At 42.7% G+C, this 72,089-nt stretch overlaps 4 protein-coding genes and 1 pseudogene across 5 annotated transcripts; 2 read left to right on the plus strand and 3 right to left on the minus strand.

Annotated features, from left to right (window-relative positions):
- Positions 1-3,710: 3,710 nt before the first annotated feature.
- Positions 3,711-6,442, plus strand: LOC309489690 (glycolipid transfer protein-like; the record flags this gene model as incomplete). Its single annotated transcript, XM_082158550.1, has 4 exons — positions 3,711-3,761; positions 3,881-4,014; positions 5,520-5,670; positions 5,942-6,442. Coding segments are annotated over 4 exons (516 nt in total), but the record flags the coding sequence as incomplete, so codon positions are not given.
- A 13,320-nt stretch (positions 6,443-19,762) lies between these two features.
- On the minus strand, positions 19,763-20,800 carry LOC309489691 (trace amine-associated receptor 13c-like; the record flags this gene model as incomplete). Its single annotated transcript, XM_082158551.1, has 1 exon — positions 19,763-20,800. The coding sequence occupies exon 1, from the start codon at positions 20,765-20,767 to the stop codon at positions 19,763-19,765; it is 1,005 nt and encodes a 334-aa protein (XP_082014677.1). The 5' UTR covers positions 20,768-20,800.
- A 5,285-nt stretch (positions 20,801-26,085) lies between these two features.
- LOC309489692 (glycolipid transfer protein-like) lies at positions 26,086-32,148 on the plus strand (the record flags this gene model as incomplete). Its single annotated transcript, XM_082158552.1, has 4 exons — positions 26,086-26,136; positions 26,257-26,390; positions 31,421-31,571; positions 31,843-32,148. Coding segments are annotated over 4 exons (519 nt in total), but the record flags the coding sequence as incomplete, so codon positions are not given.
- A 10,869-nt stretch (positions 32,149-43,017) lies between these two features.
- Positions 43,018-44,055, minus strand: LOC309489261 (trace amine-associated receptor 13c-like; annotated as a pseudogene). Its single transcript has one exon. The product of its transcript is annotated as a trace amine-associated receptor 13c-like (transcript).
- An 8,962-nt stretch (positions 44,056-53,017) lies between these two features.
- Positions 53,018-54,070, minus strand: LOC309489240 (trace amine-associated receptor 13c-like; the record flags this gene model as incomplete). Its single annotated transcript, XM_082157885.1, has 1 exon — positions 53,018-54,070. The coding sequence occupies one exon, from the start codon at positions 54,068-54,070 to the stop codon at positions 53,018-53,020; it is 1,053 nt and encodes a 350-aa protein (XP_082014011.1).
- Between the last annotated feature and the right edge of the window lie 18,019 nt (positions 54,071-72,089).

Raw genomic sequence — 72,089 nt, forward strand, 5'->3', positions numbered from 1 at the left:
ACCTACAACTTCCTTGTCTAATGTGACATTTATTTGAACATCTTCTGGTCAGGTATGACAAATATTTAATAACTTTATGCCAAAAGTATGAAGCCAAAATGACTTTAATGATGAGTAATTGATTTCAGCACGTATAGCCTATTGCACGTTAATGCTTTTTCCTTTTTTATTTTGGAAACGCACAGAGAAAAAACATTTTTGTAACTGCTCGCACACCTGTTTATTTTTTCCTTTCATTTGTCATCTCATTCGTTTCTTTGCAAAATGTTCTCATGTCTGCTCATGCTATAGTTAATGTTAATCCACTCCCTGTTTTGTTTTCTCACAAATGTATGACTTTTGGAAGTGCAATTTGATTACCATATGCAGTTTTAATAAAGTTTAGTTAGGTAACCTTCCATGTCATTTTTACTCTTCAAAGTGTACACTTGCAGGTGTTGATTATAATGAATTTACTGTTAGGCCCATAAATAATAATAGGGATAAACAATATTTAAAAAGTATATATTTTTTACACAAATTTTTTATCATATATACAAAACATGCTAAATGGAGGATATCTATATCTTGCATAAAAAAAAAATTTAAAAAAAATAAAATGGCCAGAAAGTCGTCTCTCAGTTGCTGAATGTCGCGTAGCAACGTTGCTACAGCCCTGGCTGGCGCGTCTTACAATTCTACGTTGTTACAATGTTGCGAGCACGTAGACAGCGACGTTGCCATAGCAGAAATGCAACGTGCCACAGACGTTGCCACAACGCAAATGTGTTTGCTGGGTTGTCTGCTGTTTAGTCTCATTTCGTTTCTTTGTTCCTCTGGATTTGTTGATGTTTCCTGGACTGATTCCGGTAACCGACCTTTGTCAACGGGCGTTCGACTACTGTCTGCCATGTACAGAACCGGTTTTGTTCATTAAATGTTCTGATCTTTGCTTTTTATGTTTTATTTATTATACTTAGAAGAAATTTGTATATTCGTTTTATTTTTTCATTTTTCCCCCCACAAATGTATGACTTTTGGAAGTGGAATTTGATTACCATATGCAGTTTTAATAAAGTTGAATTAACGTAACCTTATGTAATTTTTACTCTTCAAAGTGTACACTTGCAGGTGTTGATTATAATTAGACTAATTTACTGATCGCCCCATTAAATAATAATAAGGATAAACAATTAAAAAAAAACAACTATATAATTATCTAACATCTGACTAATTTAAAATTAACCTCAAAACATAAAATGCTAAATGGGGGATATCTAATAGGCCTATCTAACATAAAAAAATAATTAAAAAAAATGTCAGAACGTCGTCTCTCAGATGCTGAATGTCGCGTAGCAACGTTGCTACAGACCTGTCACGTCTACAATTCTACGTTGTTACAATGTTGCGAGCACGTAGACAGCGACGTTGCCATAGCAGAAATGCAACGTGCCACAGACGTTGCCACAATGTAAATGTGTTTGCTGGGACGTTCTGTGTTTGCTGGGTATAGATTAAATACCGAAGTTGATTTAAAATAGAATCAATACTACTGGAGGGAAACACAATGAAAGCAATTTTGGACATTAAATCTTTTCTCCCTGCTATTGCCTTTCACATTTTACATTTCAGTTTGACTTTTTAATGTCTGAATTGTCCAAACTTGTGAAACAAACAACAAGGGGGTCATTAAACATTGAACGCAGACAAAACAGAACTGATACTCTTTACGCAGCGCGGGCTTTAACCACACGGTGGTGCCAAATTACCATGCGCTTTTATCACTGTGTTCCAGAGTCAGAAAATAGCCTAGGCAAAAATGCCTCTTGATTCCTTAAGTGATCAGAATTAGGGTACAAATTAATAATGTTGTTTCAGTGAATTCCTGTTATTTAACGTTTGATATATTTCATAGTATTTTATTCTAGGCCTGTCTAGTTATAGTTTTAGTATCCTAGTTAGTACAGTTGTAAAAGTAGTTATAGTTTTAGTAGAACAGAATGAACAGTTTGTTTACCAGATGGCTACAACTTTCTTGGTACCTACCTATACAGCACTTCAAAATAGTTGCTTCACATTTGTAAACAATATGTCAGGATTAGCTGCAGAGGTGGAAAGAGTACTGAAAATTTGTACTCAAGTACAAGTACCGTTACATTGCTGAAATAATACTCAATTACAAGTAAAAGTACTGGTGTCAAAAAAGTAATTAAGTAAAAGTACAAATTACTCTTCTCAAAAACTACTCGGAGTACTAGTTACTAATTACTTTTTAGCTGGCGATAGTTAATGCATTACCAATAAAAATATACAACCAAATCATAGATTTATGTAGAAAATAGCTACTTTTAACACATTTTTACCTTATTGTCGAAGGACATTAATTAGTGGATACTGGAATTTCTAACTTCAATATGACACCTTGAAATATGTCAATATTCAGTAGGCCTAGCCTATAATTTTTAATACCATCGGGAAAACTACTACATACTAAATATTTTAATATCTACATTTTTGTCCATCCATTTTGTCAAGGCAATCATTATTTTCAAGCATTGAAAAGCACAACACTCATTGTAACAGTGATCTATTTGAATGGAAAAGTTTAATTCAAGTCTTCTGAAGAGACACGTCCACTTTATAAGGAGAGATTTTAATTCAGGCTTTTGTTTACATATTTAAACATTGATCAATAACCATTACAATAATCTAATATTTACTCACTCAGTGTATTTGTCTTTACAATAGGGTAACGTGAACTGTTGCAATAGCTCACACACAGCACGAGGAAGCTTGATTTCAATTCAAACTGAATTTAATTTGCAAAAAGACTAGATTTTTCATAACTTTTGACAGCGTTTAATTCAAGAGATTGGAGCTGGACGTCATTTGAGTCTGCAGTGAGAACCACTTGGAGAGATTCGCGATTACACATGATATGACACACAGTCCGAGAGCACACTCAATATCCGAGTCCAGTTCATTCGTAGCCTACATTTGAGAGCTCGCGTCCAGTTTTCTGCGATTACATGAATGTGCCCTCGCGTTATAATATTGTTCGTGACATTTGCCATTAAAATATGCCATAGAAACTTGCAGGTATTAATAAAATTATGCGTAATAGGCCTACCTGCAATCCCGCGCTGAGGGGAGGCGGGTGTGTCAAACTCGCTGTCGTTGAGATGAGAGAATGAGAACACGCAGCTGGTATCGTATTGGTGTATAGGCCAAAATGAGTATTGACAGATATTTCAGAATTGATATGTATCAAAATATAGATATTTTGACAGTACTACTATGTAGTTTGTTGTTCCAAACTTTCAGTCCAGCCATTAATCACTCTGAGCTCCTCGCCTCCTTCATGATCAGCTCTTCAAAACCTGCTGCGACTGCGGCGGCTTTCATTCAGTCCAAATATCAGGGGTTTTATTGGTCCGTTTACGATCGAATATTTTTATTGGCTACCGAAATGCCATTCAAAGATTTGAATATCAATTCAAATTGTACTCAGTAACGAAATGTGATTTTACAAGTAGCGAAGTAGATTACTTAGCTTAATATGTACTTGAGTACAAGTAAAATTACAGATTTAAAAATATACTCAAAAAAGTACAAGTAGCCTACCCAAAAAAACGACTTAATTACAGTAACGTGAGTAGTTGTAATTCGTTACTTCCACCTCTGATTAGCTGTTATAATGTGTTTTATAAAATTACGTTTCAGATTGACTGGGTTCCAAGGTTTTTGCACCAATTAAGGCTGACATAAATGGAAACATCACAGTAAGTCTAAGGGCTAAGCTAGTATGTGTTCATTAGTCAGTTTTTAAGGATGCTTCCTATATCAAATGCTTTGAAAATGTATTTTATGAGTTTTTTGAATTCTTCCCAATTCTCACTAGAAAATTAAAGCTGTCTATGACTCAGATCCAGTGAAGTATGAGACTCTTCAGCAGATACTGTTAATTGAGAAAAGCATCTATGGCTCAGAGTGGCCTAAAGTTGGAGCCACGCTGGCGCTTATGTGGTTAAAGAGGTAATTTGTTCACTTAGTCACATTTTCTGCATGTCCTTTGTTTCTTTTGATTTTATATCTCAAAAATAATGTGAAATACTAAAAACAAATCACATTAATAGAAACTAGAGCTGTACAATTCTAAATACAATGAGAATCAAATTTTTGTAGGCTATTAAAATAGACCACAATTCTGAAGGAAAATGTTTATTAATGTGATTTACAAAACTGAACTTCACTAAGCAAAATGAAATTCATTAGAGGTATTGAAAAATGTTTGCATTTATTTTATTTATAAAAAGCAATTAACAAAATGTGACATTGTGAACTATCTAGCGGCGCATCAATAATTCTTTGCAGATACCATAGAAATGAATGAGAAATGCCGTAAACGTAAGCATACCTGTCCTGCAATTGCCCGTGAACTCTCTTAAAAAAATTGATTTTTTTTTTCGGTGGAAACTTTAAAAATAGATCAATCCAAAATAAATATTTAAAAGCAAACATGTTGAAGATTAGCCAATGGGCTGTCGATTCATTAAATGAGCAGTTTTCCCACAAAACCAGTTTCTGTAATGATTTATGTCTGTGTTCTTCTGTCCTGTCCCGTGTTCAGCAGTTCCCCGTTATGTTGATTAGTCTCCGCAGGTGTTTCTGATTAGCCACGCCCCCTTGTTATCTTGTTTAGTCTGTGTATTTAAGCCGTTAATTTAATGCGTTCTTCATACTCTGGGTACAATTAAATGTGTTTTGTACAATTTTATACATTTAATTTGTAACCAATTCAAGTTTAACCATAACCTAATACTGTTATTAAACCACCTCAATTAACCTGTGCTGACTAGTTTTGATTCAGTATTAACTTTGAAGTGCTACCTATTGCAATACAATATGGTCACACTATAGCAACACTCTCCCACATATTTTGCCATTCTAACTGTGCTTATTTCTGTCATTGGTAAAGTAGCAGTGGGTGGTAATAGACAAGAAGTGTACAGTTTTATACCTATTGCTGATAATTTTTCTTAAGTAATTCGGAAATCCTGCAGCCTGAACCACTGTAGTGAAACCAGCCTTACAAAGACGTGAAAGCTTTTTACAAGTCGGAATCTCTTAATTACTGCAATTTCTACATGACGTGAACGCACCTAAAGTTGAGAATCATTATCTGGGAACAAGATCGTGTGGGTGTTGAGACTGTCCTCGCTGCAGCTTGTAGTGATGACATACTGTGTTAAATCCAATTCGTAGTCGTAGTGCTTTTATTGCCTAAACTCCTTCCGCAGTCGATTCTAAAGGTTTCATTACTCATGTCAATCACAGTGCTGATCACCAACATAATGCTACAAAAGATACTAACCCCTAAACATAACCTACACCCTAACCTTAAACTAGTTTGTGGGGGAAAACATGTCATTTATTGGATTTAATGTGTTAATTGTGCAGCTCTAATAAAAATATACTATGTATGTACAATTTATGATTTTTCAGAAATCGTTTGACAATATCACCAGTGTTTTCCTCAGAGGTCTGCGGTTCATTCAGATTTTACTGCAAAGTCTAGTGGATGGGGAGAGAGATGAGGACAATCCCGATCTTATTCGCATCAATATCACTAAAGCTTATGAGCAAGCCCTCAAGAGGTATCACGGCTGGATTGTCCAGAAAGTTTTCAAGGTGGGTGTTTTCAGTAGCTATGTGTGCATGGCGAGATGGGCATGTCATTTTGTTTTGCATGTAATGAGGCCTGGAAAAGTCTTGTAAAGGAAATGATCTAGTAAACATACTCAGTAAATATACTATTATGATCATAAACAACAAACAAACAACAAAAAAGTCATGGAATTTAATTCGTCGAAAAATGTAGGCCATCTGTAATAACTTGTGGCTTTTTTATTAAGACAATGATTGCTTGCTTACCCAGCAATTTTGTTTGGTTTTGCTGTAGGCTGCCCAATATGCCGCACCATGCAGGTCAGATTTTCTTAGAGCTTTATCCAAGGATCAAAAAGTTGCAGAGGAGGAATGCTTAACAAAAGTTTGCCAGTTCTTGATAAACTTCACTGCAACAGATGCCATTTATGAAATGTATTCTGTAATGAATGCTGAACTGGACTACTTAGTTTGAAACATCCTACAGATGTCAGTTTCTGAAGCAATTCAGTCTATTCATCTTTAATGCAGCACAGTTTTCATACACAATATGATACATGTTAAAAGGCCCGTTCACACCAGGAACGATAACTATATTAGTGTCCACACCAATGCATGATTACATTCTGTTTATTATAAGCCTGTGTTGCACTTATGTCGTCCGCCTCTTTAAAGTCACCATTAAATCAAAATTGACCAATCCTTATTTTTTTTAAAGACTATTTACTTAGCCTATAAAGGATTTATCCTTAGGGATGTGCGATTTAATCAAAATCATAATAAAATCACATGTGAGTATGCGTGATTTCTGAACCGCAGAAAGCCCGATTCTGAATGCAGCATGCCCAAAGGCTGATTTATACTTCTGCATCGGACCTACGCCGGAGCCTCTACGCTGTAGGCAATGCGTTGGTTTTAATTTATACTTCTGCGTCGTTGTCCGCATTGACGCGCACTTAAGGCTGATTTATACTTCTGCGTCGGACCTACGCTGGAGCCTCTACGCTGTAGGCAACGCGTTGGTTTTCATTTATACTTCTGCGTCGTTGTCCGCGTTGGCGCGCGCAGAGGGAGCATGTGAAACCCGAGGGAGCGGTCCTAGCAGACCAATCACAGCGCTTGCGTCCGCATAGAGTTGACGCGTTGTTACATTTTTGGAGAGGTGCACGTCAGGGTACGCCGAAGGGTACGCGCGCTACACACAGCCTACGACGTAGCTACGGCGTAAAGTTCGACGCAGAAGTATAAATTGGGCTTACTCATGCAGAGGGAGCATGTGAAACCCGAGGGAGGGGTTCAAGCAGACCAATCACAGCACTTGCGTCCGCATAGAATTGATGCGTTGTTACATTTTTGGAGAGTTGCACGTCAGGGTACACCGAAGTGTACGCGCGCTACACACAGCCTATGACGTAGCTACGGCGTAAAGCCCAATTTATACTTCTGCGTCGAACTTACGCCCTCTTCAAAAATGTAACAACGCGTCAACTCTACGCAGACGCAAGCGCTGTGATTGGTCTGCTAGGACCGCTCCCTCAGGTTTCACATGCTCCCTCTGCGCGCGTCAACGCGGACAACGACGCAGAAGTATAAATGAAAACCAACGCGTTGCCTACAGCGTAGAGGCTCCGGCGTAGGTCCGACGCAGAAGTATAAATCAGCCTTAAGTTCGATGCAGAAGTATAAATTGGGCTTAAATCTAGCGTGAGAACAGAACCGAGCAAGTTTACTATTACGACATGGAAGTAAATACAGAATCAGGGAAGGTGAATCCAGGACAGTATTAAAAACATCTGTGGTTTGGGAATATGTTGGATACAGGAGAGATGATGTTTCTGAGAGCCCAAGGCCGTCCCAAGCATGGGGGTGGGAGGCGGGGATGCTCATTTGGTGCGGGGCCCGGTTTGGTAGCACCAGTTGGCCCTGATAGAGTCAGGGAATTTGCAAGCACTTTCAAACTATTGTTGCAGCCAAACAGAATATAGTAGACCATTCACACAGAATGCATTTTGCGGTTAAAAACACAAGATGCAGGTTTTAAAGTTTTTTTTTTTCGAAGGCTTGATTGTGTTTGTGGGGTGCACTGTAACATGTGTTCATGCTTCGTTTTTAAAAATTCACATTATTTTTCACATATTTAACCATTATTCTACACTGCTCTGTCAACGGTCGGATGATTTCCGAGAATCCGAGAATGGTATGTTTTTTTTAAACATTGGCTTTACAACAGTAGCCAAATCAAACACAAAACCATGTTTAGCATGCCTGTAGATAAACAAGCATGTAGATAAACATTACATAAAGCTATAATCAAAGAATAATTTACACTGATCACATAAACGACAACAACCATGAACATTCCAAGTTCGCTGCGCTGGTGATATTAAACAGAAGTTTGTATGTGTTTGTCAGATAAGTATGAATTAGCATTTAACAAACTGGTTTGTGGAGCCAAACAGCGTTGTCCTTCGTTTACTTCCTTGCTACAACGTACAATTAACAATACGAACTATTACAGGAATATACAGACAATTGAGTATATAAAGAAATCGTGTTAGTTTTATTTTTTATTTTTTATATATCCTCCTGAGACCCAGAAAAAAAAAGTTTTTTGAATTTAGTTTTTTTCCATGTCATCACACTGTTTAGAGCACAATAAACAAATGGTAAAAAAAACATTTTTGAAAAATAATATTTTATTCATACGTTATGCTATGTCCTCTGTAGTGGACGCCAGGACTAAGTTGTTTAAAAAATAAAATGACAAGAAATTATATGTATAGGCAAAACCAATGGGATTTTTATTTTCAATCACCAATACATTTTGGGGTTTCAGGATTTTTTCAATCAAAATTTGTATAAAGATTATTCTCAACTATGTTATGAAAGAAATAACGGAATGAATTGATACACCATTTTACTTTATGCAATATGTGGGTAAAATGGCCGTAAATTAATATTCCCATTCAATGCAATGTATACACTGTATCTAATTTGCACATTAAAGTGTTCTTGGAGCAACATTTAATGAAAAAAGAAGTGTAATAATTGGAGTAATAATTGGCAACATTTTAATAATAATATCTAATATTTCATAGGAATATTGATGTATAATTTATTTCCATATTCACTTGTTGTGTCTCCTAAAATGCCTGATAAACATTATGTAAGTCCTGATGTCCTCTACAGTGGACACGTTTGAAATCAATGCCCTGTTCTGTAACAGAAAGTACTTTTTTTATTTGAAACCCCATAACATTTTCCTGAGATGTTGTTTTTGAAAAGTAGTCCAATTTAAATTATAATTACAATATATTATCATATTTCCATAAGAATGCTACATTTGATCACTAAATTAATGTCAGACATCTTTAAAGACCAAGGAGAAGTTGTTTTCATGGTGAAACCTCCAAATATTTGGTATCTCTGAAAAGCTCTGAATGTGCTCTTTACAGGACACCCAGGTTGTGTCATGTGACATGTATGATGTCAGAGAAATTCACTAAAATATAATGTCCACTACAGTGGACAAAAGTCAATTCTTGGGTCCCAGGAGGATATCGCACAGCCCTAGTGCACTTTTTTTTTTTTTTATTCATCTGCTCTTGTAATCATTAATCACATTTAAAAAAAATTATTTTAAAATAAAATTTGTTACTATATTATTACTTTTCAATTTAGAACAATTTCTAAAGCAATAAACTTATCTTTATAGTTAAGGCCCTGATACTGTATACTTCAAGGCAAGCAAATCGAAGAACGAACAAGTGTGACGTCATTTCAAACTAATTCAGGCCAAAACTATGTTTCAGCAGTTCGAAACAGCTTGCCAAGCGGCTGGTAAACACCTTTAAACTCCCATTGGTCCGTGGGGATTATGTAATCTGTAGGTGTGTGCTGAGGCTCTGCCTTCTTTAGTGTGGAAACTTCTTCATTTCTTCTGTTCAGTCCATCAAGGTCAGATGTGTGCGAGTAAAAACACAAACACACTGGAGAGCCACTTTAAATGTAAGAGACACTGACACTGTTTTTTTAATATTGAAATATTTCCCTGCCAGCATTTTTTTTTTTAAGTTGTCAGCCACCGCCAGCGTTTTTGATAATTTTCACCAAAATGTCAAAATGCCCCCAGAATGTTTGTTTGTATGAACATCTGAATATGCAATATATTAAACTGACCCTCTGCTTTTAAACAAAAAAACCTGTTTTATTCTAGCTTCATGCATCTATTCATGCTTCTAGCAACACTTGAATGTGGGCAAGTTTCATAAAAAAAGCAACGTTTTGTGCAAAAAGCTTTCAAAGACTACATCTGGATCATTTTCAGAACGATGATCAAAACACAGATGTAGTAGATCAAGTCCATCAACACCCCTAATGCTTGCACAGTCCTATAGCTCGTCCTGGGTCGACATTTCATTCAGTAACATTAGGCAGTTCTCTTACGAGAGGTCTCTCGTACTGCGTAAGATATCTTACGCTAGGGGAAAATCCTTTTTCCGGGAGATATTGAAGCCAAAAATTATCCTTAATTTTGTAATAATGCAAAACGCGTTGCGGCAGCATGCAGACATAGGCGAGGCAGCTCGCGCGCCTATTGGCTGCTCTGCGGCAACTGCAGCAGCCTATCGAGCGAGGCCTGGCGTGACGCCAGACCCAATCAGGGCACTTCGCGCCCGCTGCGTCACGTCCCCGCTGCGTCACGTCCCGCCGAAATGGGCGTGGTCTAGGCCTATAAATACAGCTCGCAGGCAGCTATTATCAGATTTTTCATCCTTCAAGCGAAGCACACGCATCGCTGGAGCTGGAGAAGAAGCCGCGCCGTCTGAGAGAGAGCACCTTCAGCGGGACGAGTCACTGAAGTCGCTGGCCGCGCCGCCTTCCTGCCTTCCTGCTGCGCTTTCCGGCGCTTATATCCTTTCTGATTACACTGTACTCTATTTGTGTGTGTGTGTTGCCGCCGCCGCGACACACATTCTAAAAGAGCTAGCGTCTTTTTAAAGATGCCTTCCTGCGGCTCGTGCAGAGCCACACTCAGCGACGGGGACCGCCACGTGGTTTGCGTTTCCTGCCTGGGTGAGGAACATGCAGTTCTCGCGCTCGCTGACGGCGGCTGCCCTCACTGCGAGCTGATGGCAATGGCGACTCTGAGGACTCGCCTGAGGACGCGCGCCTTCTTCACCGAGACTGCTCCCCCGCCCGCCGCGGCGTCGCGCCGTAAAAAGCGCCGTGCCCAGCGGGCCCCGGAACCCTCCCTCAGCCGCCAAAGCTCGCCGGTTCGCCCGCTTGCTTCCCCGGCTTCGTCAGCCTCGCTTCCTGACAGACAGCGGCCGCCGTCTGCCGCCGCTTCCGTTGACATCGTGGATGAGGAAGCCCTGCTGGGAGAGGATGATTCCTGCTCTATCCTAGCGTCAGGCAGTGAGGATTGGGCGGGCTCTGAGGACCCCACGCCCCCTGCCCGCACGTCGTCAGGCAAGAGAGCGTCCATCGAGACGGAGCTCATGCGGCGAGCCTCGGCCTCGAGTGGTCTTCGCCTGAGCAGCCCGCTCACAACCGGCTGGATGGATTTTTCCTGCCTGGGGAGCGCGCTTCGCCTGCGTCCAGACCGGCGCCTTTTCTTCCTGAGTTACACGAAGAAGTCGCCAAGTCCTGGAACGCCCCCTATTCGGCTAGAGTGCGTCCTGCTGTTTCTTTGGCATTCTCCGCTGTTGACGATGCCAAGAACAAAGGATACCTTTCGCTGCCGCCGGTCGAAGAGGCGATAGCGGCCCACTTATGCCCGCCCTCCGCTGGACGGCGTGCTAAGCCGGCCCTACCCTCTAAAGCTTGCCGCACGACGTCAAGCCTGCTCCGCCGCGCTTTCTCCGCCCCCGGGCAAGCTGCGTCAGCGCTGCACACCATGGCAACGCTTCAGATCTTCCAGGCCGATCTCCTCCGTAAGCTGGATGAGGAAGGACCTGACGCGATCTGCGTGCCGGACTTAAGGAGTGCCACGGACCTCGCTCTCCGTGCTACTAAGTCTGCAGCGCAAGCCATTGGACGGAATATGGCCTCTCTCACCGTGACTGAGAGACATCTTTGGCTGACGCTCTCGGAAATGGCCGAGTCTGAGCGCACCGCGTTCCTCGACGCCCCGCTTTCCGCCACAGGCCTCTTTGGATCCTCCGTCAAGGATTTCGCGGAGAGATTCGCAGAGGTACAAAAAGCGTCACAGGCTATGAAGCACTTCCTCCCGAAGCGCTCCAGCTCTGCAGCAGGCCGTGCGAAACCGTCTGCTCAGAGCTCACAGCCACAGCCACCGTCCACTGCCTCCACTTCACAGCGCCGCCAGGCCCGAAGCGCGAGACCGCGCTCCCGCTCATCCGGTCGCCGCCCCGCTGTACGTGGCCCGCGACCTAGGATTACGGTGAAGCCCGAGGCCCCGAAGTCGTCCTAGCACAGCTAGGAAAACGACGGTGTTTAAGTCCCGCTGCGGCCAGACTCACACCAAAGCTATTCGCTCGTCCAGTTCCAGCAAATGTGACTGTTCCAGTGTTTTCTGCAGCCAACAAGTCGGTTCTGTCACCCGCTTGCCTGCACACAAATGCCGTTTTCACGGCTACCCAGATAAATCCCCAAAAGAGTGTATTTTCTGGTGCCACGGCCGATGGTGTTTCATGTGTAGTAAGAATGCCCACTGCCCAGTGCCCATCCCTACACACAAGCACAGCCTGTCACACAGGGCTCGCGCACATAAAACCGACTCAGATCGGTTGCGCTTCAAACATGGTGAATGTGCCCACTACCCAGTGCCCACTAACACCGCGTTATGTCTCACGGTTTCTGTAAAAACGAAACCAACGTGCACTCGCTTCACGCAAGCGAACGATGTTTTCGGTGTGATAAATGTGCCCGCTGTCCCGCGCCCACATCCACACATAGACATGACAGTTCCCACGGGAACCGCCCAGCCCTCCCCCTCGCGGTTGACCACCGCAGAGGAGTCGAGCGCGGGCAATCTGCCCGCTGTTATCAGCGCGGCCCATGCCTCAAATGTCACGAGCGCGATGCTTGTGTTGCAGCACGCCGAAGCTTCTCCATCGCTGAGCGAGCGGAGCGCGCTTCGTCTTCAACCCCTAGCTATCCATGCAGACGCATGGGCAAAGCTGCCCGGGGTTTCGAAGTGGGTGCTGAACATTATAAAAAGAGGCTATTCGCTGCAGTTTCGCCGACGCCCTCGCCGCTATGTGGCGCGCGTCGAGACCACGGTAAAAACAGAAGTAGCACATTTACTTCGAGCCGAAGTGGCGAAACTATTGAGCAAAGGGGCCATAGAGCCTCTCTCTCAAGTTCAGAGCGAAGGAGGGCTATACAGCAGATACTTCCTGGTACCGAAAAAAGACGGGGGTCTCAGATCCATACTAGATCTAAGGCAACTGAACAAAGTGCTTGTGAAGCGACAGTTCAGGATGCTCATGACCAGACAAATCCTTGTGCAGATTCGCCAAGGAGATTGGTTTGTGTCAATAGATCTGAAAGACGCGTATTTTCAAATACAGATAGCGTCACGTCACAGGCGATATTTGAGATTCGCCTTCGAGGGCCAGGCATATCAGTACACAGTCCTGCCGTTCGGTTTGTCCCTGGCACCCCGTACATTTACGAAGTGCATGGATGCGGCGCTCGCACCCCTCAGAATGAGAGGCATGCGAGTGCTGAACTATTTGGACGATTGGCTGATTCTAGCGCAATCTCGCGCAGTGCTCATAGAACACACGACCATTTTACTCGATCACCTCAAGGATTTGGGTCTCAGTGTCAATTGGGCGAAGAGCTCTCTGTCACCCAGTCAGAAGATATCTTTCCTGGGCACAGAATTGGACTCGCTGTCCATGATAGCGCGACTATCACCACAGCGCGCGGTAGACATTCAACGCACAGCGAACTCGTTTCGCTGCGGCGCGTCTGTCCCGCTCAAGAAATTTCAGAAGATGCTAGGTCTCATGGCCTCAGCATCGTCAGTGCTCCAGCTGGGCCTGCTCCGCATGCGCCCGCTGCAGTTTTGGCTGAAAGCGCGAGTCCCACGCAGAGCGTGGGCATCCGGTTCGCTTCGCCTCAGGGTCAATCAGAAGTGCGTCACAGCTCTGAAACCTTGGAGAGTGAACGACTGGTACCAATCAGGTGTAAGCCTGGGGACTTCCTCGAGGGTGAAAGTGGTGTCCACGGACGCGTCCACCTCGGGATGGGGAGCGCTGCTCGAGGGCAGACCGTTCTTCGGCCAGTGGTCGGAACGGGAGAAGCTCCTGCACATAAACTGCCTCGAAATGCTGGCAGTAGACAACGCGCTGACGCGTTTTTGTCCCCAAATAAAAGGACGCCACGTCTTGGTCCGTTCGGACAACATGTCTGTGGTGTCCTACATAAATCGCCAGGGCGGCCTCAGGTCCAAGAACCTGTACAGGCTGGCAGAACGCCTCCTGGTATGGGCTCAGTGCAACCTGCGCTCGCTCAGAGCAGCGCACGTGCCAGGGCTCCTGAATATAGGACCGGACAGACTGTCCAGGAACAATGTTCCGGCAGGCGAGTGGTCTCTACACCCACAGACAGTCCAACTGCTGTGGAAGAAATTCGGCAGAGCGGAAGTAGACCTGTTTGCGTCTCAAGAAAACGCTCACTGTCAGGAATTTTTCTCCAAGAGCAGTAGCGCGCTGGCCCATGTGTGGCCCCGCCGCCCGCTCTATGCTTTTCCCCCCGTCTCTCTCCTGCCTCAGGTGATAGAACGGATCAGGGAAGAAGGATGCTCAGTACTGCTGGTGGCACCGTTCTGGAAAAACCAACCTTGGTTCCCAGTCGTGATGCAGTTAGCAAGTACTGCCCCGTGGCCAGTACCAGTGAGGAGAGACCTCCTCTCACAGGCCCACGGTTCGATCTGGCATCCTCACCCGGAACTATGGTCCCTTCATGTCTGGGCCATCAACGGGTACATGTTGGACTCCCTAAAGGAGTATTAAATACGATCACGCAGGCTAGAGCTCCGTCTACGAGACGACTCTATTCCTCGAAATGGTCAGTGTTTTCGGGCTGGTGCACAGCCCGTGGTGTGTCACCCACAGACTGTGGTGTGACGGAGGTGCTTTCCTTCCTACAAGAGCTGTTGGATGAGGGCAGGGCCCCCTTCACGCTCAAAGTTTATGTGGCGGCTATAGCAGCGTTCTCAGAAACAACGCTTGGTCAGTCAATAGGAAGGAACGATTTAGTCATCCGCTTCCTTAGAGGGGCTAAGAGACTGAATCCTCCCAGACCTCCCTCAGTCCCCGTATGGGACCTTTCTACGGTTCTGGAAGCCATGAAAGGTGCGCCATTTGAGCCTTTACAGTCAATCGATTTGAAACACCTGTCTTTCAAGACGGTGTTTTTGCTGGCTCTCGCTTCAGTGAAGCGCATAGGGGATCTACACGCGCTCTCTGTGAGTGCGGCGTGCATGGAGTTTGGGCCTAATGACTCAAAAGTTATACTCAAACCTAAGCACGGTTATGTTCCAAAATCCCTCAACACACCGTTTAGGGCGCAGGTTATCTCCCTGTCAGCCCTACCGGTCCCTGATGAGGAAAGAGACGCGAGCCTCCTTTGCCCAGTCAGGGCATTACGAGCTTATGTGTCTCGCTCGTCTGTTTTCAGACAGACGGAGCAGCTCTTTGTTTCATTTAGCGGGCGTTCTAAGGGACTAGCCGCGTCGAAACAGAGCCTATCCAGATGGATAGTTGATGCTATAGCGCTGGCTTACGCCTCCAAGGGCATGCAGTGCCCGTTGGGTGTCAGAGCGCACTCCACGAGAGGCATGGCCTCTTCATGGGCCTGGTCAAGTGGGATTGCCTTGCAAGATATTTGTATGGCGGCAGGCTGGGCCTCCCCGTCTACATTTATAAGGTTTTATAACCTAGAGGTTCCCGCCCTGCAGGCCAGGCTGCTGTCGGTCTAAGTTTACCAGTATTATCTGACCTGATGCGATCAGCTCAGAATGCTGCGTCTACTGAGCACAGCTCAATGTTCGACAGTAAAAAGTAACAGCACGAGATGTGCCTGGGCAAACTGTGTAAGACCCACATTCCCCCATCAGTTCAGGCCGCACCCCGCCCTGTCTGTATGATGAAATTCGCGTCTCAGCGACGCTGCCATATGTGGAAGAGTGCGGCTTCGCCCCTCCCTCTTCCCGGACTCCCTGTGAGTTCCCTGAGTGATTGTGCACTATATGTACCCCGGGCTTTCGCCCTTGGGTCTTTGGTGTCAGATCTCAGCATGCACGGCGTTTTGCATTGGGTCCCCTAGCGTAAGATATCTTACGCAGTACGAGAGACCTCTCGTAAGAGAACGTACTCGGTTACTAACGTAACCTCGGTTCTCTCTAGAAGAGGGAACGAGTACTGCGTATCTTGCCGTGCATGCACACGCTCTGGTTGCTTCGATGATGAAAAACCAGATAATAGCTGCCTGCGAGCGGTATTTATAGGCCTAGACCACGCCCATTTCGGCGGGACGTGACGCAGCGGGCGCGAAGTGCCCTGATTGGGTCTGGCGTCACGCCAGGCCTCGCTCGATAGGCTGCTGCAGTTGCCGCAGAGCAGCCAATAGGCGCGCGAGCTGCCTCGCCTATGTCTGCATGCTGCCGCAACGCGTTTTGCATTATTACAAAATTAAGGATAATTTTTGGCTTCAATATCTCGCGGAAAAAGGATTTTCCCCTAGCGTAAGATATCTTACGCAGTACTCGTTCCCTCTTCTAGAGAGAACCGAGGTTACGTTAGTAACCGAGTACGTTTTGATTTATATAAATGTTGGTAATCGCATTGTTTTGATATGCATATGATTACATGAGATCGCTTGTTTCTGAGTCTTCTTGATCAGGAGATTCAGTACTCTTTAAGAAGATGTGAAATAGCGCCCTCTTGCGTATAACAGTGAAAACACGTAAAGACGGAAATTTCCATCAGTGGCAGGGAAAGGGTTAATACTATATACTCTTTATACTATATACTTATATTTTTACCCCAAATCAAAAGAACTTCACCGCGGAACCTTTTATTGGAGCCTTTATGGTCCTTGATGTGAACAGGCCTTAAGACACATTTTTGTTGTAAAGTATATGTGGTGTATAATAAACAGTTTCGCTAGATAATCTAGCAGTATTTGTGTTGTTGTGACACTTTGGGGGACACTTTGGAAAAGTGGTAAACAGAAAAAGAATTGCAATGTTAGTGCACATTCTTTTTAAATTAAACTTTAATGAGCATCTGTCTCTACTGGTTTAGTTTACAATGGTGCTGGTCTTAGCAGCAGATATGTCACACATTTCAGTGTCCCTTTATAATGAGTTTTGCAAAGATCTAAACGTGTCCTTGCACCCTGATAATAACTTTATATTTGAGAATTTTCAATGTAGTACATCAGCAAGTTAAAGTTATAAACTGATGAATAGTAAAGGTGTAATGGAAGGTCCAGTGAGGAAGAAATCTGAGAGTAAAGCTGCTCCGACGTTAAGACTCATTGTGACCGTTTTTCTGCTTTCCTGATTTCCCACTAAATGAAGTTCCAAACACGTTTCCACGAAAGCCGTTTTGCATCATCCGGCAGACTTTTGCAGACAAATAAATTTCTTAGTCCAGTTAACAAAGAGAATGAGTAAATATTGTTCACTTGTGAAATAAAGTTCCAAAATTGAGCATCGCCTTACTATGGCAAGCCGTTTTAGCTTAAATTGTACCCAGCGTTACTCGTCGTAATTGCATTTTTACTAGTAAGAAGTAAAGGACTAGCCTGGTTAAAACCAGACCATTCTCAGTAGTAACTGAGTTATGGTCTGGCAAAGCTCCATAGACAAATCATTTCCAAAGGGGCGTCACCAACGGACGTCGCTCAAATGCCTCTGGGCACAATTGGATAGACCTAAAACTCCAAAAACCAATCAGAGCGATCGTCATGTGTAAAGCCATATGCTGCGTCCCAATTCGCCTATGTTACACTACGCCATAAAAGTACTCTTTTTGTGAAGAAAATGTATTTACTTTTGAATGTGTAGCAAAAAAGTAGGCAACTTTTGGACATACTACTTCGTCATCTTTATCGGACGGATCTGTCACGTGCATCCCGTCATGTAAACTGCCCTGTCAATCATCTTGTCACAGTTAAAATCCTCTATTAAATCTAATTTAATTTCCTACCGTTTCGGAGAGAAATGTTGTAGCATGTTCATCTGCCAGTGGGTCTTTCATGGAGACTGTCCTCATGTGTTTGCAATTTGAATATAATAATGCTGCATTTAAAAGTTGGTGCGCTTCACCAAAGGAGTGGACGTCGCTCAAATGCCTCTGGGCACAATTGGATAGGCTAGACCTAAAACCAATCAGAGCGATCGTCATCGTGTAAAGCCCGCCTCAACGTTTCTGATTGGTGCCGCGATTTCCACGGCATGGAAATGGCCTTGAATGAGCTCTTTGCCAGACTTACTTGCAGAGCAAATCTAAATTTGCCGGAAGTTGTCTGGGTTTTCCCAGGCAGGCTAGTAAAGGACAGCAAGACAAGTTCTTTTAACATTAACTGCGAACTCATGAAATATTGTAACAGACACCACAGCAATATCATCGACCACATCAGGTTTTCTAACATGGAACTTGTATTTAAATTCATGTCTGAATCCTTTTATCTTTGCTGTATTTTACCCCTGGTTTAAAATATCAGTTTAACACATATTAATTCTTAAAATATTCGCCACTCATTTTTTTGTATACAATTTATATTTCGGTTGGTAAATCACAAACACATTGTATCTTATGTCAAAGACTGATGTATCTTATGTCAAAGAGAATATTTATTTCCTCTGTTGTAATAATGAGCGAAATGACAGATCTGATGTTAAATTTCACTCCTACATTGGTAGTATGACAGATGCATCTGAGAGAAACATAAACAGAGAAGCATAGCTAAAATAAATTGAATATTGAAATTGTGTTTGCATACTGTTTTTAATAGATCATTAGTTCACCTAATGAAATTTGTCATTATGTCTCACATTATTCTATAGTTTTATCTTTATTCTATAGTTTTTTTCTTTCGATTTTTCGATGAATGCTTACTGTAGAAATACGCACCGTATTCAACATATTCACATTACAAAATTTGGTAACAGTTTATTTTACAGTGTCCTTGTTAAAAATTTATTTACCATAGTAATAACAGTAAATTATGCATAATTACATGCAAATAACCCTTAACCAAACCCTAATTCTACCCTAACCTTAAAGTAAGTACATGTTGTTAATTAATATTACTCAGTACTTAAATATATAATTACACTGTAACAATGACACCTTTAAAATAAAGTGTAACCCAAAATTTTGTTCTGTGTAATGCATATGCCAAATGAAAATGTGTGTGTGAGAGTGAGAGTGAGTGTATGAATGAATATATACACACACCACACATGTTGGTTATCCATGTTTTATGGGGACATGGACATAATGATTTTTACATTGTACAAACTAAATCCCCTGAACCTAACACTACCTCTAAACACTACCCTCACAGAAAACTATTCCTTTTTCCATTTTCATAAAAACAAACAAACATAATTTAGTATAATTTATAACATGTTTTCTTAATGGGGACCATAAAGAAATGTCCCCACAAGGTCAAACATTTCTGATATTACTATCTTTGTGGGGACATTTGGGTTTACCAGGACACAAACACACACACACACACACTGTGATTTCTAATCCTGGAACCATGTTTGAGAACTTTGAGAGCCTTGGAAGAGTGGGGTAACATCTCACAGCAAGAACTGTCCATACAGACTGCAAGTGATAAAGCATAAAGCACATACAGTTATCTCCCTTTACCATTTATTCCAGTATATTGAGGAGTTATGCTGCTTGCTCAGTTTATTTAATGAACTAATTTAATGCAATTTATGAACATTTTGACTTAATTTCAATGTGTGTAAAATAGGTTTTAATGAATTGTTCAAATAAAAAAATGTAGCAAACATACTCTCTGAAATAAGCTACATACTATTAAGATATTACAAATGTAAATACTACAAAGATAATTATACCCTTTATAAGGGAAAGCTTTACCAGTTTAATTAATATTGATGCTCTGTAAAAATATTGACCAGAGAGGATGCTGGCTGAAATATTTTCAGAGTTAGGATGTGTTTAACTGTCTTTTTAAACCAGGGATAAAATATAGCATAGACCAGAGGATTCAGACCTGAGTTTATGTACACAACCCATGCTAAAATATGCATGATTGTGGAAGAGATTTCTGATAAAGAACAAATATAGTATGGAATAAAGCACAGCAGATAAACTGTCACAATGATTCCTAATGTCAGAGCAGCTTTACTCTCAGATTTTCTCCTCACTGAACCTTCAGTTACACATTTACCACCCTTAATCAGAGAGTTTATAACTTTCACTTGCTGATGTACTACATAAAAAATCCTCAAATATAAAGTTATGATGAAGGTACAAGGAAAAATAAAAGACATGAACAGATCAGTAACTCCCCAGGCAAAACCCATCATAATAGAACACTCTCCATAACACATGTCTGTTCTGTGTGAAGTGTCTAAATATCCATCATTAATTACAATTGTAGCATTATAAGTTGAAAAACAAACCCAGCTCAGACAGATGCTTATTAAAGTTTTAGTTGTGGTTATTTTCTGTGGGTACTGTAAAGGGTGACACACAGCCACATAACGATCAACAGCAATTAAAACTAAATTACTGATAGATGCTGAGAAGACCAATCCAAGTATTGTAATACACAGTTTACAGAAAGTGTCTCCAAAGTACCAACACGTCTCAATAAATCTGATGCCCTCTATAGACATAATAAGTCCCATAAGCAGGTCGGCCACAGCCAGAGAGAGAATGAGCAGGTTGGTTGGAGTGTGAAGCTTCTTGAAGTGAGAGATGGAGATGATCACCAGCAGGTTCAGAAACACAGTCCATGCGGACAGCAATGATACAAACACATACATGATATTGTATTCATATCTGGAGCGTTTTCCCTTGATACATGATGAGTTGATGGCAGGAAAGCAGTATTGAGTCTCATGATCCTCTGTTTCATAGGCCATGAGTGTGTCTCCTCCTGTTAGGAGTTTGTTCTGCTCTCCTTACTATCCTTTCATTTATACAGCCTGAATCAGACAGCCCACCCATCTACTGCCCATTGATGATGTAACACACACAAGTTTTTTTATTTTTTTTTATCTGTCTGCCGGAAGCTAGTTATTTTAGTCGATAAAGTTTTAAATATGGTTATTTTTCTTACACGAACATAGATTCACTTCAGAAGGCCTTAATAAATCCCTGGAGAGCCGTGTGGATTACTTTTATGATGGATAGATGCACTTTTATGATGGATGGATTCACTTTGATGGACAAAACAGATACGGTCATTCACTGCCATTATAAAGCTTGGAAGAGCCATGACATTTTTCAACATTACTCCGATTGTATTCGTCTGAAAGAAGAATGTCATAAGGATGAATTGATGGTGAGTAAATCATCAAGCGTAGCCTTAGTTCTGGCAGGTCACGTTAGTCAAGCTCGCATCAGCTGACCCTCAGCTGATCCACATCTACCTATAGGAATACGACAACTATCACTGTTTACATATATAAGCTCCTTCAGTATTATCAGCTGCTATCGCGTTTCTGAGGAGCTAATTACCCTCCTCCATCCCCAGCTCCTCCTCTCGCCCAGTCAGGATTTGGCATTCTGATTCCCCTTGAATCAGAATAAATTATAGAATTATGTTGTACTTTAAAATCTTGAATTAAATATATTTGCAAACTTTCATGTTTGTTCTGTTCTGTTTACCCCAAGGGGGGTTATTGCTGCTCTCCCTGCTCTTATCGGGGGCGGCAGTGTTTCAGTGGTTCATGTAGGTTATCTACAAACCGGAAAGTTGGTGGTTCAATCCCCGGTTCCACTCCAAGTGTCGAGATGTCCATTAGCAAGTCACCTAACCCCAGCTGCTCCCGACGAGGGACTCTGTCTCTTTCATAGTATGGGGAAAAATACTATGGGATTCAATGGGGCGCTCAACTGTTTGGTCACCGACTATCTTCAAAATATATATATATATTTTATATTCAGCAGAAGAAAGAAATTCTTGCAGGTTTGGAACAACTTGAGGGCGAGTAAATGATGACAGAATTTTCATTTTTTAGTGATCTATCCTTTTAAGCTGCTCTGTTGCACTTTTATAAATTGCCACAAGGTCTATTGATAAGTTTTTAAGCCTATAACGGGATAACCCATTTAATTATTTAAAAGCATATAGCATGCCATTTCTCATTAGGAAGGGTATTTAAAATGCTGTCTTGATTTATTAACGCTGTGGCCTCACTGCGGTGACTGACTGAACTCACTTCGGGTTTGCTTCAGTCGGTCAATTTGTCAGTAACTCTCCCTCATCACCTGTTGAATATTTTTTCACGACATTCCGGAATAATTTAAATTAGAAACGAACGGTGGCGAACCTTTGACAATTGAAAATAAAGCCTCAAGATTTCAGCAGTTAGCATTATTTCAGGGCCGGCCCGAGGCATAAGCGAACTAAGCGGCTGCTTGGGGCCCCCTCGCCACCAGGGGGCCCCCAATCGAGTTTTTTTTTTTTTTACATATTAATTAACTTAAACAAGTGACATAAATTAATAAAAGGATTAATAATTCAAGACAAGAAAATTCTGATTTCATGATCAATATACCTGCCTACAACTGCTGCTGAGTCTGCCAGTGTTTGATGCGCATAACCTCGCGTGCATAGACAATTTGTGCGCAAAGTCACGGTAATGTTAAGCCATGTCACAAAAATTTGATTTGATCAATGATTTATCCTTTAAATGTAATTATATTCAGAACAGAACAAGAATAAAAAAATAACTATAAACAAGCCAAAACGAAATAATTTAAAGTCGGCATGAAACGGAAGTTGAGATAGTCATTTTTTCCTTGTTGTGACGTATATCCGAGTGAAACGGCTTCTGAAATTAGAAAAAAATGTAGGGCGGGGCTTGATTTCGTCCTTCGGGAATTGATTGGATCGTTGGAGGTTGGGCGTAGTAGTAGCATTTCAGAACTATGACCCATGAGATTTATACAAAGCAAGACTAAAAACAGACCTTGTGAACTTGGATGTATGATGTCCCAGTGAAAGCTACTGCTGCTGACAAATGCAGATTGCCAGCTGGGATATTCTTGATGAACGGCTGGCTGCTCCACTGGGTTTTGCGGACACAGTGAGAACATATCTGTGCAATAATGACACAGTGAGAACATATCTGTGCAATAATATTACACATTATTAGGGCTGTGACGGTGGCAGTTTTTTACCACCGCGGTAGTAATGGACCCAAATACCGGCGGTGTTGCGGTTGTTGGGTGGGGGGTGTTTTGAAATAAATAAATTAAACAAAAACAAAGAAACAACAAACTAAAGCCTGTAAAGCATTGAAATAAATATCAGTAAATACTGGTAACTTACATAATATAATAAAGTTGAATCTATTTAAAAAAAAAAAAAATTAAGAAAAAATTTCGGTTAATATTTCCACACAAAGGCGCGTGATATAGCCTACCGCTCTGCGCATTGAGAGGGATGTGGGACACAAGCAGGAAAGAGACCATCGATCTTTTCGAGACCATCATGTTTTCTACTTGTAAAAGGTATGAAGAGCGAATTTTATCTTCTACAAGGGCAAGGCTTTTAGGCTGTTTGCGCGCTGCCAGAGAAAGCCAAACTAAAATCACCCGCGGTTGTGAAACGCGCTTTACAAAATGAACTTGACGCTTCTTACCAATTATCATGTCTAACAAGCACAAACTGTGTTAAAAAGAATTTGACTTATAAGTAAAAATGTAGGCTATCTGTCCTACAGCGTTTTTTCTACTTTAACACAGTAAAGAATACGAAAATAATCGACCTAAAAGCGAACAAAGGAAGAAACGTTTATAACGCGTCTTTGGGTGAGACGCGAGTGAAGATATGGGAAAAGAAAAAAGAGATTCATTCCATGCAGGGATGAGTCACGATTTTTGAATATTCGATTAGTTGATTTAATTATATAATATCTAATGTTCTAATGTCTGTTGTGCGATCATTCTCTAAAATAAAATCTCCATGTTCTGGTGCTGATGCAGTGGTGATGCGTAACCGGAGGGTGACGCTGCCAATAACGCACATAACAGCTGTCACAAAGAACTGGCAAAAGTAATGATTATGAACGTGTCAAAGATAGCAAGGAGACATTTGAATTGTTTATTAATAAAGTGTTTTTTTTGTGTGTGTGTCAGTGTCGGGCTGCAAAGATGAAGTTGACGATGCTCACTCTTTGCAGTGAACGCGCCTAGAGAGAAATGCACACTTCATACGGAATACACAAGCATATGCTAGTCGGTTAGTCTTGTTACTAAATATAATACATTTTAATTGTACTCAAGCTACAGCTTGTCATTTTTTTTAAAATGCATGTTCATTAATTATTTGCATGTAGGCTACTGTAGAATGACATAACTTAAAGGGATAGTTTACCCAAAAAAATTTAAATTCTGTCATGTTTTACTCACCCTCAAGTTCTTGCTGATCACAAATGAAGATATTTCGAAGAATGTGGGAAAACAAACAGTTGATGGGCTCCATCTCAGCAAACACAGAACGTTGGCACAACATACCCAACCTTCTAACAACGTTTTAACAACATGGCCAAAAGGTTGCTATAACTACGTTGTGTGGTGAAGGTTGTTACAGCGTTGTCACAATGTTGACATTGAACCACCGCTCAGGGCCATTGCTTAAGGTTGTGCCTAGGGTGTCTGGACAACCACTGGACGACATACTCTGAAGCGCGAAAATCAGCCTTTTAAATTTCAACTGACCATTGGGCCGTCTCTCATTCTTCATAGAGCAATCCATAGGCCTACGTGAGAATTGCGTTTAATTTACCTGTAATTATTCAAACACAACCTACAACTTCCTTGTCTAATGTGACATTTATTTGAACATCTTCTGGTCAGGTATGACAAATATTTAATAACTTTATGCCAAAAGTATGAAGCCAAAATGACTTTAATGTTGAGTAATTGATTTCAGCATGTAGCCTATTGCACGTTAATGCTTTTTCCTGTTTTATTTTGGAAACGCACAGAGAAAAAACATTTTTGTAACTGCTCGCACACCTGTTTATTTTTTCCTTTCATTTGTCATCTCATTCGTTTCTTTGCAAAATGTTCTCATGTCTGCTCATGCTAGTTAATGTTAATCCACTCCCTGTTTTGTTTTCTCACAAATGTATGACTTTTGGAAGTGCAATTTGATTACCATATACAGTTTTAATAAAGTTTAGTTAGGTAACCTTCTATGTCATTTTTACTCTTCAAAGTGTACACTTGCAGGTGTTGATTATAATGAATTTACTGTTAGGCCCATTAATAATAATAGGGATAAACAATATTAAAAAAGTATAAATATTTTTTTAACATATGACAAATTAAAAATTAACCACAAAACATGCTAAATGGGGGATATCTATATCTTGCATAAAAAAAATGCCAGAACGTCGTCTCTCAGTTGCTGAATGTCGCGTAGCAACGTTGCTACAGACCTGTTGCGTCTACGTTGTTACAATTTTGCGAGCACGTAGACAGCGACGTTGCCATAGCAGAAATGCAACGTGCCACAGACGTTGCCACAATGTAAATGTGTTTGCTGGGACGTTCTGTGTTTGCTGGGTATAGATTAAATACCGAAGTTGATTTAAAATAGAATCAATAGGCTACTACTGGAGGGAAACACAATGAAAGCAATTTTGGACATTAACTCTTTTCTCCCTGCTATTGCCTTTCACATTTGACATTTCAGTTGGACTTTTTAATGTCTGAATTGTCCAAACTTGTGAAACAAACAACAAGGGGGTCATTAAACATTGAACGCAGTGGACAAAACAGAACTGATACTCTTTACGCAGCGCGGGTGAATACCTCCTTTAACCACACGGTGGTGCCAAATTACCACGCGCTTTTATCACTGTGTTCCAGAGTCAGAAAATAGCCTAGGCAAAAATGCCTCTTGATTCCTGAAGTGATCAGAATAAGGGTACAAATTAATAATGTTGTTTCAGTGAATTCCTGTTATTTAACGTTTGATATATTTCATAGTATTTTATTCTAGGCCTGTCTAGTTATAGTTTTAGTATCCTAGTTAGTACAGTTGTAAAAGTAGTTATAGTTTTAGTAGAACAGAATGAACAGTTTGTTTACCAGATGGCTACAACTTTCTTGGTACCTACCTATACAGCACTTCAAAATAGTTGCTTCACATTTGTAAACAATTGTATGTCAGGATTAGCTGTTATAATGTGTTTTATAAAATTACATTTCAGATTGACTGGGTTCCAAGGTTTTTGCACCAATTAAGGCTGACATAAATGGAAACATCACAGTAAGTCTAAGGGCTAAGCTAGTATGTGTTCATTAGTCAATTTTTAAGGATGCTTCCTATATCAAATGTCTTTGAAAATGTATTTTATGAGTTTTTTGAATTCTTCCCAATTCTCACTAGAAAATTAAAGCTGTCTATGACTCAGATCCAGTGAAGTATGAGACTCTTCAGCAGATACTGTTAATTGAGAAAAGCATCTATGGCTCAGAGTGGCCTAAAGTTGGAGCCACGCTGGCGCTTATGTGGTTAAAGAGGTAATTTGTTCACTTAGTCACATTTTCTGCATGTCCTTTGTTTCTTCTGATTTTATATCTCAAAAATAATGTGAAATACTAAAAACAAATCACATTAATAGAAACTAGAGCTGTACAATTCTAAATACAATGAGAATCTAATTTTTGTAGGCTATTAAAATAGACCACAATTCTGAAGGAAAATGTTTATTAATGTGATTTACAAAACTGAACTTCACTAAGCAAAATGAAATTTATTAGAGGTATTGAAAAATGTTTGCATTTATTTTATTTATAAAAAGCAATTAACAAAATGTAACATTGTGAACTATCTAGTGGCGCATCAATAACTCTTTGCAGATACCATAGAAATGAATGAGAAATGCCATAAACGTAAGCATACCTGTCCTGCAATTGCCCGTGAACTCTCTTTAAAAAATGGATTTTTTTTTCCGGTGGAAACTTTAAAAATAGATCAATCCAAAATAAATATTTAAAAGCAAACATGTTGAAGATTAGCCAATGGGCTGTCGATTCATTAAATGAGCAGTTTTCCCACAAAACCAGTTTCTACAGCGTAATGTAGCCTCTCATCCATTGACATCCATTAAAAAAGTGGCCTCTAGTCTCCTTTACTGCGTACCACAGCATTAGCAGGCGTTACACTTTTTTAGTTTTTTTTTTTTGCTAACCTTGCACCCTTGCCTTCAAGTGACTTTGACACTAATCCCGAACCCTACCCTTCACCGTAAGCTTAACCAATGGAATTAGCTGCATGGTGGGATTTCCACTTCTCTGGTTTGGGGGGGGAAACATGCGTTCTACATACTCTGGGTACAATTAAATGTGTTTTGTACAATTTTATACATTTAATTTGTAACCAATTCAAGTGTAACCATAACCTAATACTGTTATTAAACCACCTCAATTAACCTGTGCTGACTAGTTTTGATTCAGTATTAACTTTGAAGTGCTACCTATTGCAATACAATATGGTCACACTATAGCAACGCTCTCCCACATATTTTGCCATTCTAACTGTGCTTATTTCTGTCATTGGTAAAGTAGCAGTGGGTGGTAATAGACAAGAAGTGTACAGTTTTATACCTATTGCTGATAATTTTTCTTAAGTAATTCGGAAATCCTGCAGCCTGAACCACTGTAGTGAAACCAGCCTTACAAAGACGTGAAAGCTTTTTACAAGTCGGAATCTCTTAATTACTGCAATTTCTACATGACGTGAACGCACCTAAAGTTGAGAATCATTATCTGGGAACAAGATCGTGTGGGTGTTGAGACTGTCCTCGCTGCAGCTTGTAGTGATGACATACTGTGTTAAATCCAATTCGTAGTCGTAGTGCTTTTATTGCCTAAACTCCTTCCGCAGTCGATTCTAAAGATTTCATTACTCATGTCAATCACAGTGCTGATCACCAACATAATGCTACAAAAGATACTAACCCCTAAACATAACCTACACACTAACCTTAATTTGGTTTGGGGGGAAAAACATGTCATTTTTTGGATTTAATGTGTTAATTGTGCAGCTCTAATAAAAATATACTATGTGTAACGATCACCAGCTGGAGTGCCCTTGAGAGCCACCAGAGGGCACTCCACATAAGACTCTCCTATTCACTCACAAACTACAATTCCCATAACTCACTGCCTGGATTCATCATCACTTATCACTGATCACATTCACCTGTACCTCATTCACTGATTGTATTCACCTGTCTCATCCTGTTAGTCTGTCTATTTATACCATGTTCATTCATTCACTCACTGCGAAGTCTTGTTGTACTGTTAGTCTGCATTTCCGAGCATTTTCCCTGGTTTCTTGTCTGGTTTTTGAATATCTCGCCCTGGTCCCTGGATTACTCTCTTGCCTCTGGTCCCTGCCTGTTTTGTTAGTTTGTTTCTTTATTTGTTTGTTTGGACTGCCTACCTGTGTTTTGACCTTTTGCCTGTACTTTGGATTACGCCTTTGGATTACCCCTTCAATAAAAGCTGCACTTGGATCTTAACCTTCGTGTCTCGGAGCAGTTCATGACAGAAGACTTCGCCGCACCCAGATCCAGCAGCATGACCTCCAGGAGTCCAGGAGCACAGATTATGTGTCTCCATCAGGAAAACCGTCCCATTGAGGAATATGTTATTGACTTTATTAAGCTGGCACCTTTAACATCTTTTGATGAGGTTTGCTTAATGATATTTTTCCGTGGAGGACTATCCGAACCGCTTAGTTCCCTTATGCCACTTCATCACCCTAGCTGGAGTCTTAAACAGTATATTGTTAACGCTCTTTTGCTGGCCGGTTCACCTCTCACGTTGGGTTTTGCGGAAGAGCTCCGCAAATCGACAGTATCCCCTGAGCCTGCACTTCACGCCAGTCCAGCCGAGCCTGCACTTCACGCCAGTCCAGCCGAGTCCGCACTTCACGCCAAATCTGCCGAAGCCAAGGCAGTATGCGACATGCCCGCAAAGCTAGAGCCCTCATCGCTGCCCAGCACAGAGCCCTCTTCACCGCTGGTCCCGTCCAGCACAGAGCCCTCTTCACCGCTGGTCCCGTCCAGCACAGAGCCCTCTTCACCGCTGGTCTCGTCCAGCACAGAGCCCTCTTCACCGCTGGTCTCGTCCAGCACAGAGCCCTCTTCATCGCTGGTCCTGTCCAGCTCAGAGCCCTCCTCACCGCTGGTCTCGTCCAGCACAGAGCCTTCTTCATTGCCGCTGGTCCTGTCCAGCTCAGAGCCCTCTTCATCGCTGGTCCTGTCCAGCCCAGAGCCCTCTTCACCACTGGTCCTGTCCAGCCCAGAGCCCTCTTCGCCGCTGGTCCTGTCCAGCTCAGAGCCCTCTTCGCCGCTGGTCCTGTCCAGCTCAGAGCCCTCTTCGCCGCTGGTCCTGTCCAGCTCAAAGCCCTCGCCGCCACTGGTCCCGTCAAGCTCAGAGCGAGCTGATCCTGATCCAGAGACTGAGCTTCACGTCACTTCTGCCGACCCAGAGACTGAGCGTCACGTCACTTCTGCCGACCCAGAGACTGAGCTTCACGTCACTTCTGCCGATCCAGAGACTGAGCTTCACATCACGTCCGCCCATCAAGAGTCTCGTCCCGCCGAGACTGAATCTGTTCCTGAGCCTGAATCTGTTCCTTTTTCTACACCTGTGTCTTCGGACAAGATGGCCGACTCCACGCCTGTGTCTTCGGACAAGATGGCCGACTCCACGCCTGTGTCTTCGGACAAGATGGCCGACTCCACGCCTGTGTCTTCGGACAAGATGGCCGACTCCACGCCTGTGTCTTCGGACAAGATGGCCGACTCCACGCCTGTGTCTTCGGACAAGATGGCCGACTCCACGCCTGTGTCTTCGGACAAGATGGCCGACTCCACGCCTGTGTCTTCAGACAAGATGGCTGACTCCACACCTGTGTCTTCGGACAAGATGGCCACCGCCGAGCCAGTGTCTCAGGACAAGATGGTCTCCGCCGAACCAGTGTCTCGGGACAAGATGGTCTCCGCCGAGCCAGTGTCCTCAGCAGAGTTACCCTCAGCAGAGATGGCTGCCGACATGCCTTTCCCTGAGCCGGTGTCTGTTCCAGATCCAGAGCCGGAGCCAGTGTCTGTGTCTGTTCCAGTTCCGGAGCCAGTGTCAGTGTCTGTGTCTGTGTCTGTTCCTGTTCCTGAGCCAGTGGTGCCAGTTCCAGTGCCAGTTCCGGTGGTACCAGTTCCAGTGCCAGTTCCGGTGGTGCCAGTTCCAGTTCCTGAGCCGTTGGTGCCAGTTCCAGTGCCAGTTCCGGTGGTTCCAGTGCCAGTTCCGGTGGTGCCAGTTCCAGTTCCCGAGCCGTTGGTGTCTGTTCCAGTTCCTCCGCCGTGGCCGCCCGAGGGGTCTTCACCGCCGTGGCCGCCCGAGGGGTCTTCACCGCCGTGGCCGCCCGAGGGGTCTTCACCGCCGTGGCCGCCCGAGGGGTCTTCACCGCCGTGGCCGCCCGAGGGGTCTTCACCGCCGTGGCCGCCCGAGGGGTCTTCACCGCCGTGGCCGCCCGAGGGGTCTTCACCGCCGTGGCCGCCCGAGGGGTCTTCACCGCCGTGGCCGCCCGAGGGGTCTTCACCGCCGTGGCCGCCCGAGGGGTCTTCACCGCCGTGGCCGCCCGAGGGAAAGTCTCCGCCCAGGCCGCCTGAAGGTTCGTCTCCTCCCTGGCCGCCTGAAGGGTTGTCTCCCCCCTGGTCGCCTGCACAGCCTGCTCCGCCCTGGTCGCCTGCCCAGCCTGCGCCGCCCTGGTCGCCTGCACACCCTGCTCCACCCTGGTCACCTGCACACCCTGCTCCACCCTGGTCACCTGCACAGCCTGATCCGCCCTGGCCTCCCATCCTGCTGCAGTATCCAGGTCCTCTGCCGCTCCACGGGCCTGGCCCTCCATCCCGCCCCCGGGTCCGCCTCCGCTCCACCTCCCTCCTGGACAGTTTAGGAGCGTCTGGAATCCGCTCCTTAAAGGGGGGGCTATGTAACGATCACCAGCTGGAGTGCCCTTGAGAGCCACCAGAGGGCACTCCACATAAGACTCTCCTATTCACTCACAAACTACAATTCCCATAACTCACTGCCTGGATTCATCATCACTTATCACTGATCACATTCACCTGTACCTCATTCACTGATTGTATTCACCTGTCTCATCCTGTTAGTCTGTCTATTTATACCATGTTCATTCATTCACTCACTGCGAAGTCTTGTTGTACTGTTAGTCTGCATTTCCGAGCATTTTCCCTGGTTTCTTGTCTGGTTTTTGAATATCTCGCCCTGGTCCCTGGATTACTCTCTTGCCTCTGGTCCCTGCCTGTTTTGTTAGTTTGTTTCTTTATTTGTTTGTTTGGACTGCCTACCTGTGTTTTGACCTTTTGCCTGTACTTTGGATTACGCCTTTGGATTACCCCTTCAATAAAAGCTGCACTTGGATCTTAACCTTCGTGTCTCGGAGCAGTTCATGACACTATGTATGTACAATTTATGATTTTTCATAAATTGTTTGACAATATCACCAGTGTTTTCCTCAGAGGTCTGCGGTTCATTCAGATTTTACTGCAAAGTCTAGTGGATGGGGAGAGAGATGAGGACAATCCCGATCTTATTCGCATCAATATCACTAAAGCTTATGAGCAAGCCCTCAAGAGGTATCACGGCTGGATTGTCCAGAAAGTTTTCAAGGTGGGTGTTTTCAGTAGCTATGTGTGCATGGCGAGATGGGCATGTCATTTTGTTTTGCATGTAATGAGGCCTGGAAAAGTCTTGTAAAGGAAATGATCTAGTAAACATACTCAGTAAATATACTATTATGATCATAAACAACAAACAAACAACAAAAAAGTCATGGAATTTAATTAGTCGAAAAATGTAGGCCATCTGTAATAACTTGTGGCTTTTTTATCAAGACAATGATTGCTTGCTTACCCAGCAATTTTGTTTGGTTTTGCTGTAGGCTGCCCAATATGCCGCACCATGCAGGTCAGATTTTCTTAGAGCTTTATCCAAGGATCAAGAAGTTGCAGAGGAGGAATGCTTAACAAAAGTTCGCCAGTTCTTGATAAACTTTACTGCAACTGTAGATGCCATTTATGAAATGTATTCTGTAATGAATGCTGAACTGGACTACTTAGTTTGAAACATCCTACAGATGTCAGTTTCTGAAGCAATTCAGTCTATTCATCTTTAATGCAGCACAGTTTTCATACACAATATGATACATGTTAAAAGGCCCGTTCACACCAGGAACGATAACTATATTAGTGTCCACACGGACACCAATGCATGATTCAATTCTGTTTATTATAAGCCTGCGTTGCACATATGTCATCCGCCTCTTTAAAGTCACCATTAAATCAAAATTGACCAATCCTTATTTTTTTAAAGAATATTGCGGTATTTACTTAGCCTATAAAGGATTTATCCTTAGGGCTGTGCGATCCGCGTAGAGTTGACGCGTTGTTACATTTTTGGAGAGGTGCACGTCAGGGTACGCAGAAGGGTACGCGCGCTACACACAGCCTACGACGTAGCTACGGCGTAAGTTCGACGCAGAAGTATAAATTGGGCTTAAGTCGTTGTCTGCGTTGACGCGCAGTTACTCATGCAGAGGGAGCATGTGAAACCCGAGGGAGGGGTTCAAGCAGACCAATCACAGCGCTTGCGTCCGCGTAGAATTGACGCGTTGTCACATTTTTGGAGAGGTGCACGTCAGGGTTCGCCGAAGTGTACGCGCGCTACACACAGCCTACGACGTGAGTTCGACGCAGAAGTATAAATTGGGGTTAAATCTACCGCGAGAACAGAACCGAGCAGGTTTACTATTACGACATGGAAGTAAGCACAGAATCAGGGAAGGTGAATACAGGACAGTATAAAAAAAACAAAAAAAAACATCTGTGGTTTGGGAATGTATTGGATACAGGAGAGATGATGTTTCTGAGAGCCCCAAGGCCGTCCCAAGCATGGGGGTGGGAGGCAGGGATGTTCATTTGGTGCGGGGCCCGGTTTGGTAGCACCAGTTTCACCAGGGCTGTGCAGAGACCTCTGGAGGGGCAGGTGCTCAAAGTATAAAAGGGGGCTCATGGAACAAGGCTTTAAATAGGGCTGTGCTCAATGTCAATACAGCAATATATCAATACGGATGATTCTTTATCGATACGGCAGCAAATGCATTGATGCCGTTTTGAAAAAGAAACAGAACAGAAAAGACAAATTTTAAGTTTAAAAGTAAAAAAAGAAAATAAATGATGTGCACCTATTAATAACTCTGGGATTAGAAACTGAAGTATCTTAAGTTGTCCCAACCTGATGGCTTTTTCTTCTCTGTTATACAGAATAATAAAGAACAGCTGTTATAGTAAACTGTGTAGGACAAAATCAACGTGGCCCATGTTTCGTACAGTACAGTATAGTTTTATTTAATGCCATGTCAGCATCTGTGGCTATTTTCATGGCATAAACTGATTTACAAAAATACAAGAGTTACATTTATACAATGAAAATAAAAACAAAGCAAACAGAAAAAAATACAGCAATTAATACTTTACAAGATTTTTAACAATAATGTGATACCTGTTCTGGTAAATTCTTACTAAAGTCCTTAAGTGAGTTTGCTGCCTTTGCTGTTGTTGTTACTGCTGGAGCTGATCTGAGACTGTAGACATTAAAACAAACATATTGGAGATATATTAGCTGATTAAACAGGGCTCCAGACTAACTTTTCCACTGGTTGCACTGGTGCTACCAACTTTCTCAGCTATACGGCGCGCGTCGAGACCACGGTAAAAGCAGAAGTAGCACATTTACTTCGAGCCGAAGTGGCGAAACTATTGAACAAAGGGGCCATAGAGCCTCTCTCTCAAGTTCAGAGCGAAGGAGGGCTATACAGCAGATACTTCCTGGTACCGAAAAAAGACGGGGGTCTCAGACCCATACTAGATCTAAGGCAACTGAACAGAGTGCTTGTGAAGCGACAGTTCAGGATGCTCACAACCAGAAAAATCCTCGCGCAGATTCGCCAAGGAGATTGGTTCGTGTCAATAGATCTGAAAGACGTGTATTTTCAAATACAGATAGCGTCACGTCACAGGCGATATTTGAGATTCGCCTTCGAGGGCCAGGCATATCAGTACACAGTCCTGCTGTTCGGTTTATCCCTGGCACCCCGTACATTTACGAAGTGCATGGATGCGGCGCTCGCACCCCTCAGAATGAACGATTGGCTGATTCTAGCGCAATCTCGCTCAGTGCTCATAGAGCACACGACCATTTTACTCGATCACCTCGAGAATTTGGGTCTCAGTGTCAATTGGGTGAAGAGCTCTCTGTCCCCCAGTCAGACGATATCTTTCCTGGGTCGCTGCTCGAGGGCAGACCATTCTTCGGCCAGACCGTTCTTCGGCCAGTGGTCCGAACGGGAGAAGCTCCTGCACATAAACTGCCTCGAAATGCTGGCAGTAGACAACGCGCTGACGCGTTTTTGTCCCCAAATAAAAGGACGCCACGTCCTGGTCCGCTCGGACAACATGTCTGTGGTGTCCTACATAAATCGCCAGGGCGGCCTCAGGTCCAGGAACCTGTACAGGCTAGCAGAACGCCTCCTGGTATGGGCTCAGCGCAACCTGCGCTCGCTGAGAGCAGCGCACGTGCCAGGGCTCCTAAACATAGGACCAGACAGACTGTCCAGGAACAATGTTCCGGCAGGCGAATGGTCTCTACACCCACAGACAGTCCAACTGCTGTGGAAGAAATTCGGCAGAGCGGAAGTAGACCTGTTCGCGTCTCAAGAAAACGCTCACTGTCCGGAATTTTTCTCCAAGAGCAGGGACGCGCTGGCTCATGTATGGCCCCGCTGCCCGCTCTATGCTTTTCCCCCGTCTCTCTCCTGCCTCAGGTGATAGAGCGGATCAGGGAAGAAGGATGCTCAGTACTGCTTGTAGCACCGTTCTGGGAAAACCAACCTTGGTTCCCAGTTGTGATGCAGCTAGCGAGCACTGCCCCGTGGCCAGTGCCAGTGAGGAGAGACCTCCTCTCTCAGGCCCACGGCTCGATCTGGCATCCTCACCCGGAATTGTGGTCCCTTCATGTCTGGGCCATCAACGGGTACATGTTGAACTCCCTAAGGGAGTATTAAACACGATCACGCAGGCTAGAGCTCCGTCTACGAGACGGCTCTACTCCTCGAAATGGTCAGTGTTTTCGGGCTGGTGCACAGCCCGTGGCGTGTCACCCACAGACTGTGGAGTGACGGAGGCGCTTTCCTTCCTACAAGAGCTGTTGGATAAGGGCAGGACCCCTTCCACGCTCAAAGTTTATGTGGCGGCTATAGCAGCGTTCTCAAGAACAACGCTTGGTCAGTCAATAGGAAGGAACGATTTAGTCATCCGCTTCCTTAGAGGGGCTAAGAGACTGAATCCTCCCAGACCTCCCTCAGTCCCCGTATGGGACCTTTCTACGGTACTGGAAGCCATGAAAGGTGGACCATTCGAGCCTTTACAGACGATTGATCTGAAACATCTGTCTTTCAAGACTGTGTTTCTGCTGGCTCTCGCTTCAGTGAAGCGCATAGGGGACTTACACGCGCTCTCTGTGAGCGCGACGTGCATGGAATTTGGGCCTAATGACTCAAAAGTTATACTCAAACCTAAGCACGGTTATGTTCCAAAATCCCTCAACACACCGTTTAGGGCGCAGGTCATCTCCCTGTCAGCCCTACCGGTCCCTGATGAGGAAAGAGACGCGGGCCTCCTTTGCCCAGTCAGGGCATTACGAGCTTATGTGTCTCGCTCGTCTGTTTTCAGACAGACAGAGCAGCTCTTTGTTTCGTTCAGCGGGCGTTCTAAGGGACTAGCCGCGTCGAAACAGAGCCTATCCAGATGGATAGTTGATGCTATAGCGCTAGCATACGCCTCCAAGGGCATGCAGTGCCCGTTGGGTGTCAGAGCGCACTCCATGAGAGGCATGGCCTCTTCGTGGGCCTGGTCGAGTGGGATTGCCTTGCAAGATATTTGTACGGCGCGGGCTGGGCCTCCCCGTCTACATTTATAAGGTTTTACAACCTAGAGGTTCCCGCCCTGCAGGCCAGGCTGCTGTCGGTCTAGTTAACCAGTATTATCTGACCTGATGCTATCAGCTCAGAATGCTGCGTCTACTGAGCACAGCTCGATGATCGACAGTGAAAAGCAGTAGCACAAGATGTGCCTGGGCAAATTGTGTAAGACCCACATTTCCCCATCAGTTCAGGCCGTACCCTGCCCTGTCTGTATGATGAAATTCGCTTCTAAGCGACGCTGCCATATGTGGAAGAGTGTGGCTTCGCCCCTCCCTCTTCCCGGACTCCCTGTGAGTTCCCTGGGTGATTGTGCACTATATGAACCCCGGGCTTTCGCCCTTGGGTCTTTGGTGTCAGATCTCAGCATGCACAGCGTTTTGCATTGGGTCCCCTAGCGTAAGATATCTTACGCAGTACGAGAGACCTCTCGTAAGAGAACGTACTCGGTTACTAACGTAACCTCGGTTCTCTCTAGAAGAGGGAACGAGTACTGCGTATCTTGCCGTGCATGCGCACGCTCTGGTTGCTTCGATGATGAAAAACCAGATAATAGCTGCCTGCGAGCGGTATTTATAGGCCTAGACCACGCCCGTTTCGGCGGGATGTGACGCAGCGGGCGCGAAGCACCCTCATTGGGTCTGGCGTCACGCCAGGCCTCGCTCGATAGGCTGCTGCAGTTGCCGCAGAACAGCCAATAGGCGCGCGAGCTGCCTCGCCTATATCTGTATGCTGCCGCAACGCGTTTTGCATTATTACAAAATTAAGGATAATTTTTGGCTTCAATATCTCGCGGAAAAAGGATTTTCCCCCTAGCGTAAGATATCTTACGCAGTACTCGTTCCCTCTTCTAGAGAGAACCGAGGTTACGTTAGTAACCGAGTACGTTCTTTCAGGTAAACGTAAGCCCTGTCACAAGCGCAGCAGTTTATCTACATTACTCACCGATCAAATAAGACTTTGGCGGGACAAAAATTCACTTTGGCGGGCGCTAAAACAAGTTCAATGCAGGAAAATTCATGTGTGAATTTAACTGAGTAGTACATGACCATGCACTCGCACAAATGCGACCACATAAAATTTTAACTCGCACATTCTCAAAAAATGGTCGCAGTCTGGAACCCTGTTAAACTATTTTTTGTGAATAAATTTTTTCATTTATGTGACCATGACAAGATGTAAAGATTGCTGACAGTGTTTGGAACTGGCTCACTAGCTCACTGACCTGCTGTAAAGGCCCGTACACACCGGGACGAATATCGGCGCACGTTATTCGCCAGCGTTTTTCAATGCGTTTTTGGTGTTCACACCCAAGCGATTTTCGCTGACGATGAGCCGAGTGAACATGCAAATTCATTCCCTGACATTAGATGGCGCTTAATGTAAAACAGAAATACAATACCACTCCATAACAGTATATACTCTGCAATACCACTCCATAACAGTTCTCTTTTATCAAGATTTTTGTAGTTGCTGTCGCGTTTGTCATATAGTTCTTTATGTTCCGACACCAACGAGACCAGCAGCTCTACATTAGACACATCCTACACATGCCCAAACAACAACACCCAAACACAGTGATGAAGTGGACACCACCAGGAGGATGCAGGAGACAGGGAAGACCAAGGAAGACACGGAGACAGATGTTTCACGAAGACCTGAAGAATGTCAGTGTCCCACGGGAAGATGTGGAGAACTTGGCCACGGATCGAACACGTTGGAGGACACTTGTTACCCAATGTGCCCAGCACAGCACTTGATGATGATGTTGTGAGTTTATCCATAACTGTGGGATATTTTTCTGTAAAGAGTGTTGCATAATTAAATGTTAAAAGCATTTTTATGTTATAAGTTCACTGATATGCGGGCATTTCTATGAATAAAAGTATGTCTAAAATAGCAAGCAATAATCATATGAAAATTATTTACATGCAAACAGGACAGTTATCAGCAGTGTAACTGATCTGATTATGACAAAATAATCGAGTATCTGATGTCATGTGACAAGTCAGATAAGCTTTAGACTCTTGCAAACAGAGGAAGGTTATGAGGTGTGAAGAGACATCATGTATCACTGGAACATAAACAGACGGGGACCAATTTGTAATAGTTGTAATAAATACAATGCAATTAATATCAACTTTCTGACAGTGTGTGGGACATCCGACAACTTTCCAAGAAGGGGCGCAACTGATTTACAAATATCGCGATAAATATGTACAGGAATTGAGGCAGTAGCCAATGACAGCACTAGGAGTAAAAGCTGCAAGATTGTGTACGAGGATTGTATGAATTTGACAACTTGTTAAATCTTGTGAATTATTAAGACTTTGAGACTATTTTCGTACTGATTGGGCTATGGGTTTTGTGAGAAAAGGTTTAAGAAACAACAAATGCTAAATGTTTGATTTAGGGTTAAAACCAACACATACATACCATTGTGAATATTTGCCTTTGCAGCTTTCCGTCTCCTCCGTTTACTTCTCCTCAAACAATAATGGGCTGACTGAGTCCGAAAGGTCCTTTTGGTCTTTTCATCTGAAAAAAGAGAAAAGAAAATATCATTATGTATAATATACAGGATTATTGAAAGGAAAAAGTACTGATTTACCTTACAAATATTGGATGTTACATTATAAAGCATTAAAAGCATGGCAAGTGTTGTGGTTAATATGCATTTACAACAAATATCACTTTAAAACTACCAATACTGGGGTAAAAGCATGGTCAGTTTTGTGATTACTATCCTTTACTACACCAATCACAGTAAAACTAAGGTTATTGAGGTTTAAAGCATGGTAAGTTTTGTGGTTACGGTCCTTTTACCACACCTATCACAGTAAAACTAGGGTTACTGTGGTAAAAGCATGGTAAGCGTTGTGGTTACTGTGCATTTAAAATAAGTATCACATTAAAACTACCAATAGTGTGGTAAAAGCATGGTAAGTTTTGTGGTTACTGTGCATTTACAATAAGTATCACATTAAAACTACCAATAGTGTGGTAAAAGCATGGTAAGTGTTGTGGTTACTGTGCATTTACAATAAGTATCACATTAAAACTACCAATACTGAGGTAAAAGCATGGTAAGTTTTGTGATTACTGTCTTTTTACTACACTTATCACAGTAAAACTAATGTTAATGTGGTAAAAAGCATGGTAAGTGTTGTTTTTACTGTGCTTCTTCTACTACAAATACAACTTTGGAACTAATTGTACTACTTTTAATGTGATATGAATATGATTAACTGATTAAAGGTCTAGGCCTATAGCACGTCATGTGACAGGCAGTGTTTAATCACCCTGTTTTGAATTAGAAAGCAATGAAACGCAAAGCCTCCGTGGCGATGACAGATATAATGCAGTGACTGAACGTGAGCTAATCTGATTAATATCGACAAACAGAAAAGACATTATATCACACATTATTAGGACAGCGTATTTAGGTATTTACTACTTACCAACATCTGACTCACGTGAACTGATGCCAAATATCGCGATGTGTTCGGAACGAGACTTCTTCAGCGCGATTTCCTACTGGTAAAATATAATTTTAAAAATATCAATAAACAGCAAAGCAATCCAGCTTCCCTGGCAATTAGATCGAAATAATAACATTTAAAAAAAAACATAAACCATGATAAGATCTCGTGAATAAATGTTGATTAAACAGCTGATCTGCTGCAGCTCGACAGCGAGAAAAAATCGTGCTGTGATCACGAAAGATGTTTCCCATTGAAATACATTAGTTTAAAAAACGTGCTGGTATTACGAAAATAACGAAATAAACGTGCCCGTGTCACGAATCAATAGATTAAATTACGTGACCATTTCACGAACTGCCGTGAGACTGGGTTGTAATGGACTGTCCAGTGAGGAAGAAATCTGAGAGTAAAGCTGCTCTGACGTTAAGACTCTTTGTGACAGTTTATCTGCTTTCCTGATTTCCCACTATATGAAGTTCCAAACACATTTCCACGAAAGCCGTTTTGCGTCATCTGGCGGACTTTTGCAGACAAATAAACATACATTTCTTAGTCACTTGTGAAATAAAGTTCCAAAAATTGAGCATAAGCGTCAGTTCTGGCAGGCCAGGTAGTCAAGACGCTGCTAACGCTATTGGCCAACAACACGGTCTCATCAGCTGTTCTGCTCAGCTGAGATGCATCAGCTGTTTTGCATCAGCGCATCAGCTGTTCAACTCCCCTCGCTGCTAATGGCTATGATATAAACAGGGCGCCCTCTTCAAACAGATTCAGTTCGCTCCTAACTGCTGATGCTAGCTCTTTGCAGCCCGCCACCTCCCCAGCTCCTCCTTGTCGTGTATAACGTGGCATTTTGCTTTTGTCATCGTTGCTGCTCTGTTCATAGGGGGAATAGTTCAGCTCTCCCAGTCCTAAACTGTGTGAGTGTTCCCTAATGCTGTTGCTGTCCTCTGACTCTCTGCTATTTCATAGTGCTCATGAAAGGTCAGAGGACTCCCTGAACAGAGCCATACCGCCAACATTTAATTCAGGATTTATCAACTTGAATTGCAATTTATTCAATAAAAATTTTCCTAAATCATTTTTATTGTCATGTGTGTTCTTGACTTAATGGACCTGACAGAATTGAGCATCACCTTACAACAGTCAGCTGTTCCTGATGTGTACCAATCCAGTTGCGACACTCGTCACAGCGGTTCCTTTAAATCCCCATTCATTCAGCCTATTGCTCATCTGCACGCTGCATCTAACTCCCGCCTCCATCCCCAACTCCATCTGTAATCTAATCAATTCTGTTCGTGACTGTCGTGACTGTCATAGTTAATTTCATTGTATCATCTTTCGTGTATTTTGGCTTGTTTTACAACACTCGTGTAAAAATGTGATTGCAATTAGGTTTAGGGGTCAGGTTAGTGTGAGTGTGTGTAAATGAATGAATACTGTATATACACATATCCATGTTTTATGGGGACATAACCTGGCGAAAATAAAATATGCTAAGTAAGTATACTTGCAGCTAGACTAATTATCAGTATACTTACATTTACATTTACATTTATTCATTTAGCTGACGCTTTTATACAAAGCGACTTACAATTGCTATATATGTCAGAGGTCGCACGCCTCTGGAGCAACTAGGGGTTAAGTGTCTTGCTCAGGGACACATTGGTGTCTCACAGTGGATTCGAACCCGGGTCTCTCACACCAAAGGCATGTGTCTTATCCATTGCGCTACCACCACCTACTTTAACTGTGTTAATGATTAGTGAACTTGAAGTGTGCTAAAACAACAAATTTATATTTAAATTTATATATATATATATAAATATATAAAAATTTAAGTATATTTTAGTTGTAATTAAATTGTAGTAAAGCATAACTTTAAGTGTATTTAGTGTACTTTTGTGTACTAAATTGGACCAACTTCAAGTATACTTAGTATACTTTAAGTATATACCTGTGTAGGGACTAATTACATGCTTGATTTGTGATATTTAAGTGTACTTTATTTGTGTTACAAGTCCATTACAAATTATTTACGAGTGTCTTCGAAACATACAAGCAATATACCATAAGTGTGTTTATATATTTTTTTGCGTTTTTGCCTTTTATTTAGATAGGACAGTTGCTAGACAGGAAGTGAGGTGCGAGAGAGAGAGAATCAGGAAAGGTCCACGAGCCGGGACGGGTCTCCCGAAGCACATGTCGGAGCACTTGCACATGAGGCTATCATGGTGTGAAATATTTGAGTAAAAAGTATAGGCTCATTATTACCTTTGGCTTATTCCAAATACTATAAATTGCATACTTTGTCTTCAATAACAAATGTACATTATTAGACAAATAAAACTTAGCTATACTTTGTACAAAATACTATTGTATACTATATTTTGAAAGTATACTTTCAATGTACAATAATCATTTCCAGCACATAGTTAAAATACCTCAAATATATTTTTAATAAAGTGCAAATAAATACTTTTTTTTTTTAATAAACAGAATTTTCACTTCAAGTATATTTTTCTAAAATATATTTTTAGAAAATATACTAAAGTACAATTATTTTAAAGTGTGTTAAAAGTTGTATTGTGAAAATAGGTAAAAGCATGATGCTAATAATACTTTAAATATATTTAAAGATAGTACAATTTTTGTTAGTATTTGCAATGTACTATTGAAAAAGGGAATATATTTAAAATACAATAAAGTATACTTTTTTAAACTAGGATAGGATAGACATAATGATTTTTATATTGTACAAATTAAATCCCATTTTTACATTTTCAAAAAAAATAATTTAGTATAATTTATATAATGGGGACCATAAAAAAAATATCTCCACAAGGTCAAACATGCTGATATTACTATCTTTGTGGGGGCGTTTGGGTTTATCAGGACACACACAAACTGATTTCTAATCCTGGAACCATGTTTGAGAACTTTGAGAGCCTTGGTGGAAGAGTGGGGTAACATCTCACAGCAAGAACTGGCCAGTTTGCTGCAGTCCATGAGGATGAGATGCTCTGTGGTCCTTAAAGCAGCTTCTGGCTACACCAGATATGACTGCTAATTTTGATATTGTTCAGGGACTTATTGTTTCATTTCTGTTCGTCAAATGTCTGTGAAACTTGTTTAGTTTATGTCTCAGTTGTTGAATCTTTTTGTTCATACCAATATTTATACATTAAGACATTTCCTGAACATTAGAGGACATCACTTTTTTACTGAGTTTAGTTTACTGTCCTTTTTTTGTCATTATGTTTTTGATCTTTAATAACACAGATGCAACATGACTGATGAAAGTGATAAAGCATAAAGCACATAATATACCTTTACCATTTATTCCAGTACATTGAGGATGTATGCTGCTTGCTCAGTTTATTTAATAAGCTAATTTAACACAATTTATGAACATTGTGTCAATAAATTTCAATGTGTGTGAAAAGAAGTTTAATTAATTATTAAAATTGAACATCAAATGCAGAAAACATACTCTCTGAAATAAGCTACATACTAAGATACATGTAGTGTAAATTACAAATATAAATCCTAAAGATAATCATATCCTTTATAAGGGACAGCCATACCAGTTTAATTACAATTGATGCTCTGTAAAAATATTGACCAGAGAGGATGCTGGCTGAAATATTTTCAGAGTTAAGATGTGTTTAACTGTCTTTTTAAACCAGGGATAAAATATAGCATAGACCAGAGGATTCAGACCTGAGTTTGTATACACAACCCATGTCAATAGATTTATGATTGTGGAAGAGACTACTGATATAGAACAGATATAGTATGGAATCAAGCAAAGCAGATAAACTGTCACAATGATTCCTAATGTCAGAGCAGCTTTACTCTCAGATTTCCTCTTCACTGATCCTTCCATTACACATTTACCACCCTTAATCAGAGAGTTTATAACTTTCACTTGCTGATGTGCAACATAGAAAATCCTCAAATATAAAGTTATGATTAGGGTACAAGGAAAAATAAAAGACATGAACAGATCAATGACTCCCCAGGCAAAACCCATCATAACAGAACACTCTCCATAACACATGTCTGTTCTGAGTGAAGTGTCTAAATATCCATCATTAATTACAATTGTAGCATTATAAGATGAAAAACAAATCCAGCTCAAACAGATGCTTATTAAAGTTTTAGTTGTGGTTATTTTCTAGGGGTACTGTAAAGGGTGACACACAGCCACATAACGATCAACAGCAATTAAAACTACGCTACTAAGAGATGCTGAGAAGAGAATTCCAAGGATTATCATAAACAGTTTACAGAAAGTGTCTCCAAAGTACCAACACGTCTCAATAAGTCTGGTTGCCTCTATGGGCATGACAAGTCCAATAAGCAGGTCGGCCACAGCCAGAGAGAGAATAATCAGGTTTGTTGGAGTGTGAAGCTTCTTGAAGTGAGAGATGGAGATGATCACCAGCAGGTTCAGAAACACAGTCCATGCTGACAGGAATGATACAAACACATACATGATATTGTATTCATATTTAGAGCGTTTTCCCTTGATACATGATGAGTTGATGGCAGGAAAGCAGTATTGAGTCTCATGATCCTCTGTCTCATAGGCCATGAGTGAGTCTCCTCCTGTTAGGAGTTTGTTCTGCTCTCCTTACTGTCCCTTCCATTTATACAGTCTGTATCAGACTGATCCACCCATCTACTGCCCATTGATGATGTAACGTACAAATAATTTGTTTTTATTATTATTATTATTTTTATTTTTTACATTCACCTTTAAAAAAGATGTTGCTGCATATATTTTAACTTGCTGTAGCTGCTATTGCTATAGTGACCTGCTAGATGTTAGGTAAACCCAATCAGGCTTTAAAACCTGTGCCGTTGTGCCCGATACCAGTAATAAATAAACCTTTTGTGCACATAATAATTATTTGTGTTGGGCTGGACCATTGCCTCCAAGGTAACTCATATTTGTTTACAGTCATGTTCCAAACAATGCGTTATCCCACGATCTATCCCCTGTGTAAGATGACCACCAAGGCTGTCGTCAAAGCTTTAAAACAATTTATTTCTATTTTCGGTATGCCCAAGATTATTCAGAGCGATTGAGGGACCAGTTTTACATCTGGAATGTACAACCAGTCTTGCATATATAACACTCTGAGTCAAGGTACGTTAAAGCGATTTCATTTCTCTGAAGTCGTTTTTACGCACTTACTGTGTTGAATTGAATCAGGATTGGGAAGAGGGTCTGTCTTGGTTGATGCTCATAGCCTGGATGTGACACAGGAGAGTTTGGGTTTTAGTCCAAAAAATGTTTTGGTCACACAGAGCATGAGTCAATTAATACTCACGGCTCCTGACGATGCATTGAGGTCTTAAGAAGTGAAACAATCGGCCTATGCAAGAAAATGAACACTATATACAATATGTAATCCACAGCCTCAGCAAATAGTTCTGAGCGCATTCATAGCAGTCTGGAGCACGAGCTTCCTGTCACACAATGACGTATTCGCAGGAGCAAACTCACACATGAGCTGACGCTGTGTTTGTTTACAACATAGAGGGAAGATGAGTGTGTTGTTTTGTTCATCAAAATTGTACGTACTTGTGCTGATCCTGGATTAATTAAAATTAAGATTACGTTTGCTTGCGCAATCTCAATCGGGAAGGTTGACTTTTCACCAGATACTCAAGATTTGAGCTCCTGCACATGCATCATTAAAATAGATGTTTCATTTAGAATTGTTGCATGTGGTCTCCCTTTTTCTTGCAGGGTTGTAACAATATTTATTTTTTTCTTCTGGTGCCCTCTAATGCACATTGTGTCAACTTTGACCATTGGGTGGTGCATATCCCGTTTGTTGTTACACAGCAGAAAAAGGAAGGAAACAGTAGGAAGAAGTGCTGGTAGAATGCATGGAGTGAAGTCGCCATCAGGATTGGTCACTTGTCTGTTACCTGGCTACCAGTTTCTTTGAAGCTGTTGATTTGTCAAACAAGCAATGACAAGTGTCTCATTTACTCCTGATAACAAGTCATCTGAGAAATCAGTTACAGTAAACTCTGAAGACTAATTATAGCAATTATGGTTTGCTGTTGAGTAAATGTGCACCTGAGGGTGCTGTTAACACCTGTGCTGAATGCAGAGATGCAATAGCTGCTGCTCATTATTCAGGGGTCAGTTACTTGTTTTGAAAAATACATCAAAACAAATATTATGTAACTGACCCTGAATAATGAGCAGAAGCTATTGCATCAGTGCATTCACTGTGTGTTTAGAATGGATAGAAGTAAAAGAAGTAGAACAACTTAGATGTTTATACAAGTAGATATACAAAAAATTCCACTCGGTACAGGTGCCAACAGTACAGATAAACATATTACCGATACATACCGAGTTCCGTAACGATACGTTCATGCGTTAATAAAATACAGCATTTTGGTACAAAATTCAAAATGGCCGACGCCTAAAATGGTCGATATGGAAATCAGTAGTCTCGGCATGACACCCTGAATCTAACCAGACCACTTTTATGATTTTTGGACAAACCGTTCAGAAGTTATAAGCAAAAATATAAATTTTTCGTATCTCTGGCAGTAGGTGGCGCTGCGCCGAAATGCAGCATGTAGTAGAACCATGTTTTTTTATTATGTCTAGCCCTTATGGTTCAAAAGTTATTAGCATAGGGTTAGGGTTAAGGGCCAAGCATTTGCCCTTCGGTTCTTGGCCTCTAATGATAGAATGGAATGTTCCTCTAATGATCACATAAACCAAAAAAAAAAAAAAAAAACCTTTTAAAAACAACTTTTAGAAATACCGTTTTCAGAACTTATTGGGAATGTTTGCACACAAAAAAAGGGGGGAAAAAACTACATATTTTTGTTAGCTGGGTTACTAATGAGCGGACAAGTTGAATCAGGTTTAATAAGAGAGACATCTAAACTGTTCAGAGCTGGCCTACTCCAGGATCAAGGTTGGGAACCACTCTTCTAATGACTATTAGTCGTTCGTTGAGACTATACTAGTTATTAGTAGCCATTCAGTAGCTTGTCAACAGTGCATCAGTTGACATTCAACAACACTGTTTCAACTGACAAGTAACATACGTTCAACTGACTGCCTATAGACTATAAGGTACAATTCAAGTGTTAATCTACAGATTTTACGAAAAAGTGCCTGTTGACTGTCAATGTTATTTTGCAACAGGTTATTAACCAATTGGCGACTAACTTTCAATTGTCAACTAACTTTCTGTAGATTGAGTACCAACAACTCAAGATCAATCTGTCAGTTAAATGTCAACAGTCATGTCAGCATATGAAGTATATGATACTGTATATCCTACTCAAGGAGTCTCATGTGCATCAAATTAATGATTATTTTAGCTGATTTAAAACTGTTTTTAAAAAAATGTTAACCATTTGTAGATAATCTGTTGATAGTCAACTAAAGATTAGATCTGTTGCTTGTCAACAAATAAATTGTTTATGATCAGTAGACTATTAATAGGCATTATCCACTAAGTGTTAGTAGATATATTTTAGGACTATCTAATTAAAGTGAAAAACAGTTTATATCAGTAGAAAGTCTATAACCTATCAACAGATTGAAAACATACTTTTTTTGTACGTTTGGATAGATGCTGAAACGTATGATACAGACATGTCTGCAACGTAGAATTATTACGAATTCACAGCTACAAAACGTTTACGAATCATAAAGATATCTGTATCATTTCCCTTATACTGTTTTATAGATAAATGTAAGTTCCCTTAACCCTACTCCCAAACCTAAATATAAATTACTCATTTTATACAGAATATAAAAAGAATAAAACACTTTATGGACAGAGATGTGTAGGGAAATGCCAGTTTTATTAATAGCATTAAAATATATTTTGAGCCACTAACATTAATCCCACTCCTGCCCTAAACCTACCCATAACCATTTCTTAAAACTATGCAGTTTTTAAATGATGAAGAAACACAACAGATGTGTAATCATAATAATTTATTGCGAAAATGTAAATCGGTACCAAAAGTCGCTCAAATGACGATGTGTTGCAGTCCTCTCTGGCAGTATATAATAGTTTTGTATAAGGGACAGAGCAGAATTTAAGTTATTAATCCATGAAAATGTTAACCCAGCTGCATTTCAATGTTGTTTCAACTGAAACACGGCATGCTGCAATCTGTGACGAAGCAGGCGAGAGCCAATGAGCGTTTGATATCACTGCCGTAAAACATGTCGTAACGCTTCTTGAAGGCGCAATTTTTTCATTTAAATTCATCACGAGCGCGGGATTTGACATTTACGGTCGCTGCTGAGAATGGAGATGGAGACCGCTGGATGTGGATAAAGGGCTGAATTTGGATCTTTTCTTGCTTGCGTATGGATTATAAAGATTTGGATTACATCTAACGTTACGTTAGCTAATAAAAATTATGTATTTTGTTAATTTATATTGTGTTTTGGTGTATTATGGTTCTATAGGAGAAAACGCCTTTTGTGTCTCACCGTAACGTTAAATAAAATAAATGTTACAAAATGGTTAAACGATTAAAGAAGGTATTGTTAAGGGTTTAAACTATAGTCTTGTCTGTTAATCCTCCGAAGCGAGTTTGCAGCAGGAACAGAGATTATTTCTTAAATGAGTAACTGTTATAACGTTAAACTGCATTTAATAAATGCGATTTTCTGTAAAACTTACTGTCATGAAAGGCTAAATGTATTAATTAATAATTATTGTTATTTGTTGTTTATAACTTTTGATCTTGGCCTCGGGCATTTGAAATGATGTAGACCAGGGGTTCTTAACCTTTTTGATGTCGGGGCCCAAATTTTACAGTACAAAGTGGCCCAGGGCCCATTCAAATATTTGCACTATTGGTTTATTGATCTCACCCTTGGTTTGATTTGTATTCAATAACTAAATGAAATCCACTTGCAGTTTAACAGTTTATTATTCATGTGTATGTAAACCTGCACATACATCAAGATGCCAAACACACAACAATTCATGGAACAAATCAATCTGCATCAAGAACAAAGTTAGAGGCTCAAGTCAGGCATATTAACACAAAAATCAGTTAGATTTGACAAATTTTACTTACAAAAAAATTGAAAATGTATATAAATAAAAATAAATAAAATAAAAACAATAAAATGTGTTGCTAAAATAAATAAATTAAAAATAATATTTTTCAAATTAAATAAGTTGTAAATGAAAATTGAAATAAAGTGCAAATGAAAAAATATAGCTTTAAAATCTGCAAAATAATTTGATAATTGTTTCAGCAGTCTACATTTTTGCATGGCAGAACCTGAAGTTGCTCTTCATATCTGTTATAAATGAACAATAACAGTCACAACAGTCCAATTTAAACAAGCTACAACTCCCAATGCTCCGCACATATCCGCAGCGGCAGGTAAAACCAACTCCTCCGCTATCGTGAATGCTGGGGCCGATCACACCCGACGCGTTTTTTTTTTGCAGTGAGAGGCGCCTATTTCCAATTGGTTTCCTATGGCAGCGAGCGTTCTGCGCGCTGTTTATGTGCTCGCACATGTGCCTCGCGTTTTACCCATAGACTGTAAAAAAATATGGACGTAGTGTCCGTGACGTCACCCGTAGGTTTCTGAAGAGCATTTTTGAAGCCTAAAGTAGGCGGAGCCGGCCGTCGCCATCTTGGCCTTGCGTCACTCCCGGATAACAGAAAATAGGCAAAGAGGCGGGGCGTGAGTGGAGCTGAGGAGCCTTGCTATGATTCTGTACTATTCTGCTAGTTGAAAATGTATTATGCAGTAACTTAATATTACTCTGAGAGTGTGTGTGTGACAGTGATTTATGTGCTTAACGTTACATGTCAGTCACTCTCTTTTTATAGTCTATGGTCCGTCAGCGCGGCATCGCTCAAGTTCGTAGAGAGCTTATTCAGTCCATTTTAAATTCTGATTTGCGCCGCCTCTCAAATGGGTTAAACCATAGATATATTGCCTATGAAGTTCAAGTAAATTCGCTAGAAAATCCGCGCTCATTCATGGATGTGCATTTATTGCATGGACGGAGAAAGCGCCGACACCTGCAGGATTTCATCTGACGGTACTTAAGCATATTATAATCTATCTGTTCCGTGAGAGCAGAACGAACGAGCCTTTATTGACGTTTTTAAATCTGAAAACTCCAAAAAGCAACGAAATTGTCAGACATCCATTAGTGCATGTTCACAGAGGAAAACAACTGAAATACAGCGCTGGTTGTTCTCTCGAACGATACTCGACGACAACGACGGAATCCTAAGCCGTGGGCGAAGTAATGGGTGTATTAAATTGTATGAAATAATCCCGGAAAAAAGCACAAAACACTGCAAGTTCAGCAGCTAAAATTTGCTGAGGTGAAGTGACGGCTAGTAACAACAGCAGACAAACAGCTAGCAATGACATCAGCGGGAATCCATCTGTCACTCAAGTGGCCACTAGGGGTGTCAAAATTAATCGTTTCTACGATGCATCGCGATGCAGACGAGGACGATTCGGTTTCGGTTCAGTAATAGACCATAACCGGTTATAATGTACTGACGCTTTTCTTACGTCATTTGTCGCGTACGTGCTTTGTTGCGGTAGCATACAATGGCAGAGGGAGGTGAGACGCGAGTGAGAGAAAATTAAAAATGCTCCAACTACTTTAAAAGCCAACATCTGGGCACATTTCGGCTTTTATGAACAACGTGGTAAGCACGACCTGCAGAAGACACGCACTGTGTGCGCTCATGTCACGCACAAATAGAATATGCAGGAGGTAATACCACTAACTTGATAAACCACGTTAGCCGTTTTCACCCCGAGCTGTTATCGCCCGGCAGAGTCTGACTGCTTTAGAGTAAGTGGATGAGCTCCGTCACCCGAATCCGCAGCCAAAAACAAATCACCCACCCGCCCCAATAACTTTCTCTGATTTAAGTATCCACACCCGATGGTCAAATTGATTATAAATGGATGATCATCACTTTCAACAGCGGACTCGGCGACGGTTGATGCGCGCATCTTTAATGGTAACATAATACACTGATTAATGAGCGCTGCTTTTAAATGAACATTTCTTTAAAACAAAATTTATTTGACAGATTTTCCTTTTCTTAGTGTCATAAACAAGCTTTAATCCCTTGAAACTTAAACTGGAATGTCACTGTTTCTGTCACTGCAACTTCCCGAACAGGCGAGCACATGTGCGCACACATCACTTTTGAAGTAAAATTTAAAATTGAGGATGCGGTGCATCGTGATGCATCTTGATATCGAATTGAACCGGATCGATGACATAATAATTATAATCGAACCGAACCGTGAGACCAGTGTCGGTTCACACCCCTAGTGGCCACACCCTTAATTATGCAGAACTTTAAATATTAATCAACTAAACGGATGAGTTATAAAAAAATTCACCCCCCTCACAGTTGTTATGAAGGGCAAAATTAGCTGTATAGACCAAAGCCACATAGAGATCCAGGCTGTAAACATGTTTTTTTCTGCTGTAAAGTTGGTAATTTTAACATGGGGGAGATACAGATTTGACTCACTTCTGCAGCCAGCCCAAGCGGCCAGTCAATGAATTGCAGTTTAACTCACTTCCGTGTTGGTTTCAAGAGAGAGACGGGGAGGTTGCCGCTTGGTTTTACCGCCCGCTGCGCCTCGCGTTTTTTAAGTTGAAAAAAACAACAACTCCGAGCGGAAAAAGCGGCAGACGTCATCACGTTTTTTTCCACTGTCCAATCGAATGAATGGAGAGGCGGGCCTTCCGTTTTAGTGATGAAAGCTACAGTTGCTTGAATGCGCGGAGAGTGCGATGATGGAGGACAAACTGGTGGTGCTCTCGCGGGTTACCAGGAGCTTAACGACTTGACGAACCGTTACTACCACAATGTTTACAGAAAGTAAATTAAGTTAATACAAGCCAGATTTGACGTTTACTTGACTGACAGGACAGCTGTTTCAGTGGTTGCCTAGCAACATAAAAAACGCAGCGCACGGCTCGTTCTGTGTGATGGTAAGTGCTGTGCACCTCGCGTTTTCGAACCTGAAAAACGCGTTAGGTGTGATCGGCCCCTAACTGAGGCATTACTGCCACTAGTGGTGGGATGGTGTATTGTAACTGTCTCATGGATAACAGTGGTCATTCTGGTGTCTTCAATTGATAACTTGTTTGGTCCCACGGCCCTCGCGGCCCACAGGTGAAAAACGTAAAGTTTTTTGCGGCCCTCCAGGTGGCGCTTGGGCCGCGGCCCTATGGTTAAGAATAGGTGATGTAGACTATTGAGAGTTTTCTCATTTGGAATGCTCAATATAATTTTTTTCACATAATCAGATGGTTCAGATGTGATCGGGATTTCCTGGTTCAGATGTGATCGTGATATATTTTTTATTTTTATTTTTATTTAATAAAAGTGATTTTTTTTTTCTCTGATGTGCTGGTCATAGTGTTTGTTCTACTTCAGTCAGGTTAGGTATGCAATCTGTTGATAGGTTATAGACTTTCTACTGATATCAACTGTCTTTCACTTTAATTAGATAGTCCTAAAAGATATCTGCTAACACTTAGTGGATAATGTCTATTAATAGTCAACTGATCATAAACAATATATTAATCTGTTGATAGGTTATAGACTTTCTACTGATATAAACTCTTTTTCACTTTAATTAGATAGTCCTAAAATATATCTACTAACGCTTAGTTGAGAATGTCTATTAATAGTCTACTGATCATAAACAATTTCTTTGTTGACAAGCAACAAATAAGCAACTACATGTAATCTTTAGTTGACTATCAACAGATTATCTACAAATGGTTAAAACATTTTTAAAAACAGTTTTAAATCAGCTAAAATAATCATTAATTTGATGCACATGAGACCCCTTGAGTAGGATATCATATACTTCATATGCTGACATGACTGTTGACATTTAACTGACAGATTGATCTTGAGTTGTTGGTACTCAATCTACAGAAAGTTAGTTAACAATTGAAAGTTAGTCGCCAATTGGTTAATAACCTGTTGCAAAATAACATTGACAGTCAACAGGCACTTTTTCGTAAAATCTGTAGATTAACACTTGAATTGTACCTTATAGTCTATAGGCAGTCAGTTGAACGTATGTTACTTGTCAGTTGAAACAGTGTTGTTGAATGTCAAATGCACTGTTGACAAGCTACTGAATTGCTACTAATAACTAGTATAGTCTCAACGAACAGACTATCAAAATAAAGTGTTACCCTGTGTTTTTCCTATATGGTAACACAGATAAGGCATCTATCTACCTTTTTCATTATTCCAGTAGATTGAGGATTTATACTGTTTACTTGGTTTACTTAATTATCCAATGCAACACAATTCATGAACAATTTTGTCACTTCATTTCAATGTGTGTCTAAAGGAGTTTACTTAATTGTTCAATTCTGACAATATCTGCATTTGAGAATTAAACAGCAAACATACTCAGTTAAATGTATGTACTATACACTGATACATTTTTTGAAAATTACAAAGATAAATTATACAATGATAATTATATCAACCTTCATGAGTGAAAGCTTTACCAGTGTAATTACTTACAATTGATATTCTGTAAAAATGTTGACCAAAGAGGATTCTGGCTGAAATATTTTAAGAGTTAAGATGTGTTTAACAGCATTTTTAAACCAGGAATAAAATAAAGCATAGACCAGAGGATTCAGACCTGAATTTGTATACACAATCCATGTCAATAGATTTATGGTTGTGGAAGATATTACTGATATAGAACAGATATAGTATGGAATATAGCACAGCAGATAAACTGTCACAATGATTCCTAATGTCAGAGCAGCTTTGTGCTCAGATTTTCTCCTCACTGAACCTTCCATTACACATTTACCACCCTTCATCAGAGAGTTTATAACTTTCACTTGCTGATGTGCTGCATAAAATATTCTCAAATATAAAGTTATGATGAAGGTACATGGAAAAATAAAAGACATGAACAGATCAGTAATTCTCCAGGCAAAACCTGTCGTAACCGAACACTCTCCATAACACATGTCTGTTCTGTGTGAAGTGTCAAAATATCCATTATTAATTACAAGGATAATGTTGTAAGTTGAGAAACAAACCCAGCAGAGACAGATGCTCACTAAAATTTTAGTTGTGGTTATTTTCTGTGGGTACTGTAAAGGGTGACACACAGCCACATAACGATCAACAGCAATTAAAACTAAATTACTGAAAGATGCTGAGAAGACCAATCCAAGGATTATCATAAACAGTTTACAGAAAGTGTCTCCAAAGTACCAACACGTCTCAATCAGCCTAGTGCCCTCTACGGGTATCACAATAAGTCCCATAAGCAGGTCGGCCACAGCCAGAGAGAGAATGAGCAGGTTGGTTGGAGTGTGAAGCTTCTTGAAGTGAGAGATGGAGATGATCACCAGCAGGTTCAGAAACACAGTCCATGCTGACAGCAATAATACAAACACATACATGATATTGTATTCATATTTAGAGCGTTTTCCCTTGATACATGATGAGTTGACGACAGGAAAGCAGTATTGAGTCTCATGATCCTCTGTCTCATAGGCCATGAGTGAGTCTCCTCCTGTTAGGAGTTTGTTCTGTTCTCCTTTCATTTATACAGTGTCTGGATCAAACAGACCAACCCCTCTGACGCCCACTCTGATGTATTTTTTGTGTGTGAATTATTTCTTTTTTAATTTCTTTTTTGAACATTATCTTTGAAATACAAGCCATTTATTCAGTCCAGATTAGGATTCTCTGACACTGGTCAAAAGCACATGCATTTGGTTTTTGTGTTTCATTTCTTCACTGTCTTGTTATTGTTTTGTATTTTCACATGAAAGCAATGCACAGGATGAACTGAACTAAACACAGGTGTGGTGGTTATTGCTTTAATCAGTAACCCAGCTAACAGGGAACGTTCCCATAACTTTCACTAATGTTATGTAAAAGTTATGTAAATGTTAGTAAAAAACGTTCCTAAAATAATGTTTATGGAACAGTCTTATAATAATTTCCATAGTTAAATACATTCTCGTAACTTTGAGTGAAAATCTTCTTAGAACAACGTTCTTGGAACATCTTTATGATGTTATTTGTACTTGACTGATGTTCTCATAATATTGAGAGAAAACTTTCTTAGAACAACATTCCCAGATAACAAAAATATGTTCTTAGAATGTTTTGCTAACATTCCCATTAAGTTATTAATGTTATTTCTGAATGTTTTTTTAAATGTTGACGCATCTTTAGGGACCCCCACCGGGGCCCATAGGCACCGGCAAGCCTTAAGAAAACTTTAGAACTTTCAACCAGAAAAGAGTCAAACCATGCCAGTTCATCACCATTTCTCCATTCAACGCAGAAGAAATCGATTGAGACTCATGGAACCATCAAAATCCTTCTTCAGGAACTTCACGAAATGCTTTCACTGCAAGTATACATTTAATGAGGTGCTCTGAAAATGATAAGCTGATGGTTATTTTCATAGTTAAATGGATATTTTCCATAGTTCCATTTCCGGCTTCCGGTTTAATTCTGTCACTTACCATTTTACCCATGTATGTGTGATTGTGTGTATGTGTGTTTAGATTAGGAATGTTTGTGATTTAGTTAATAAAACTTGTGCACAATATGTATTTGGTTCTAATTATCTGCCCTGCAAACAAAGTCTATTTAATGATTCAAGATGCTGACTAAAATGCTCTTTTGTAGAAATGTAAAATAGAAAGTTATTTCCCAACCCCAGAAATGAACATTTCTATGAATCAATTAATAATCAATATTGAGGGTGCGGGGTGCGGTTATAGATGGCCGTCCATCCCAAGGGATCTGGAGAGGTCATCATCTCGATTTGCACATCAATTGCCTCGAATTGATGGCGGTATTTCTGACCCTGAAGTACTTCTTCCAACAGTTAAAGTGGTTCTAATGTCCTAGTGCGGGTAGACAACACTATGTTAGTCACCTACATAAATCGCCAAGGCAGACTGTGTTCAGCCCGTCTGAACGGGCTAGTGCAGCAGGTTCTGCTTTGGACTCAGGACTGGTCCCTGTCCCTCAGGGTGACGTACACCCCTGAGCTTTGAATGTGGGAGCAGACTTTCTGTCAGGCTGTGACACACAGGGAATGGAAATGCCATTCAGAGGTAGTCCAACCGATTTAGGAAAGATTTTATGAAGTAAAGTTGGACCTCTTTGCTTCACAGGAAACAGCGTAATTACCCTCTACTTCTCTCTGAATCACCCAGCCCCCTGGGTCTGGACACCATGGCCCATGCATGGGCAAGACTGTGTTTTTATGCATTTCCAACGATTGCTGACCTAGGCCCGTCAACAAGGGTCTTTGCCTCTTATTGTTGCCGTCTTGTTGGAATTTCGTTTTTGGAGATAATATCCCTCCTCGATGGCTCGCCCCTGGTGATTCTGAACTGGAGGGATCTTCTGTCTCAGGCACAGGGGACAATATTTCATCCCCGGCCTAAGCTTTGGAACCTTCACGTTTGGCCCTTGAGTGGGACCAACTGAGGGATGGTAATGGGGCTCTCTCCACAAGAAATATATATGCCCTTAAATGGGGTGTCTTTGAAAGGTGGTGTCTGCATGGTGAACTGCACTGCCAGATTGTTTCAGTGCTGGAATTTCTGCAGGAAAAATGATAATTATGCCCGCCACTCTCAGGGTATTTGTGGCCGCCATATTGGCTTGCCACGCCCTGACTGATGGGGCTCCAGTCAGGAAGCACCCTCTGATCGTCCACCTCATCTTTGGAGCAAGGTGGCTGAGGCCTCCTGTTAGAGGAAAGATCCCTTCGTGGGATATCATGGCCATTACTTCGCTAAAGAGAATTGGTGATTTGCAGGCTCTGTCAATTTCACCATCCTGCTTAGACTCTGGCCCAGGACTGGTCAAAGCTATTTTGCACCCTCACCCTGACCATCTTCCTAAAGTTGCATTCTCAACCATATATAATTTATCAGATTTTATATTTTGGATGTTCATGTTACTCTGGGCTCCCATGCCCTTGAGTAGACATCCCAACCTCATGCCTGAGGCCTTTCTCATGTTTGTGCGCTCACACTACACAACCTTGAGGGGTCCAGACACTTCCAGTGTGGCGGTGTTGTATTCTCCCCTATAGGGCTGTCAGCGCAGCATTGAGAGTAGCTTTTGCTGCGCTGCATTGCCGCACTGGGGGTGTGTTCAGGACATCTCTTCAGACAAAATGTCCTGAAAGCGCACCTGTTTCACATCTATTTATAGCCTCTCACGAGCGCGCATTCCAATGATGTCATCACCATCTTGAGACAAGACTCCGGAACGGCCGTGACCGTCTTGGGACGAGACTCTGGAATGGCGGCGGCCATCTTGGGACGAGACTCTGGAACGGCGGTGGCCATCTTGGGACGAGACTCTGGAACGGTGGCGCCCATCTTGGGACGAGACTCTGGAACGGCGGCGGCCATCTTGGGAATAGGCGCCACCTGACCAGGAGTAACAACTTGACTTTGAAATTGAAGGTAGCCAATGAAGCCCTGAAGTGCCAGCCTCATCAGCCCTGTGAAGGCCTCATCGACACGACAGTCATCAGCACTGATCCTCAACAAACTCGTCTCCATACCGGTGTGATGACTCCGACCTCCAACCAGATAAAACTGGATAAATATTCTGAATGTTCTGATGCAATCTGACTCCTGACCTGTAATGCTGCCTGGATCATAATCATACACTGTTTGCTCGTTGGCCAGAGAAGAACTGGCCCCTGACTGAGCCAGGGTTCTCCCAAGTTTTTTTTTTTTTCTTTCGTTTTTTTTCTCCATTCTGTCACCTGATGGAGTTATGGTTCCTTGCCACTGTTGCCTTGGCTTTTGGCTTGCTTAGTTGGGGACATTTAAAGGTGCTGTATGTAGCTTTTCTACTAAAACGAATCCTTTTTTTTATTGCCTGTGTGTGAAGGGGTTGTAATCTCACATTAAAATGATCCACTTTGCGGGTTTTGCTATTACCTCTGAAAGCAAGTATTCTTATTTTTATGTGAAGGTGCTGGGTCGGATTTACCGCAAAATCCAGTGACGTCACCTGCATGCGCGCTCCCAGCACTCAACAGCGACGACACTGCAACTTATGACATGGACTTATGACTTATGCAACTTATGACATGTCTGATAACACTAAGAAACGACCTGCTCCCAGCACAACACGTCACAGACTCCAACACAAACTCCACATATTGATAAAAAACAATAAAACGTTTTTTTCTGCTGAAGCTCGTATTAAAGGCCAGACGTGAATCGGATGAATTTCGGGTGAAAAAACACGGATCAACATCGGCAGGGCATTTGAATCATGGAGAAACCTTATCTACAAACCTAGAATGTACATTTCCTGAAGAAAATGTGAAGTAGTGCTTGCAGTGGCAAAATTCGGCACGGTTGATAGGGTTCCATACTTATCATGGTACGAGCATGGAGCATTAGTTCAACGTCAAGCTGATAAAAGTAGCCTATTATTGTAACGTTGCAGTGGGAGTTTACCTGAGTTTCCAGCATGTTGTGGGATGCTTTCTCCGGTGTGTTGCGTGACGCGTCTCAGTCTGGCTGGTACACAGTGCTCGCTCATAAATTTGAGCACGCGCAAGAGCACGCGCTTGTTAACTTATTGGTTGCAATCTGAAACATCACCACTAGAGGCCGCTGGAAACTACATACATCTCCTTTAATATTCAACATTATTATTGATCTGCCTTACTTAAGGTGGACGATGACACAATTTTCTTCTAGAAACAAACTTTGTTGTATTATTTTCATGTTATCACTGAATCAATCTGGATTGTAAAAAGCGCTATATAAATAAAGGTGACTTGACTTGACTTGACTACTAATATCTGAATTATTACAGCCTGATTTTCTTCCATTCTCTCAGAAAGAGTTTAAACTACATTTCCATGTTTAATATCTGTAATAATGCTTTATGATTATAATTTTTAAAGATGAAACACAATCTAGAACGTCCTTCTGATAGGGTATAGGTACATTCTAGATACTAAAGTGATAGGTCATTGGCTGCAGAATGTTTGAAGGATTTTTGCTTAACCAATAAGTTTTTTTTCTTAAAACATAAAAAAAACTGGACGTTCCCTTACGAGAACGTTCTCTTGTACTGCGTTGCAAACGCTGTGGGAAATCTCTTTTCTCGAGAATATTGAAGCCTTTATTTTAAAACGCATTGCAGCTGCACAGCGAGAGCATCATAGCTCGTCTGAGCGAGCTGATTGGCTGTGCTGCGGCAACTGCACGAACCTATGGTGAGTCAGCAGAGGCGTGCGGTCCAATGGGAGCGCTTGGCGCCTTGCCAGCCTCGAGCATGCCAAAATGGCCGTGGCTGAAGAGTATAAATTCAGAGAGAACTCGCCATATGACAGATTTAATCTCATTCAGCTCTGAGACTTACCTCGTTGCTGACTTATCTGGATACAGAAGCCTTCTCTCGCCGTCAAACAGCCCTTTCAGCGGAACAGCTTCAGCGCAGACCTCGCCCAGCTGAATGTTTCCCTGTGGCATCCGGCGAATATCCTTTATAAACGCTTCCATTCTAAAAGAGCAGAGCGCGTTGTTGCAAATGCCGCTCCCCGTCTGCGAATCCTGCGGGATTCCCCTTCACGTGTCGGACCGTCACACCCAGTGCGCTGTCTGTCTCAGCCCTGAGCACGCCGAGGCAGCGCTCACTAAAGGCAGCTGCCTTTCATGCGACAGTATGCCTGTTGCAGTGCTCCGATACAGACTCGCTCTTGCTACGTCAGAGAGCGAGCCCGCCCATCTTCCATCTCCGGCGCCCCACGAGCCCCGAAGGAAGAAGCGGCACAAGCAGAGGATCCACGAGCGCGGTGATCTAAGCGCGTGCACGCCGGGTCCCTCCCCGCGTGCCTCGCCTACACCAGGATCTGACACCTCTCTGGTACTGTTCACTAAGAGCGACCAACGCCCCTCTCTTGAAGCGGTGGGACTCGTTTCTTTCGGCGGATCTGTTGAAGAACTGGATGACGCTGTTTCGGTGGCAGCATCTGAGGGTGCGGATTGGTCGGGCTCCGCGGACCCCGCCCCTCCCTCTCAGTCTGATCGATTCAACACCAGAGCGAACATTGACGCCGAGCTTCTCCGTGTCGTGACTCGTGCTGTTGATGAGCTGGGTCTCGACTGGCTTTCCCCAGATGAGCCCGCTAGAAGTTGCCTTGACGAGTGGTTCCTGCCAGGGCGCCAACAGGCCCCTCGCCAGCGCGCCAGTCCATTCTTCCCCGAGGTCCACGAGGAGCTCACAAAATGCTGGCGCGCGCCCTTTTCAGAGCGAACGGGCTCTTCTGCCTCTGCTACGCTCTCTACTGTTGACGGCGCTGGGGAAAAGGGCTATGTGAAGCTCCCGCCACTTGAAGAAGCGGTCGCCGCTCATTTGTGCCTTCCCACTGCAGGCAGTTGGAGAACAAAAGCGACACACCCATCTAAACCGTGCAGGACTACCTCTGCTATGGCCAGCCACGCATATTCCGCCACTGGTCAAGCCGCCTCTGCACTGCACACCATGGCAATCCTCCAGGTGTTCCAGGCTAAGCTCCTCGGCGCTATGGATGAGTCAGGACCTGATCCGGACGCCTTCAAGGACCCCCTTGACCTCTCTCCCCCCTGAGACAGCGGGGAATGCGTATCCTGAACTACCTTGACGACTGGCTCATACTAACTCAGTCAGAGGCGGAGTCCCATACTCACAAAGCCTGGCTCCTCGGCCATCTAGAATGCCTCGGTCTCAGGGTAAACTTTTCCAAGAGTATGCTGTCCCCCAGCCAACGAATCACGTTCCTGGGAACAGTTCTCGACTCCGTACATATGAGAGCATGGCCCACGCCGGACCGAGCTCTATCAATTCAGCGGCTCGCCGCGCCGTTCAAAGAGGGCTCCAGTGTACCCCTCCCAACGTTTCAGAGGGTCTTAGGCCTTATGGCTTCGGCATCTTCAGTACTCCAACTAGGCCTACTGCGTATGCGGCCTCTTCAGCTGTGGCTAACGCCTCAAGTACCAGCCCATGCGTGGTGCTCGGGCCTCGTAAACATCAGGGTGGATGTTCCCCCTCCACGCTCAAAGTGTATGTGGCAGCTATTGCAGCTTTTCACTTACCGGTGGCTGGCTCTTCGTTGGGTAAAAGCGACCTCATCGTTCGCTTCCTTAAAGGAGCCAGGAGACTTAACCCGCCTCGGCCACCTTCAGTGCCGGCCTGGGACCTTTTCCTGGTTCTACGAGCTCTTAAGGGACCTCCCTTCGAGCCACTTCAGTCGGCTGATCTAAGATCCCTTTGTCTTAAAACCGCTCTGCTGTTAGCACTAGCGTCAGTTAAAAGAGTTGGGGACTTACAAGCACTCTCCACGAGCGCTTCTTGTCTTGAGTTTGGGCCCAGTGACTCCAAAGTTGTCCTTAAACCAAGACATGGATATGTACCGAAGGTGCTCTCAACTCCGTTCAGAGCCCAGGTTATTTCTCTGTCAGCTCTTCCGGTATCGGAAGAAGATAGCGAAGCCCTCACGCTCTGCCTCGTCAGAGCCCTGAGAATATATCTGGAGCGTTCTGCCTCTTTCAGACAGTCTGAACAGCTCTTTGTCTGTTTCAGGGACCGCACCAAGGGGCTGCCGGTCACAAACCTCACACTATCAAGATGGATAGTAGATGCCATCTCTCTGGCCTACACCTCGCTGGGTCTCCCGTGCCCCATAGGTGTGAGAGCTCACTCCACAAGAGGCATGGCTTCCTCTTGGGCATGGTCCAGTGGAGTTCCCATTGAAGACATTTGTGCGGCGGCCGGCTGGTCCACTCCGTCCACATTTGCAAGATTTTATAACCTAGAGGTTCCCGCTCTGCAGGCAAGAGTTCTCTCTATCTAGAGGCCCTGGCTCTTCGGACCCAGGCCCGTGTATGACTCAGACACATCCTGCAGTGGCTTTGCACTGTCTATGTGTGTATGATATTCTAGGTCCCTGGCTCTGTCGACCCAGGCCTATGTATGACTTGGCCCTTGTGCTTCACTATGTGCATTGTATATCATTCTAGGCCGACATTCTGGTCTGTGATATTCAGACTACTCTGTTATAAGTCCCGGGGCTCCCCGGACACCTTCAGAGTAGTCACCGGCGAATAGCACAGCGTTTTAAAATGGGTTCCCACAGCGTTTGCAACGCAGTGCGAGAGAACGTTCTCGTAAGGGAACGTACTTGGTTACTTACGTAACTTCGGTTCCCTTAGAGATAAGGGAACGAGTACTGCGTTGCCCTGCCGTGCTATTTCGCTCATATCAGGTACTTCGCTTCAGTCGATTTAAACCTGTCATATGGTGAGTTCTCTCTGAATTTATACTCTTCAGCCACGCCCATTTTGGCGCACTCGAGGCTGGCAAGGCGCCAAGCGCTCCCATTGGACCGCACGCCTCTGCTGACTTGCCATAGGTTCGTGCAGTTGCCGCAGCACAGCCAATCAGCTCGCTCAGACGAGCTATGATGCTCTCGCTGTGCAGCTGCAATGCATTTTAAAATAAAGGCTTCAATATTCTCGAGAAAAGGAGTTTTCCCACAGCGTTCGCAACACAGTACTCGTTCCCTTATCTCTAAGGGAACCAAGGTAATTCGAAAATACTACAGGTTTTCTACTAATACACAGCTTAATGCTAAATGCTGAAGTATCCCTTTAATATAAAAAAATGGGATGTTTAAATTGGGATTAAAAAAAATAAAAAATGTTCGGTACTGATGCGGTGATGACGCGTTCATGTAACATGTAAGGGTGGCGCTGCCAATAAAGCACCTAAAAGCTGTCACAAAGAACCGGCAAAAGTAATGATTATGAATATGTCAAATATAGCAAGGAGACATTTTAATTGTTTATTAATAAACACGTGTTTTCTGTTAGGGGCGTGCCTTGGGGAGGCTGGGTGAGACTACCCTCATCGCCGCTAAGGACCCTCTCGTTCTGCGCGGTCTGCTTGGGCTTAACACGCTCAAGAAGCTTTGGAGAACCCGGAGATTTGCGGTCATTGTAATTGCTGCCCATGTAGCTTTTATTAAGCCGGCTTTTAGTTGCACGACCCAGCGCGCCGTGCTCGGCCTTTCTGACTCAGATGGGGGACACGGTGATGATGTCGCGCTACCGGGGGACTCCCGGAGCGCCACCTCTCTAAAATATTTGAGCTGACATCAGCCCAATCTGCATTCCCTGAAGAGGACATCTTCGCGGGAAAACCTCACTTTCGTTTACGAACCGGCCGGTTCCGGCGACGGGGATGACGCGGTCCTTTTAGCGTTCCCTAGGCTAGCGCTCACACGGCTTTGCCTCAGTCCATCCTCCTGGAAGTTTGTGAGTGAGCGGCCGTTCATCTCAACATTGTGTGGCCAGCTCCACAGAGCGCCACCGACCAGGAAATAGGAATATTTACGACGGGTAAGCGCTGGGACCACCGCCCAGTCTGAGGAAACAACTCTTAAAACTGTTTTTTCCAGCGTTCGCGAAGCTCATAAGCACGGCTGGAGCGTCCCGCTAGACTGTTAACACGGTCTCACGGGCCTTGATGTGTTACGATTACGGGTTGAGGCTTTCAATTTATGCCTTCCTAGGAAGGCGGCCCCGACCGCAAGCAGCCTGCCTGTTGTTCGACCGTTGGGAGTATCGAGCCCGCGTTCACGGGCCACGAGCCCTCCGGATTCTCTCCCGGTCCCGGAACCCCTGTCCAAAAGACACAGGGTCTCCCGCGGACGGTCGGTTAATCCCGTCTCGTGGCTGCCCAGCCCGTCTGTTTAGTGGACGTTGTGTGTCCCTCCGAACCCCTGCATGTCGCCTCTAGTGTGCCCACTAGATGGCGCCTTTGCATCACAAATGAACCAGCTGGGCCCATACAGCCCCGCTCCGGCCCGAGCGGGGGCGCTCGTGAGTCACGAAGCGGCTTGGCAAGCCGTTTCAGCGCCCGAGTGGGTTTTGCGTACTGTAACCCAGGGTTACAGGCTGCAGTTTGCAATAAAACCTCCGCTTTTCAATGGCGTTCTCTCTTCTCACACAGAAGAAAACGCCTCACACATTCTGAAAGAGGAAATTTCCTCCCTCCTAAACAAGGGAGCGATTCAGATGGTGCCACCCAATCTGATAAACCATGGTTTTTATTCCTGGTATTTTCATGTTCCAAAAGGCGTGGCGCCCCCCGCCCTATATTGGACCTTCGAGTGTTGAACAAACACTTGAGGAAATACAATTTCAGAATGTAACACAAGGCTCTCTCGCCCATGCCATAAAGCAGAACGACTGGTTCACATCAGTCGATCTGAAAGATGCTTTCTTTCACATAAGCATCTACCCTCCACACAGGAAATATCTTTGTTTCGCCTACCAAGGCATTTGTTACGAATTCACAGTTCTTCCGTTCGGGCGCAATTTGAGTCCCCGAACTTTCTGTCTGTGTGCGGAGGCGGGCGTGGCGCCCCTGAGACTATCAGGGCTGAGAATTCTGACTTACATAGACGATTGGCTCATCATAGCCAAATCGAAGGAGAAGGTGTCGCTGGACACCGGCCGGGTGCTCGCGCACATCAGTTCCCTCGGGTTCAAGGTCTGTCTGTCTCAGTTCAGAGAAGGGGCGAGAGTACAATATCGCACATGCCTCAGGCTGCAGGGTCTCATGGCTTCATCTATCCAAGTTGTGCCGTTGGGTCTCCTGAGAATGAGAGCGTTCACGAAATGGGTTTTGTCACTACATTTCAGCCCGATTCGCGATCTCTGCCGCTCGGTAACAGTCTGCCTGCTCGGCGGCCCTGCGCCATTGGGAGAGCGAGAACTTTTACGCACAGGGAACCTCCCTCGGGACGGTTACGATGCGGAAAGTTTTGACGACAGATGCGTCCTTAACAGGCTGGGGAACCACCCAGGAAGGCAGAACGGTTAACGGTCTGTAGCTGAGCAGACTACGTTCAGCACACATTAACTATTTAGAGCTTTTACCATTTGGAAAGCTCTGAATCATTTTCTGCCTCGCCTGCAGGGACATCCCATTCTAGTACGGTGCGATAATACCACGGCAGTGGCTTATATCAACCGTCAGGGCGGCATGCGCTCGTTGAAACTCCACGCTCTAGCTTACAGGCTTTTGGTGTGGAGCAGACGGGTTTTTCTGTCATTACGCGTGACTCATGTTCCGGGCATTCTGAACAGAGGCGCGGATCTGCTATTGAGGGGAAACCCAATCTACGGGAATTGGCGTCTTCACCCGCAGATAGTGGAGATGTTATGGATGAGATTCGGACAGGCAGCCGTAGATCTTTTCGCCTCGCGCGAAAACCACCATTGTCCTATGTTCTTCTCGCTAAAGGACGTGGACGCGCACCTCGGGGCAGACGCACTGGCCCACCCATGGCCCAAAGTGCTGCTGTATGCTTTTCCTCCCCTGTGCCTGATAATTTCACACTGGCCAGGGTGAGAGAGCACGGCCTGTCTCTCATTCTGATACCACCCAGGTGGCCCAAAGCCCGTGGCTGGCAGAGATAATCCCTCTGTTATACGCCGAGCCATGGCGCCTCCCCCCTCGCACGGACATACTGTCCCAAGCCAACGGGGAGATTTACCACCCCCACCCGGACAGGGTGGCTCTCTGGGCCTGGCCCGTGAGAGGACGAACCTAAATGCACTGGGGCTCCCGCCGCGTGTAATCGCCACTAATCAGAATGCCAGGGCCGTTTCCACGCGATCCCTATATGGCTGTAAGTGGCAAGTGTTCGAAGGGTGGTGTGATGGGCGTGGTCTCACATCTTATCAGTGCTCGGTGCCTGATATTTTGTGTGTCCTGCAAGACAGGTCCTTTTCCACCATTAAGGTCTACCTGACTGCGATTTCAGCCTGTCATGTGGGTTTTGAGGGCTCCACCGTCAGGCAGCACCCTCTAACCCGCAGTTTTATGAAGGGTGCACGCCGTTCTTTGCCGGTCATCAGGAGATCTGTTCCAGAGTGGGACCTCTCCATGGTGCTGGAAGCGTGGTCTCTGTATCCTTTTGAGCCTCTGGGGAGCAGGGGCGTGTCTAGAGGGGGGGGCACGGGGTGGCACCGGCCCCCCCTGGAATATGACTGGCCCCCCCTGGTGCCCCCCCTCCAATCTCATTGGGTTAGATTTATTGTCAACCTGAAAATGCCCACCGCACCACTGGACCAGAGCGCTGTCAATCACTGTTTGATTTGAGACTCGCGCAAACGCGAAGAAGAAGCGAGCACAGTTGGCCGTTTTTTAAACCGGAGGAAAGAGACACCACGGCGCCCACCACACCATTGGACCAGAGCGCTGTCAATCACTGCTTGATTTGAGACTCGCGCGAAGAGAAAGCAAGCACAGTTGCGCGTTTTGAAAACAGGAGGAGCGATACACCATGACACGTCAGTGTTTACGGTATGTAGCCAACATGTATGATGAGCGACTGAGTGACCTGGGAGTGCTCAGTGTAGAGTCACGGAGAGCCAAGTCCCTGGACATGGATGAGTTTATCAGACTATTTGGTAGCCAGCACAAAAAAATGCAGGATACAGCTGTTCTGAGGCAGAGCAGAGCATAACACATGTGATGGTGCAGTTAACCCACAGGAACAGGCACATTTCATGCTTTGAATGTTTACACACACACACACATTTAATTTTTGTGTTGAAAATAAAGTAATGCAAAAAGTAAAGTAAATAAAATAATGTTAAATTACTAAATAATGTCTGTGTGATTTTTATTTATTATTTATTGGAACAGAACCGTGTTATCTAATCCATGCAAAACACAAAAATGTAATACCATCTTTATTAGAGCACTTGGCATTGCACAAGATTTTGGAAATTGTGCTTAATATTTTCTAAACCAGTATTTATTTTCAGTTGAATTTTCTGATTGGCCCCCCCTGACTGGTTCTTGGTCCCCCCTGTGCCCCCCCATTTATAAAATCCTGGAATCGCCCCTGCTGGGGAGTATTTCCCTTAAGCTGCTGTCCCTCAAGACAGCTTTGCTCTCTGCCTTGGCATCTGCTAAACGGGTCAGTGAGCTACATGCACTCTCGGTTCACCCCTCGTGCGCCAAATTCTCCCTAAGTGGAGATAAGGTTTCCCTTAAGCTTAACCCTCTGGAGTCTGAGCGTTTTTTTGGGCCCTGGGGGTGTTCTGACATGCTCTGACATTTGTGCTTTTTTCAGTTGCTTATAAACATATTAATGGCAAAGGTGTAAATTCAGTCTATATAGCACAAACAGGACTACAATAATATGTGAGCCACATGTATGTACATGTTTTCATTTTTGAGAGAATAATGTTTATGCGTGGTTATCGAAAAAACTAAAAATTAAAGTTTTTGAAATAAGGCCACAAAACACATACTAAATATGTGGCAATAAGACTTTTGACTAATGGATGTCGTCGCTTATAGTTTTTTCTTCAAAATTATGTGAAAATAGTCTTGCTTTATCGTTCACATAAAACCATACATTGATTTAAATTGATGTAAAACAGGTTTTGCTTGGAAAGCCAATATGCGAGGGGGCGTGAACGAGGAGTGGTTTACACCTTAGAATACACCCACTCTGCATAATTAGCCATTCATTCAGGTGTGACACTGACTGAGCCACAATGCAAGGACAAAAGATATATTTAGAAGAAGACTTATATTGACCATTTAAGATTTTGCTTACATCTATCTTGTAAATATGTTTTGCTATTTTATTAAAACAGTTACAATTACAACAATAATTACAATTTCAACAATATTTCAAGTGTACTCTTTCTTTGTAAAAAAAATGATTATAGGCCTACATTTTATCTATGTATTCATTAGTTTGAATATAACCAACATTGGCACAGCTAACATCTTAGTTGATGACTTTATTTTTGACAAAAATAGTATTTTATATATAGAAATTGCTAAACAAAAGCTTATTTGATGTGGCAGTATATTCTACAGTAAAAACTGTACCCAAATCTAGTCAACAAAATGTTGTCTTTCATATTTCATCTGACTGTAACGTTGTTTTCATGAAATATTAGGGCATATTGTTAATTTGCAGTTTAATACGTTGCTTATACAAATAGCCTACATTTTATTTCAACATTCAGTCGATGTTTACTTATCTCAGTATAGCAATGCAGTTTGCTAAAACATCATCATTCATTCACACACGCGATTTAAATTTAAACTGTCTTTGCCAGCTGTGGTAAACAGCGCGCATCTCTGCCGTTTATTCATTCATAAACAGAAACCCACGTGAAGAAATTCACGTGAGAAGGAAAAAACTTACAGTATTCCTCAGCTCGCTCCTCGATATACCCGCACTTCTGAGGGACATTTTCCATTAGTATTATTCCTCACAGCGCTGCAAGACGGTGTAAACAATGATCTAAATAAACTTGTGTGTTTTCTCGAGCTGATGGGGGCGTTCACAGGATTGCCTCAGCCATTTGCGTTTGAATAGCGCGCGCTCTCCGTGGGCGTGGCCGATTATAACGTAATGAGATGAGATGAGCTCGACTGGAATCGCTCTCTTTTAATACAGATTTCACAAGATGAGAATATTAGCTTTTTATATAAATTACTTCATTTAAAAGAAGAGAATTCAAGCTTCATGCCTGTGTGTCTGTATGTCTGTTTGACTGAGTATTCGCTGAGTTATTGTTAATTTTCGGACGCGTTTCAGAATGGACTTCACTGGCAGAGAGAAGGCAGAACTCGCTTCGTGTTTATTTTTCTTTATTTGGCAAAAAGCACAACACTTTGTTTTTATTGTGAGTATACACAAAAATAATACACATTTAACAGAATCGATTGATGTATGAAACTCCTATGGAAAATCAAAGTCAACAGAGTATTTATGAGTTTCTTTTACACTAATAAAAAAAAAGCGAGCTGGTATCGCCGGCGATACCGTAGACCTCAGGGGGTTAACCCGGCATTCATGGGCGAAATGCTTCCCTGCGTTCACTTCGGAGGTTTTGGAGCTATCCACTTTTCACCCTCCACCCTTTGCCTCCCCGGAGGATCAGGGGCTGAATGTTCTGTGTCCCGTCCGTGCTCTGCAAGCATATATGACCAGGACCAGTGCTTTCCGCAAGAGCGACCAGCTCTTTGTTTCAAGGGCTCCCCCGCATCTGTTTAATCGAGGGTTAATAAAGGCCTTCTGAAGTGAATCGATGTGTTCGTGTAAGAAAAATATCCATATTCGGCCTTCATGCCGAAATGCTTCCCTGCGTTCACTTCGGAGGTTTTGGAGCTATCCGCTGTTCACCCTCCACCCTTTGCCTCCCCGGAGGATCAGGGGCTGAATGTTCTGTGTCCCGTCCGTGCTCTGCAAGCATATATGACCAGGACCAGTGCTTTCCGCAAGAGCGACCAGCTCTTTGTTTCAAGAACTCCCCCGCATCTGTTTAATCAAGGGTTAATAAAGGCCTTCTGAAGTGAATCGATGTGTTCGTGTAAGAAAAATATCCATATTTTAAACTTTATCGACTAAAATAACTAGCTTCCGGCAGACGGCTGTACGCATCGATTTACGGTGGAAGAATAACCCTTGACCTGACGCACAATGTAATGACGAACACGGAAACGCAGAGGATAGAGCAAAACAAAACACCAGTCACGAATTAGAAGTCTAAAACTTCAATTTTTTAAAGAGAAATGTCAGAGGAGTTTGAGTTTGTTGCCCAGCCCTGTTTGTTTGAACCGCGAGAGGCGTCTAAACTTATGATACTCCTACATCTTACGTCACTGGTTACTTTTATGATGGATGGATGCACTTTGATGGACTTCAAAACAGATACGGCCATTCACTGCCATTATAAAGCTTGGAAGAGCCAGGACATTTTTTTTTATATAACTTGGGAGATAATATAATATTCGTCTGGGAGAATAATGTCATATACACCTAGGATGACTTGATAGTGAGTAAATCATGGGGTAATTCTGATTTTTGGGTGAACTATCTCTTTAAGTGCTGCCCATGGAGATGTTGGGATTTTCGGTATGCCCAAGATTATTCAGAGCGATTGAGGGACCAGTTTTAGATCTGGAATGTACAACCAGTCTTGCACATATAACGCTCTGAGTCAAGGTGCATTAAAGTGTTTTCATCAGTCTCTGAAGTCATTATTACACACTTAAATGTGTTGAATTGAATCAGGATTGGGAAGAGGGTCTGTCTTGGTTGATGCTCATAGCCTGGATGTGACACAGGAGAGTTTGGGTTTTAGTCCAAAAAATGTTTTGGTCACACAGACCATGGGTCAATTAATACTCACGGCTCCTGACGATGCATTGAGGTCTTAAGAAGTGAAACAATCGGCCTATACATATTGTAAATAGTGTTCATTTTCTTGCAATCCACAGCCTCAGCAAATAGTTCTGAGCGCATTCATAGCAGTCTGGAGCACGAGCTTCCTGTCACACAATGACGTATTCGCAGGAGCAAACTCACACATGAGCTGACGCTGTGTTTGTTTACAACATAGAGGGAAGATGAGTGTGTTGTTTTGTTCATCAAAATTGTACGTACTTGTGCTGATCCTGGATTAATTAAAATTAAGATTACGTTTGCTTGCGCAATCTCAATCGGCGAAGATTGACTTTTCACCAGATACTCAAGATTTGAGCTCCTGCACATGCATCATTAAAATAAATGTTTCATTTAGAATTGTTGCATGTGGTCTCCCTTTTTCTTGCAGGGTTGTAACAATATAAATTTTTTTCTTCTGGTGCCCTCTAATGCACATTGTGTCAACTTTGACCATTGGGTGGTGCATATCCCGTTTGTTGTTACACAGCAGAAAAAGGAAGGAAACAGTAGGAAGAAGTGCTGGTAGAATGCATGGAGTGAAGTCGCCATCAGGATTGGTCACTTGTCTGTTACCTGGCTACCAGTTTCTTTGAAGCTGTTGATTTGTCAAACAAGCAATGACAAGTGTCTCATTTACTCCTGATAACAAGTCATCTGAGAAATCAGTTACAGTAAACTCTGAAGACTAATTATAGCAATTATGGTTTGCTGTTGAGTAAATGTGCACCTGAGGGTGCTGTTAACACCTATGCTGAATGCAGAGATGAGATTCATTAGAGGTGTGAATGTAACACATCTAAACACACTGTGAATGCACTGATGCAATAGCTGCTGCTCATTATTCAGGGGTCAGTTACTTGTTTTGAAAAATACATAAAAACAAATATTATGTAACTGACCCTGAATAATGAGCAGAAGCTATTGCATCAGTGCATTCACTGTGTGTTTAGAACGGATAGAAGTAAAAGAAGTAGAACTTTTATTCCAGAGATGTCTATACAAGTAGATATAAAAGAAATTCCACTCGGTACAGGTGTCAAAAAAAATCAATAAAAAAAAAATCAAAGAAAGCTGATGATGATCTCAGTCAGACATTGTTACTAATAGCTCTTGTGGCAGCCTGATTTTCTTTTTTTCTCTCAAAAAGGGTTGTTTAAAATACTGCAACTAGCACAGTATTAACAACAATTAAATTGACAACAACATAAAACTTCATATTTGGCATGTGTAATATATGTAATGATGATTTATATCATTTTAAATGAGGTGTCTTTGAAAGGTGGTGTCTGCATGGTGAACTGCACTGCCAGATTGTTTCAGTGCTGGAATTTCTGCAGGAACAATTATAATTATGCCCGCCACTCTCAGGGTATTTGTGGCCGCCATATCGGCTTGCCATGCCCTGATTGATGGGGCTCCAATCAGGAAGCACCCTCTGATCGCCCACCTCATCCGTGGAGCGAGGTGGTTGAGGCCTCCTGGTAGAGCAAAGATCCCTTCGTGGGACTTGGCCATAATCCTTGAGGGGCTAGTCAAGACCACTTTTTGAACTACTAGAGTCAGCGCCTGACAAGCTTCTGACTCTAAATATTTTATTTTATTTTATCATAGCCATTACTTCGCTAAAAAGAATTGGGGATTTGCAGGCTCTGTCAATTTCACAATCCTGGTTAGACTCTGCCCCAGGACTGGTCAAAGCTACTTTGCACCCTCACCCTGACCATCTTCTTAAAGTTGCATTCTCGACCGTATATAATTTATCAGATTTTATAGTTTGGATGTTCATGTTACTCTGGGCTCCCATGCCCTTGAGTCGACATCCCAACCTCATGCCTGAGGCCTTTCTCATGTTTGTGCGCACACAACCTTGAGGGGTCCAGACACTTCCAGTGTGGCGGTGTTGTATTCTCCCCTATAGGGCTGTCAGCGCAGCATTGAGAGTAGCTTTTGCTGCGCTGCATTACTGCACTGGGGGTGTGTTCAGGACATCTCTTCAGACAAAGTGTCCTGAAAGCGCACCTATTTCACATCTATTTATAGCCTCTCACGAGGGCACATTCCAGTGATGTCATCACCATCTTGGGATGAGACTCTGGAATGGCGGCGGCCATCTTGGGACTAGGGCCAGAGAGACCCCGGGCCCTTATGATGGAGTATACTCTACCTTAAGCTCAACCCTGTAGGTAATGGGGAGACCGGAACCCGAAATAGGGAAATGCTTCCAGAGTTTCAGGGCCCCTAGCCCGAAAACCCTAAACAGAGAGAATCCGTGCTTGCAAAGCAGGGAC

The sequence above is a fragment of the Leuciscus leuciscus genome, assembly GCF_965113295.1.
Source record: "Leuciscus leuciscus genome assembly, chromosome: 24".
Classification (NCBI taxonomy): domain Eukaryota; kingdom Metazoa; phylum Chordata; class Actinopteri; order Cypriniformes; family Leuciscidae; genus Leuciscus; species Leuciscus leuciscus.